At 53.5% G+C, this 60948-nt stretch overlaps 6 protein-coding genes across 17 annotated transcripts in view; 2 read left to right on the top strand and 4 right to left on the bottom strand.

Moving 5' to 3' along the window:
• The first annotated feature begins 226 nt into the window (after positions 1-226).
• LOC110306007 (carbonyl reductase [NADPH] 2-like) lies at positions 227-2311 on the top strand. Its single transcript, XM_021178197.2, is given in 9 exon segments — positions 227-293; positions 469-473; positions 941-1026; positions 1129-1278; positions 1362-1407; positions 1500-1596; positions 1697-1761; positions 1991-2108; positions 2196-2311. Coding segments are annotated over 9 exon segments (723 nt in total). The 5' UTR covers positions 227-241; the 3' UTR covers positions 2300-2311.
• Positions 2312-14205: 11894 nt separating this feature from the next.
• Positions 14206-17442, bottom strand: Rfng (RFNG O-fucosylpeptide 3-beta-N-acetylglucosaminyltransferase). Of its 2 annotated transcripts, none has more exons than XM_021176669.3 (8): positions 17057-17442; positions 16899-16947; positions 16439-16541; positions 16184-16337; positions 15807-15895; positions 15549-15714; positions 15165-15250; positions 14206-15089 (listed from the first exon to the last, which is right to left on the bottom strand). In XM_021176669.3, the coding sequence occupies exons 1-8, from the start codon at positions 17330-17332 to the stop codon at positions 15008-15010; spliced, it is 1005 nt and encodes a 334-aa protein (XP_021032328.1). In that variant the 5' UTR covers positions 17333-17442; the 3' UTR covers positions 14206-15007. The 2 variants fall into 2 exon arrangements, with proteins under 2 accessions (XP_021032328.1, XP_021032329.1); XM_021176670.3 differs by having other exon boundaries at positions 14206-15057.
• On the top strand, positions 17442-22252 carry Gps1 (G protein pathway suppressor 1). Of its 5 annotated transcripts, none has more exons than XM_021175506.3 (14): positions 17442-17512; positions 18289-18381; positions 18878-19059; positions 19477-19641; positions 19727-19862; positions 19947-20024; positions 20181-20238; positions 20546-20631; positions 20863-20957; positions 21042-21147; positions 21228-21308; positions 21407-21544; positions 21625-21759; positions 21833-22252. In XM_021175506.3, exons 1-14 carry the CDS (start codon positions 17480-17482, stop codon positions 21905-21907), a joined length of 1461 nt encoding a protein of 486 aa, XP_021031165.1. In that variant the 5' UTR covers positions 17442-17479; the 3' UTR covers positions 21908-22252. The 5 variants fall into 5 exon arrangements, with proteins under 5 accessions (XP_021031165.1, XP_021031164.1, XP_021031163.1 ...); XM_021175505.3 differs by having other exon boundaries at positions 20178-20238; XM_021175503.3 differs by lacking the exon at positions 17442-17512 and adding an exon at positions 17645-17890.
• Positions 22253-22365: 113 nt separating this feature from the next.
• Dus1l (dihydrouridine synthase 1 like) lies at positions 22366-29512 on the bottom strand. 3 transcript variants are annotated; one of them, XM_021175509.3, is made up of 15 exons: positions 29342-29512; positions 28602-28848; positions 28024-28132; positions 27394-27444; positions 26962-27074; positions 26169-26251; positions 25832-25935; positions 25496-25640; positions 25176-25272; positions 25000-25088; positions 24387-24532; positions 23003-23040; positions 22812-22887; positions 22632-22714; positions 22366-22554 (listed from the first exon to the last, which is right to left on the bottom strand). In XM_021175509.3, the coding sequence occupies exons 2-15, from the start codon at positions 28836-28838 to the stop codon at positions 22543-22545; spliced, it is 1383 nt and encodes a 460-aa protein (XP_021031168.1). In that variant the 5' UTR covers positions 28839-28848; positions 29342-29512; the 3' UTR covers positions 22366-22542. The 3 variants fall into 3 exon arrangements, with proteins under 3 accessions (XP_021031168.1, XP_021031166.1, XP_021031167.1); XM_021175507.3 differs by having other exon boundaries at positions 22366-22714; XM_021175508.3 differs by lacking the exon at positions 29342-29512 and adding an exon at positions 29045-29326 and having other exon boundaries at positions 22366-22714.
• A 10894-nt stretch (positions 29513-40406) lies between these two features.
• Positions 40407-57593, bottom strand: Fasn (fatty acid synthase). The gene is made up of 43 exons (XM_021177126.2): positions 57491-57593; positions 56189-56324; positions 55547-55699; positions 54236-54409; positions 53867-54067; positions 53580-53702; positions 53365-53480; positions 53139-53273; positions 52066-52528; positions 51761-51948; positions 51313-51502; positions 50794-50888; positions 50450-50584; positions 50172-50375; positions 49947-50062; positions 49636-49808; positions 49371-49562; positions 49215-49295; positions 48944-49123; positions 48622-48801; positions 48343-48546; positions 47810-48096; positions 46977-47363; positions 46729-46893; positions 46533-46651; positions 46293-46447; positions 45981-46184; positions 45623-45773; positions 45362-45540; positions 45161-45280; positions 44930-45052; positions 44630-44853; positions 44256-44457; positions 43985-44136; positions 43781-43872; positions 43446-43597; positions 43120-43365; positions 42738-42926; positions 42361-42588; positions 42038-42258; positions 41821-41919; positions 41394-41645; positions 40407-41310 (listed from the first exon to the last, which is right to left on the bottom strand). The coding sequence occupies exons 2-43, from the start codon at positions 56313-56315 to the stop codon at positions 41173-41175; spliced, it is 7515 nt and encodes a 2504-aa protein (XP_021032785.1). The 5' UTR covers positions 56316-56324; positions 57491-57593; the 3' UTR covers positions 40407-41172.
• A 2411-nt stretch (positions 57594-60004) lies between these two features.
• The window catches only part of Ccdc57 (coiled-coil domain containing 57), a 107681-nt gene continuing 106737 nt past the window's right edge, over positions 60005-60948 (bottom strand). For 4 of the 5 annotated variants that reach the window (XM_029484105.2, XM_085829344.1, XM_085829345.1 and 1 more), the window contains one exon: positions 60005-60430. In XM_029484105.2, the coding sequence (XP_029339965.1) occupies positions 60192-60430 (239 nt within the window). In that variant the 3' untranslated portion in view covers positions 60005-60191. The remainder of the gene's footprint in view (positions 60431-60948) is intronic. The other variant, XR_015044901.1, reaches the window with a different exon arrangement.

Here is a 60948-nt window from a genome sequence, read left to right as displayed (position 1 = left end):
ACTCTGTAGACCAGGCTGGCCTCGAACTCAGAAATCTGCCTGCCTCTGCCTCCTGAGTGCTGGGATTAAAGGCATGCACCACCACCGCCCAGCTCTCATTTGGCTCTTTAAGTCCCAGCACGAGCAGCTGATTGGCACTTCTGAGGAGCAAGGCGTCTGCCCCAACCCTGCCCCACTCACCAGTTCCATCTTAACAACCTTAACCTTCCCCTTACTGCAGGAGGACACTGGTGTCAGCAGCATGAAGCTGAATTCCAGTGGGCTGAGGGCCCTGGTGACAGGGGCAGGGAAAGGTGAGTGTGAGCGGGGAAGTAAGATGAATGTGAACAGGGAAGTGAGGTGAGTGTGAGCGGGGAAGTAAGATGAATGTGAGCAGGGAAGTGAGGTGAGTGTGAGCGGGGAAGTGACGTGAGTGTGAGCAGGAAAGTGGAGGGAGTGTGAGCAAGGAAGTAGGATGAGTGTGAGCAGGAAAGGTGAGTGTGAGCAGGGAAGTGAGGTGAGTGAGGAAAGGTGAGTGTGAGCTTGTGGGGAGTTGGACTGGAGAGAGGAAGGAGGCCAGCCTCAGCACTGTCCCCTGGCCAGAGACCTGTTGCCCACCAGGTCAGATTGCCAGCCTCTCCTTGGCTACCACGTGCTCCACTCTGAAGGACGAGCTGAGCTCGGCATCAAGACAGTTCCTAGATCCAGGCTGGGAAGATGGGCACCAGTCACCCTTCTCTGGGACACCATCATGAGCATGAGGGGACTGTCTTCTTTGACCTGATACCAGTCTGTCTGGCCTCTGACAAGGGATAGTCCTACCTCACCCTGGCTTACAGCCTTTTGGTCAGCACACTTGCGCTGCTTGGAGCAAGTCTTTACTCCCTTCCGGGACCCAGATCCTTCTGTAACCAGACCTACAAGGCCCTTGTTCCACCATTCTCCTACACGGAATGGACAGTGCACTGTGAAGGCCCTGCATGCCTCGGGAGCCAAAGTGGTGGCTTTGACTCGGACCAACGCAGACCTGGTCAGTCTTTCAAAGAGGTAAGGCACAGAGACTGCCATGGTCGGGGCCTGTTCTCCACCCTCAAGAATACATTAGAAGCTGGCTGAGACAATGTCTCAGGCCACCAATGTCCCCCACAGTGTCCTGGGATAGAGTCTGTGTGTGGACCTGGGTGACTAGGAGGTCACAGAGAAGGAGCTGGGTGGTATCGGCCCTGTGGACTTGCTGGTGAACAGCACAGGGGTGATGCTCATGCAGCCTTTTATAGAGTCTACAAAGGAGATCTTTGACAGATGGGCCCTCAGGGAGAGCGGGCAGGCTGGGGAGGGTCGCTGAAGATGGGTGGTTCAGTAAGCTGATGTTCCCCTTCTGCTAGGTCCTTCAATGTGAATGTGTGTGCTGTTCTGCAGGTGTCTCAGGTGAGGAGACAGGAGGGCTGTGGCCCAGTTGCAAACCTGGAGAGGCTGGGGTGGGATAATGCATATGTTTGCACAAAACTCTTGACTTCCAGATGGTAGCCAGAGGCATTAACCGAGGAGTGGCAGGATCCATTGTTAACATCTCCAGCATGGTGGCCTATGTCATCTATCCTGACCTGACCACCTACTGTGAGTGCATTGTGGTAGGAACAGGAGTAGGTTCTGTGTGGTCCTCCCAGAAGGAGGACTGAATAACTGAGGGGTCCTCAACACTCACACACATCCACAGGCTCCACCAAGGGCAAATTAACTATGTTGACCAAAGCCATGGCCATGGAACTGGGGCCACACAAGGTAGGCACAGGGGGCCAGGCCACACCTGAGGGACAGACGATGGGCACCTGGGGCAGGGCTGGGGGTTGAAGGTGAGGCCTGAGGACTATAGAAGGCTCTGAGCACTGGGCTCAGGGTTCATTTGGACAGAGTAAGCAAGCTCATCAGACCGGTCCCGGGGGCGAGTCCTGAGCTGTGCAGGTAGGGCTCGCTCCTCAGCCATGCCACCAGCTGTGGCTTCTGGCCCCAGATCCGGGTAAACGCCGTAAACCCCACTGTGGTGCTGACTGACATGGGCAAGAAAGTCTCTGCAGACCCTGAGTTTGCCAGGAAGCTCAAGGAGCGCCACCCACTGAGGAAGTTCGCAGGTCAGCTGGGGACAGTGGGTGAGGGGAACTGTGCGGTTTGCCAGCAGCCAAGCAAGGGAGAGCCTTGACTGGTCTGTTCTCCTGCAGAGGTTGAAGACGTTGTCAACAGCATCCTCTTCCTGCTCAGCGACAGAAGTGCCTCTACCAGTGGTGGTGGCATCCTGGTGGATGCTGGCTACCTGGCCTCCTAGACTGCCCAGATGGCACCTACAGACCTAAGGAGACTTCCCTAGATCCACCCTCACACCACACCCCTGCCTTCAACCCAGCTCATCAGCTCTGCTTCCACCCTGTGGATCTACCCCACATCGATCGCCACCCTCAGATCTAGGATCTCCCATCCTTTATATCAGCTAGGTTGGGCTGATTTGCTGAAATAACCATAGTTTCTGTCTTAGTCAGGGTTTATAGTCCTGCACAAAACATCATGACCAGAAACAAATTGGGGAGGAAAGGGTTTATTCAGCTGACACTTCCACGTTGCTGTTCATCACCAAAGGAAGTCAGGACAGGAACTCACACAGGGCAGGAACTTAGAGGCAGGAGCTGATGCAGAGGCCATGGATGGATGCTGCTTACTGGATTGCATCCCCTGGCTTGCTCAGCCTGCTCTCTTATAGAACCCAGGACTACTAGCCTAGGTATGGCATCACCCACAATGGGCTGGGCCCTCCCATCCTTGATCACTAATTGAGAAAATGCCTTACAGCTGGATCTCATGGAGGCATTTCCTCAAGAGAGGCTCCTTTCTCTGTGATAACTCCAGCTGTGTCAAGTTGATACACAGACCCAGCCAGTACAGTATCCCAAACCCTGAAAGCACACACCTGGTGCACTGAGGAAGCAGTGTTGTATGGTCATCTATGCATTTACACGGCCCAGTATTTTGTGCAGAATGCCTGGGTGGAGAGATTACATAGGTGCCCTTAATTCCCCCTTTGGATCCTGCTGCTGCCTCTTGTCTATCACCTCCTCCAGGCCTTTGTCAGTGACCATGGCCTGGAAACCCCAGGTTTATGGTGGCCCTGCATGACCTGGGATTGGGATCCAGACAGTTGGCTCTTTAAAAAGGAGGGGTATACAGTCAAACAATATGTCCAACTGTTTGTCAGGGTTAGTGGCTGAACAGAAGTAGGAGTAACACAAGGATCCCCTTACACAAGGAAGTGGTTTCTCAAAGTGCACGGGATTGATCCAACTACAGAGAGTGGAGTCTGCTTAGTCAACCTTTGTCCTGGCTGCTCCTATGGCAACTTGACCCGGGCTAGAGTCATCAGAGAGGAAGGAGCCTCAGATGAGAAAATGCCTCCATGAGATCCAGCTGTAAGACTAGTATTTCCCTAATGAGTGATTGATAGGGGAGGGAACAGCCCATTGTGGTGCCATCCCGGGGCCAGTGGTCCTTGGTTCTACAAGAAAGCAACCCAAGGGAAGCAGTGGTGGTGCAGGCCTTTAATCCCAGCACTTGGGAGGTAGAGGCAGGCAGATCTCTGCTGGGCATGGTGGTGTATGCCTTTCTCCCAGAACTCAGGGGGAAAAGGATCTTTGTGGGTTCAAGCCAGCCTGCTGAGTTCTAGGACAACCAGGACTACACAGAGACCTCAAAATGAAACAAAACTGGTTTTATTTGTATGGGTGTTTTGTGCACATATATCTGTGTACAACTTGCAAGCCTGGTGCTCTCAGAAGTCAGATGGCATCAGAGCCTCTGGACCTGGAATTGTGGATGGCTGTGAGCCACTATGTCGGTTCTGGGAACCCATTTGTTGGTTTTTTTTTCTTTCCTCTTGCTTTTTTTTTTTTTTTTTAAGATTTATGTATTTATTTTTATGTATATGAGTACACTGTAGCTGTACAGATTGTGAGCCTTCATGTGGTGGCTGGGAATTGTATTTAGGACCTCTGCTCACTTATTATTTATTATACATAAGTGCACTCTAGCTGTCTTCAGATGCACCAGAACGGGGCTTCAGATTTCATTATGGGTGGTTATGAGCACATTTTGTTTGTTTGTTGAAACAGGGTTTCCCTGTGTAGCTCTGGCTGTCCTTGAACTCAGAGATCTGTCTGCCTCTGCCTCTTGAGTACTGGGACTTACAGGAGGGTTCTGCCACCACCTGGCCTATTTTGTTGATTTTTATCTAACCAATTCAGCAACTCCATATCTGGATTTTCTTCTGCCTCCAGTAAAGACTTTTGAACTCTCCAGCTTCTTTAACTACTTTTTAAAAGATTTGTTTATTTATATATGTAAGTACACTGTAGTTGTCTTCAGACACACCAAAAGAGGGCGTCAGATCTCATTACGGATGGTTGTGAGCCACCATGTGGTTGCTGGGATTTGAACTCAGGACCTTTAGAAGAGCAGTCAGTGCTCTTAACTGCTGAGCCATCTCACCAGCCCCTTCTTTAACTTTTCTGTAGTCATCTGATAACCTCCATCCCTATGTGTGAATATACACACACAGCTCTGTGAAATGTAACCTGCAACTCAGTTATTACTTAAAAGTAATGAGATAAACTTTGTTTGACAACAGACATCAAAAGAAATGGACATTACTTGTAAATTATAGCAAACCAATGTAGCTTGTGAATTTATTGTTACTTTTTTTTTTTTTTTTTTTTGAGACAGGGTTTCTCTGTGTAGCCCTGACTGTCCTGGAACTCACTTTGTAGACCAGGCTGGCCTCCAACTCAGAAATCTGCCTGTCTCTGCCTCCTGAGTGCTGGGATTAAAGGCGTGGCCACCATGCCCAGTTTATTGTTACAGTAACTTTTATTAGCAGATGTACCTGTCCTCTGGGAGATTTACTCAGTTGGCTAACCTAGGCCTAGTCCTGGAAGCCTCTGTACATTCCAATCTGGGCCTAGAGTGTTTCCAGCCTCTGAGACTTACATTGTTGAGTAAACTCACCCTTTCAAGATCTTTCTGAACTCTGGTTGGCTGGTTCAACTTAGCTCTTCTGGCTCAAACTCCTCTCCCAGATGACTACTGATTCAATCTGGCTTCTCACAGTGTGATAGTTTATATATGCTTGGTCCAGGGAGTAGCTTTATTAGGACGTGTGGCCTTGGCGAGATACATGTGGCCTTGTTGGATTAGGTGTGTCACTGTGGGTGTGGGCTTTAATACCCTCTTCCTAGCTTCTTGGAACTAGGTCTTATCCTAGCAGCCTTCAGATGAAGATGTAGAACTCTCAGCTCTTCCTGCACCATGCCTGCCTGAATGCTGCCTTGCGTTCACCTTGATGATAATGGACTGAACCTCTGAACCTCTGAAGCCAGCCCCAATTAAATGTCCTTATAAGAGTTGTCTTAGCCGGGCATGGTGGCGCACACCTTTAATCCCAGCACTTGGGAGGCAGAGGCAGGCGAATTTCTGAGTTTGAAGCCAGCCTGGTCTACAGAGTGAGTTCCAGGACAGCCAGGGCTATACAGAGAAACTGTATCGAAAAACAAAAACAAACAAACAAAAAAGAGTTGTCTTGGTCTTGGGGTCTGTTCACAGCAGTAAAACTCTAAGACACTCAATTTCTCACTGAATTGCTCTGCTTGGCCTTTAACTAGCAATCTATTCTAATCTCCTGGCTCCTTCTCATTCTCCGGCTCATTCTTTCTTCACTTGTGTTTAGCTTGTTCTCTCTGCTACCTGTCTCTGTAAAAGTGTCCCAGGAAAAACTACCTCCAGATGCCACAAACCTAACTGCTACCAACTGAACTGCAGACTCAACTCCTTTGCACTGCTTCTCAACCAACTCCTGTGTGCTGAGATTAAAGGCATGAACCACCTTGATTTTCTACACCTGGAACTTTCTCTGTACCAGGCTGGCCTTGAACTCAGTGATCTGTTTGCCTCTCTCTCTCCTGGGATTAAAGGCCTGTCTGTATTCCAGCCAGAGTAACCATGTTGCTAGGTTTAATTTCCTGTACAGTTAATATATTCAGATATTTTGGGAAGATAAAAGTATGTCCTTCTACATTTCTTTTTTTTTTAAGATTTATTTATTATTATACATAAGTACACTGTAGTTGACTTCAGACTCAGCAGAAGAGGGCATCAGATCTCATTACAGGTGGTTGTGAGCTGCCATGTGGTTGCTAGAATTTGAACTCTGGACCTTCAGAAGAACAGTCCGTGCTCTTAACCACTAAGCCATCTTGCCACCCCCCTACATTTGTAACATACTGTGCACAACACTTGCCCAGAGTAGAATAGGTCAAACCAGGCTGAGAGATGCCACACAGCATCCCGGGATCAACTAAACATGTCCGCACACTCTCCCTTCCATCAGCTAAACACATTCATAGACAAGTTGCTGGATTTCCTGCCAAGCCAGGAACAGATACATTTTCTTTTGTGGCTCCATACAAAATTACTGCTTGTCGTGAGGCCCCTGGTGCCCCCAATGCTTCCTTTAGTGCCCTAGCCTTCTAGAGTCACCCAGCATGGGCTGGGGGAGCAACTGTTTCTTTTCAGAGCCCTGGACATTCTCAGTAGCTAAACCTCTAATGAGACAGCAGTTGCAGCTGTCATATTGTTTCCACCCCCATCAGCTACATCACAGATGTAGACTAACAGGCAGCTACCTCACAGATATGGACTAACAGCTATGTCACAGATACAAACTAACAGACAGCTATGCACACATACATGGAAATGGTAATGACAATTCAGAGTCCACGCTTAGGTAAATTATCCTTTGTCTATTGTTGTATCCTTGCACAGCTTGGATCCTGAAATGCTGCCTAGGGGCAGTAAGAAAATCAAGAAATGACAAATGTGTGTAAACAGAAAAGCTGGGTTGGGAAGCCTGGTGAAGAAGCCACAGCTCAGCAGCATCTCAGTGCACTTGTTACATAGACTCCAATAAGGGAGGCTGGTTATTGTATCCAGCTGAACAAGGAGGCAGTTTAGCTAATCTCTGTAGGAGAGCCATGTTAAGGTGGTCACACAAGGTGCAGACAGCTACAATGAACACTTTTTGTAAACACTGTCAACATTCCCAATCAGGCCAGAAGAAGGCTTTGCAGTCTCTCAGACCAGGGATAAGGCCTTGCTGCTTCCTTGGGCTGAGGCTGGGTCCTTGACACACCCAACAGCACCCTTAACTCACTCCCATGACTGTCTACTGAATCAGAGGTTCATAGAGGACCAATCAGCTGGGATTCGCCCTTAGGGGCACCATGATAGCACATCCAGTAATTCCCAGGGCTCTTAGATTAACACAGAGATCGCACGACACCTAGCCCCTTAAGGTATCTTGAGCTTTCTTACTTTTTGGATTCCAAATTTCCTGTCTAAAAACAAATGACCTAAACCTAAAATAGTTTGAAATGCCTATACAACAAAGAAATTAAAAACAGGTCACGGTCCCTACAAAATTTCAACTTTCTCTGCCAGGGGCTGGAGAGATGACTCAGTGGTTAGAAGCACTGACTGCTCTTTGCAGAAGACTTGAGTTAAATTTCTAGAACCCACGTGCTACAGATGCTACAACCATCTGTAACTCCAGTTCCAGGGGATCTGATGCCTTCTGGCCTCTGCAGTCACTGCATTCTATGATGTACAGAGCAAACTTACCCACACCAAAAAACAAAAATAAATCTCACGGGGCGTGGTCTCTTGGACGTGTCCTACGTCCTTAATTGCAGCACTTGGGAGGCAGAGAGCAGGTGGATCTCTGTGAATTTGAGGCCAGACTGGTCTACAAGGTGAATTCCAGGACAGTCAGGACTGTTACACAAAGAAGCCCTGTCTCAAAAACAACAACAACAAAAACCTTTCTCCAGGGCCTATGAGTGCTGGCTGGCAGGTAAGTGGTGGGAACCCACTGCTGATTTGGCTGGGGTCTGTTCACTTGTGTGGCTGTCACCTCCAAGGCATGATTTCCTGGCCAGGGTCATAAAAGTTTGTTACTAGGGTTTTTAGGCAAAGGCTGGTCGTGGAAATCCTAACAGGTCAAGTCTGTGTATCTTCAGTGCACTACAGAGCCAAGGAATGAGGTAAAGGAGAGAAGGGAGATTTAAACAACCTCCCCCCACGCACGCACATACATGCACACTCAGACACGCATACGTGCGCGCACACACACACACCTCTGTGCATCTGTGCATGTGTGCCCCTCCCCCACATACACTACATATCATATGATATGTTTAAGAGCTATTTCCACTTTGTTTTATTTCTCCCCCCGTCCTGCCCCCCAAGACAGGGTTTCTCTGTGTAGCCCTGGCTGTCCTAGAACTGGCTCTGTAGTGCACTGAAGATACACAGACTTGGCCTGTTGGGATTTCCACGGCCAGCCTTTGCCTGAAAACCCTAGTAACAAACCTTTCTCACCCTGGCCAGGAGAAATCACGCCTTTAGGGTGACAGCCACATAAGTGAACAGACCCCATCCAAATCAGCAATGGGTTCCTACCACTTTCCTAGTCTCGAACTCAGAGAGATCTTCCTGCCTTTTCTTCCCTGGGAGAGTGTGCTGGGATTAAAGGTGTATGTCACAATCGCCTGGCTACATATCTTTTAAAAAATATTTGTATTAAATTTTTATTTTGTCTGTCTGTCCTGTGGAGTCGGAAGGGCAACTTCTGAGAGTTAGTTCTCTTCATTCAATATGCAGGCCCCCAGGGACTGAACTCAGGGTAATGTAGCTTGGTGGCAAACACCTATTTATTCACTGAGCCATCACACCAGCCCTTGACTAACCCTTTAAGTGACACTGAGGATTCCCTAGCTCCCACCACCACTTCTGTGTCTATCATATCTGTGTCCTTAACAACCATCATGTGCCAGGCAGTGGTGGTGCATGCCTTTAATCCCAGTGCTTGGGAGGCAGAGGCAGACAGATTTCTGAGTTCGAGGCCAGCCTGGTCTACAAAGTGAATTCCAGGACAGCCAGGGCTATACAGAGAAACCCTGCCTCGAAAAACAAACAAACAAACAAACAAACAAACAACCCAACCGTCGTACCACTAACCAGTTATGGCTTTTCCTCAGCAGGTTTGAACTCAACCTCAGCCTTTGACCAACCTGGGGCCCTGACCCTGAGATCCTGATGTGAACCTGAGCCAGAATTCCTTAATCTCTCACAGATGTTGCATTTCTAAACACCTCACTGGGACCAAGAGGGTGTTGGCTGGAGTAGGGCTCATCCCCTTTCTCTTGGGTTCTCTGTTGGGTGAGCTCACACTGTAGGTCCCACAAAACCTGTGTTCTGAGCACCTGGTGCTTAAATCTTTCCTTGTGATGTCAATGCACTCCGTAGAATATGGGGGTACTAACTGTGAGAGTGTGCATAAGTCAGTTGTGTCCACTAAGTAGAACATTGAGTTACTATCATCGTTGCTAGGAAACACACATACACAAAACTCGGCAGGCTCCTGTCCATGGATTACTTTTGTTTACTCTACAAAGGAGACATTAAAGTGCTTCGAGGACTTTCTAGAGGCCAACCCAGCCCCAGTACTGGAAGGACTGGGACTGCAGTCATTCTTACTGGTCAGAGCCAGAGGCTCTCGCTCTGCACTGCAGCGCCCCCTACCTTCTGTATGCATGCCATGTGCCAGAGGCTCTCATTCTGTGCTGCAGCGCCCCCTGCTGTCTATGTGCCTGCCATGACGGGAGCTGAACCTGAGCTGAGTTCAGGGGCAATAGCAGCAGCCAATATCCTAGCTACCACTTCCTGCTGTGCAAATTGCTGCCTTTCTCCAGACTCTACTCCTGCTCTTGAGATGTATACTCCCCTTTGGCCTTTCTTCTACTATGCTCCATTGTAGTTAGCAGACCACCAGGGGCTCAAGTCTGAGACTCAAGTCTCTTCCCAGAATATCTGAACAGCAGGAATGCCTGGATCAAAGTAGAAAACTGTTAGAAAATGTGTAACCATAGCCAAAAACTAGACAAGAGTGCATGGCTAGTCACCCAGAGAGACCCAAAGATACAAAGATGTCGTGCAGAGCCTTCAACTTGACCAAGTGAATATACAGATAACACAAATTGGACTTTTTTGGGGGGGAGAGGGGGGAGTAACAAGGGCCGGGGGCAAAACAGGGAAGGACTGGGAAATGAATGTAATAGCGGTATATGATATGAAATCTCCAGAGAACCTATACAAATATTACTGACTGAAAGGGCATGGGATAGCTGCACACTCTGGACAGTCCAAGCACAGAGTTTGGCTTCTACAGAGAAAATCGACCTTTTCCTCTGTTTGTTTGTTTGTTTATTGTTGTTAAGTTTTCTCAGGATCAGTTCAGCCCATTGATGCACCTTCCCTGAGCACTGTGGAAATTTGGTGTAGAGCTCTGGGTAATCCTGGGTAGCTTGCTCTTTGGATGAAAACAAACTATTCAAGAAACCTTGTCATACACACAACTGTCAAAGAGGAGCCAGCTGTGTAGATGTAGATTTTCCAAAGGCACTTCCCAAGTAGGTTTTTTTTTTGGTGGGGGGACTGGGGGGCATGCAAAGCTAAGCTTTGAGAGCATCTGGGATCTACATAGGCCAGTGAGACTCACAGTACTGTCACTGCTTAGGAATTAGCATGAAAAGGAATCCGATTCTTTCACCATCTGCCCCTAGGAATCCACAAGTGGGGATGGGGAGATGGTGTAATGGGAGTGTCCTTGTGCAAAAAACGGCCTCCATTGGGATCCCTTGCAAGAGGTGGGGGAAGCTGAGTGAGGAGGCAGCACTGATCATCTCCCCAGGCTCCAGGGGAAAGATGGTGGGAGGAGGGAGGGGGTAGTCGTTCCCTAGCATCCAGTCTGGCTGAAATGTGTAAAATGTGTACCACCATGCTTAGGGTCTGCTTAAGAGACCCCATCTCAAAAATAATGTGCTGATCAACTGAAGATGACAGCCAATATCAACCTCATGTACATGCACAGGTGAACACGAATGAATCCACACACACATGAACACACACACACACACACACACACACACACACACGGGATCTCTCTCACAAACACACATACACCACTACCAATGAGTCAGAAAAGGTGGGCAGGAATATATGTCAAGTAAAGCTACATTCAGGAGAAGGGTATACAATTGGGACACTGGTTATCCAGAAATAGGGGCTCGTGTACCAGGATGGTTTTAAACCCACTATGAAGCTTTGCATTCTCCTACTTCCACACAATGAGTGCTGAGATTATAGGTGTGCATCACCACAACCAGATTGTTTTTTTTTTGTTTTTTGATAGTTTCCCTGTGTGACAGCCCTGGCACCTGTTGGCCTGACCAGGTTGGCCTTGAACTCAGTGATCCATCTGCCTCTGCCTCAGATTAAAAGTGTGTACCTGTGCCACCATGCCCAGCTCACCCAAATTGATTGACTGATTGCAACAGATCATTTATTAAAGAGAACTTTTATGTCTAGTGTTGCTTCTCATGAACCAGAGACACCAGCAAGAATGGAGTGGGAGCTTCGTAGATACGTGATATTTATCATAGATGCGTAGCCAGCTTCCTGGCTACCTGATGCTTAGGTTACAGGACCAGCCTTGGCAGGTGGAGGTACTGGGGACACAACCACATGTTCTCTGTCCCACAGCAAGCTGCATCAACTCTGGCAGTCAAGACCTTGTCTGTTCTGAGCAGTTCTATCACCACTGAAGGTGGTGTGGACAGACTTTCATCCTTGGAAAGACTGTTTGCTGGTGGAGCCCATGAGTGAATACAGTGCAAGCAAAGGAGGAAACCTGATTGCTAGGGGAAAAGGGGAGGCCTCCAAATTCCAGTACTGGATGGAGTTGAAACTTGCTGCATCTCCACATTGAGGTCACAAGCAAGCGAACTGACTGATACAGATGACAGCACTCCTCACAGTATCTTAATGTTACTATAGGAGTTCTGCAGCAGTTTGCTTTCCTCTTCTTCTCCTTCTCCTTCTTTTTTTTCAAGACAGGGTTTCTCTGTATAGCCCTGGTTGTCCTGGAACTCACTTTGTAGACCAGGCTGGCCTCGAACTCGGAAATCCGCCTGCCTCTGCCTCCCAAGTGCTGGGATTAAAGGCGAGTGCCACCACCGCCCAGCTCTTCTTCTTCTCCTCCTTCTTCCTTCTTCTTCAAATTTTTCCCTTTTTTTCTTTTTTCTATATTTATTTATTATGTATACAGCATTCTGCCTGCATGTATGCCTGCAGGCCAGAGAGGGCATCAGATCCCATTACAGATGGTTGTGAGGTACCATGTGGTTGCTGGGAATTGAACTCAGGACCTCTGGAAGAGCAGTCAGTGCTCTTAACCACTGAGCCATCTCTGCAGCAGCTTTCAATAACTCCATGCTCCTTACTTAAAGGTCATCCAGTTCAACTGAATCCCTGCTTCCCAGCCTCGGTCCTCACCCTTCTACCCAGAACCCAACTGTACAGAGCCAAAGCCTCTCCCTGAAATTCCAGTCCTAAGGACTCCAAGAACTGTAAGATCTGACCCATATTGGAATTTCTCTCCCTTGTGTGTGTGTGTGTGTGTGTATGTGTTCATGTGCACCTTACAGAGATCTCTCTGCCTCTGTCGCTGCCTACTGAATGCTGGGACTTACGTGTGCAATACAATGCCCAGCCTGGTTTTCACCACTATCAAGGACTCTGGGTATGTATCCCTTCTGGTGCCTTCTGCCCTTTACACACAAGCTCTTCCAGTGACACGGGGAAGCCATGAGCCCAACCCAATGAAAACATTATAAATGGAAGTGTGTTTAACATAACTAGCTCACACCGGGAGTGATAGGGCACCCCTTTAATCCCAGCACTCGGGAGGCAGAGGCAGGAGGATCTCTGAGTTCAAGTCCAGCCTGGTCTACAGAGTGAGTTCCAGGACAGCCAGGGCTACACAGAGAAATCCTGTCTCGAAAAAACAAACAAACAAACAAACAAAACCCCCCCAAAACGAAAAAAACATAACTAGCTCATGCGACACCCGAGCTCAGCAACACAGTTTGTTCTGGACCCAGCAGTTCCACCCTCAAGACCTCATTTGTTAAGAATGTCAACTACTCTGTATCTAGAAAGAGTTGTATGGTGGCCCAGTCCTGGATCGTCTGAGGGAGTGTCCCTATTCAGTCCTGGCTAATCTGAAACTCGTGATGTAGATCAGACTGGCCTCAAACTTGTGGCCCTTTTGCCTCAGCCTACCCATTCTTGGGATTACATGTGGGAGCCACCACACCTAGCTTCAAAGTAGGATTTTGGTTTTTTAGGGTTTTTTTTCCCCAGACAGGGTTTCTCTATGTAACAGAGTGCTGGGTAGACCCACTTTGTAGACAAGGTTGGCCTTGAACTCACAGAGATCCACTCTCTGCGTATGGAGTGCTGGGATTAAAGGCACATGATACCCACCACACCTGGCCAAAGTAGGATTTCTATAGCATACAAAGCATGTACATTAGCATCACGACCCCCTCCCACACACCCTTCCTTGTGGCCTTCTAGGCAAATGAGCCATGCCTTCACCCCTATTTTTACACTGTGTAAAAGTCCTTGATGGATGTTGTGGTGCACAACTTTTTTTTTCCTGCCCTCGGAAGATAGAGGTGGGAGACTTCTGTGAGTTCAAGGTTTACCTAGTCTACACAGCAAGCTCCAGGACAGCTAGGGCTACTAAGTGAGACTCTGTCTTTTAAAAAACAAAAGTTCTTAGTTGAACCATTCTAAGCCTGGGGCCACTGATACATACCTTTCCACACCTACACAAGCACACTTGCCAGAGTACAGGGTATACACCCTTCCTCAGCATGTTTGCACTAACACTATGTTATGCATGTGCCCGTGTACCCAAGCGCACCAATGTACACGGCTGCCATGTCTCTACTCTCTCATATAACCCGCATGCCCATGCACATAACATCTGTGCCCACATCGGTCTTAGTACACACACACAGTCACGCACATGGAGTCATGCTTACACATGTGTATCAGTGCTTCCATCATACGTGTAGAGAAAGATCACACACACTAGGCCTGCTTGGCCGCACAGTGTGGAAGGCTAAGGAGGCAGGCAGTGCAGCAGGAACAGGCCTTCCTGAAGACTGAGCTGCTGTGTGGATGCCTACAAAGCCAGGGGTCTGGGTCATGTACGACAAGAGGAGCCACACTAGGAATGACAAGGAAGCCTTTACTTAACATTGCAACAGCTTCCCCTCGGGCTCCCCGTAAAAGCTGATGGATGAGCCTGCATCTCACTCCAAGGAGCCCAGAGGGAAGGCTCTAGCAATGGGAAGCTCAGAGGGAAGCATCCTGAACACCGCATTAGAGGAAGGAAGTCTCCCAGCAGTCTCTCTGGGAGGGCTCAGATGGAGGTAACGGGAGAACAGAAGCTCCTATGCAAAAACAGTCCCAAGGCTGGTCCCAAGTGTCCTCTGGCCACACAGTCTGTACATTCTTACTTAGTGGTGGCTCTATGAGCCGGTGGCCAGGCCTGAAGCCCACCCCTTAAGGACTAGCCCACCTGGCCCCATCTTCTGCGGGTGAGGACAAGCTGCAGCAGTTGGAGGCTGGGAAGCACCATCCGGGGGTAGCTGGGGTGGTAGACTTTATCTAGGGAAGGACCTGTGGCTGGGCTGAGAACCACAGTCTGCGGGTAGCTGGGGTGGTAGACTTTATCCAGGGAAGGACCTGTGGCTGGGCTGGGAACCACAGTCTGGGGTAGCTGGGGTGGTAGACTTTGTCCAGGGAAGGACTAGTGGCTGGGCTAGAGGCATCAGGCACTCAGCATCTTTCCTTTCTTTCTTCCTGGACAGTCTTGGCACGCACAGCCCAGTTGTCTCATTTTCCCGAGGTACCTGGTGTCCAACTGGGACCGGGGTCGTGGGAGGCCTTCAAGCAGCTTCTGCTGACTGCCTGAATCTAAGGCCCGAGGGAGCCAGGTAGAGCAGCCACCAGGAGTCGGCAGTTACTGAAAAGCTTCCTCAACCCTGTTCTTCATAGGGCACCAGTAGGTGTCTGGGTAGAGAAGGCAGTGCACAGACTGAAACCTATCAGGAGGAGGAGTCAGATCAGGTCTGCCGGGGAGGAGACTGACACCAGAGCCCTCTAGGGTGCCCACTCACCGTGTAGGGTCCTGCTGTATGCTGAAACTGCCAGCTACATTCACCACGTTATGTGGGTTCTCAGGACCCCCATAGCTCAAGGTAACCTGGGAGGAGAATCAAGGAGGGTGAGGGTCGGCTCTTCCTCCTGGGCCCTCCACCTGCTAGAGGAAATTCCACTCACCCCTCAGGCTTAGGGGGGCAGGACAGTGGCCCTTCATAAGAAACCCCATGAGGCTTGCCATGGACAGACAGGGTCCTGAAGGTTCTCTGCCCAGGGTCCACCCCCAAGCAACAAGGAAATTCTGAAGCTAGCCCTCTCCTGAGCCCTGAACAACTGGAGACCCCTTGGGAGCTAGGCTGCATCCTTGTAGGAGTGGAGTACCAGGTTGGAGCATCTTCTACCTGCTGCAAAATAGCACCAGACGGTAGCCTCTGCAGGTTTTCCAGGTGCGAGTGGAACAGGGGGCTATGGAGCAGACGGGCGCCCAGAAGTCCTTCCACAATGTATCCCACAGTGCAGTCATCAGGCAGCCGAACCCGCTCTGCTGTGCTCATGAAACTGCCGAGGCTGGAGGGGAGGCTAGTCAGCACCTCTTACAGCCCTTCCCACCCTCTTCCCACCCGCAAACCAGGCAGCTGGCTTCCCAGCCTCCTACTTACCTGGCCCATGGGCTCATTTTGAGGGCAAGGCCCCTGCTCAGGCAGAACCCAGCCCCACCAGTAGCAAACCAGAATTTCACTGTGTTTGACTAGAAAAAGGAAAAGCTGTCAGGGCTGACCAGGATAGGGCTCCTCATCCTCAGCCCTCCAACTGAATCTTGTTACCCTTATCCTAGGCACCATATAGGAGTCTTCAGAAGGCACAAGGGGTTTCCTGACATGTCACCTGTGGCCTCTAAGGCCTTCTCTATCACTGCGCCTGACTGGCCAGTTCCATGGAAGCCAGGGTACTTGGCCCATGCCTGCCTTAGGGTTTTCTCACTCTTCAGCGCTCTTTGGGTCAGCCCCAGGGAGGAGGATGTTAGCCCAGCACTCACGGTGCCACCGCCCTGGACCCTCTCTGTGGCTTCGATGGGGTGGTCCAGGCTAGGTCGCCCTAGGTAGATGTCCTGGTTGGAAGAGAAGGTGGAAAGCAGGTGCAGCAGGCTTTTGGGGTTCACGTAGTTGTCATCATCCACGTGGCAGAACCATCTGAAGGTGGAGGGAGAGGCCTATGCACTGAGGCCCTCCCAGTTTGGGTGGGAGCCTCCACATCGTTCAGTCCTGGTTCTCTGACGGGTGAGGTTACTTACTTTCGTCCGGATTCTAGGAACTTATCATATTCCACTGACATTTTGCAGCACAGTGCTTGGCGGGTGCGCACAGCAGAGCAGTTGGTGTTGATCATGCGGCCGCCTGCACGGGACATACGTGAAGGTTGACTTCTAGCTTGCCTCCTCAGGTTTAGGCCTGTCTAGCCACTGAGCAGAGCCCTCATTCTGAAGCAGATGACAGTTACTTAGAACAGCACAGGCTTGGAACAGGACAAGACTTGGCAGGAGATTGCTGCTGAGCCTTCCTCGGGAAATCTGGGTGACATTAGCGGTGCGTGGCACCCTGTCGGGAACTGGGGGCAGGGTAGGGATCTGGTGACTATAAGGATGGATGGGTGTCCTGGCTCTGCCCTCCACTAGCTGTGTGACAGTAGGCAAGTGCCGGAAGCCGGAATGAATGGCCCTGGTAGCTACAACTCAGGCCAGGGGAGCATCTCACCTGCTAGCAGCTGGAGCTCAGGGTCGTCTCCATCGGTGAAAATGAACGTCTGTGGGAGAAAACGCCGTGAGTGGGTCTGGGAGTCGGTGCAGAGCCCCGGGGGCAGGGAGGCCAGCCTGGAATCCAGGACCCTGTGCGGCGGGGGACGGGACGCGCACCTGCCGTGCGGCTCGTGAGATCCAGGTACGCAGCAGCAGCCGCAGGCGCGGGCCGTGGTTCTTCCGAGTGGTCTTGACTGCAATGAAGACGTCGTCGGGTTGCAGGCGGGAGACCTCGAGGGTCAGGCTCCGGGTCGGGACCCGACCGGGGTCCGGTGCGGGCGCGCGAGGCAGCGGCAGCGGTAGCGGTAGCGGCAGCGGCAGTAGCAGCAACACAGCCAGGACCGCGGCCAGCGCGAGGCAGGCCCGGCACAACACCCGCCGCGCACGGCTCATGCGATCGCCCCGGCCCGGGCGCTGGGCGCCCGCCTGCGACCGCGGCGGCCCCTTTAAGAGTGACAGCACCCCGCCCCAAGCCCTGACCCGGAACTGACGGACGCGCCGCCCCGGAAGCGAACGTCGCCGCGGCCCCGGGGGTGGAAGATGCCGCTGCCGGTTCAGGTGTTTAACTTGCAGGTAGGGCTTGGTGGCTGTGCTCGCCGCGTGGCCGTTCGGTCCGGAGCGGGCCTGGTGGGCGGGGCCGGCGGCAGGCGGGGCGGGGCGGGGCCCGCGGCTCTGGCCTGGGCGCGCGAGCGTCGCCTGCCTCGCGGGCCGCCCTGGGCCCCGGCCCCCGCCCCGCCCCCGCCTCGCGCGCCAACGCTTTCCGTGCGGTGCCGGCCTCGCAGAGAGGCGCGTCAGGCCAACATGCGGGGCAGCCCGGCGCCCAGCTCGGCCTCGTCGTCGGCCTCCGATCTGAGCCGCAGCCCTGCGCACAGCAGGTCCGACTTGCGGCCCGGCACGGCGGGCGACTACAGCCTGAGCGCCAGCCTGTCGGCCTGCACGCTGCTCTCCGAGGTACGGCTGCGTGCCCGCCCGGGAGCGGCTCTCCGGACGGCGCTTGAGGCCCTGGGCCCTCGAGTCCGAGATGCGCCGACCCCTTCCGCGGCGTGGCCAGTCTGCTCCGGCTCTTTGGATTGATGAAGATAGGGTGACAATCTGTTTGGATCTCTGTGGCCTGGAAGGAGCTGGATCGGGGTGGCGGCCCGGAACGCTTGAGGGTTCCCGCAGTCAGTTCCAAGAGTTGTGCGCAGGACCTGGGTGGGAGAGCTGAGGAGGGCGCTTGGCTGCCAGCACCTGTGGGGGCCCAGTGCAGTTCTGCCTTGGAAAATCGAGGGCAGAAGCGACCGTGGGGGTCAGGGACATCTTCTGCTGTCCCTGGTGCCCTGTGTCAAGCTGCTCTTCGTGTATTGCAGGGGGCCGTGGAACCCATGCAGATTGATGTCGATCCGCAGGAAGATCCGCAGAACGCACCTGATGTCAACTATGTGGTGGAGAATCCCACCCTGGTATGAATCCCACGTGGCGGGGGACTACTGGTGACTTGGATCTGTTGAGGGGTCCAAGTCAGACTCCCGCTATGGTGTATATCCTAGGACGGCTGATGCTTTTTAGCAGCTGCTTTAGTCACATCCCTCTAAGCCAAGAAACTGGGTTTTCATTTGCCCACCTGTGTTGTGTTCTCAGTTAGTGCTAAGACCCTGCACCTGCGTCTCCATAGGGCACAGCCCCACTGGGTCAGTGTGAAGCAAAGCTGTATTTGCCGCTGACACTTACCCTTTTCTTACCCCAGCATCCATCACTTGTTAGAGTATGCTCATGTTTCCATTTCCTGGGGCAGAGCTTGAACCTGATGACCCTTAATCCACCCCGTGGTCTCTTCCCAGCCTCTGGGACAGCAGTCAAGACTGTGGCCTCAAGCCTCCCTCGGGAAGGTTTAGTATCCTGGCTCAGGTTGTCAGGTCCTTGCTTACCCAGCTGACCCGCTTATCTCCTCCCCACAAGGATCTGGAGCAGTATGCGGCCAGCTACAGTGGCCTGATGCGAATTGAGCGACTACAGTTTATTGCTGACCGTTGCCCTCCACTGCGGGTAGAGGCCTTGAAAATGGCTCTATCCTTCGTGCAGAGGACCTTCAATGTGGACATGTATGAAGAGATACACCGGAAGCTCTCCGAGGCTACCAGGTTAAGCCTTAGGGAGCAGGGGAGGGTGAGCAGAGCTGGGCTGGCCATGGCTTTTCCGTGCCTTTCACCCGTGATGTGCCTGCAGTAGGTGAGAGCCAGAACATGCTTCCTCCTTGGGGTGGAGAGCTGGTAGCTGGCCATTTTCTCTCCGTTGGCTTCCTTTGCCTCTGTGCAGACAGTTGAGCTTCCTAATCCTTGAGAATCTGGTATTGCTGACCTTCTTTACCAAAAACAAAAAAAGGCCTAGCTGTACTGGGTCAAAACCACCTATTCTCCTTTGACCTTCCCTGTCTAGCTGTGGTCTCTTAGATCAGCAATTCTCTATGACCCTGGTACAGACTGGGTCCTTGCAGTGGGGCAGGGAGAGGCAAAGGTTTCTTGAGAACCAGCCTGTCTGATGGCTAGCTCACCCTTCAGGGAGCTGCAGAATGCACCTGATGCCATCCCTGAGAGTGGAGTGGAGCCCCCACCCCTGGACACAGCCTGGGTGGAGGCCACTCGGAAGAAGGCTCTGTTGAAACTGGAGAAGCTGGACACGGACTTGAAGAACTATAAGGGCAATTCTATCAAAGAGAGCATCAGGTGCTGGGCTGCTCTGGGCAGGGGAGGTGGGCAACCGGGCCCTGATGGCCCTTCGACCAGCATTCACTCACTGCCAGGCCTACAGGCGCGGCCACGATGACCTGGGTGATCACTACCTGGACTGTGGGGACCTCAGCAATGCCCTCAAATGTTACTCACGAGCCCGAGACTACTGCACCAGTGCTAAGCATGTCATCAACATGTGCCTCAACGTCATCAAGGTGGCCTGGGTGACAGGTGGGTAGGCATGGAGGGCCCAGAAGGGACAACCCAATCTTATCTGGCCTTACCTACTTATCTGCCAGGTCAGTGTCTACTTGCAAAATTGGTCTCATGTGTTAAGCTATGTCAGCAAGGCCGAGTCTACTCCAGAGATTGCTGAGGTAAGGTCCACCTCACAGATACCCCAGCTAGCCCCTTTACTCCTTCCTCGCCTCCTTTGAGTTTGCACTCAGGGTAAGGTGGGGACAGGGAACAGAGCTCCTTGAATAAGGAGCGCAGGGTGGGGGGCTCACATCTGCTGCCTTCTCCTGCAGCAGCGGGGAGAGCGGGACAGCCAGACGCAAGCCATCCTCACCAAGCTCAAGTGTGCTGCAGGTGAGGCTTCCAGCCACCACTCCCACTTCTTCTCCCTGTGTGGCACTTGCTCAAGTTCATAGAGAAGCTAGTGGGGTCTGGGGAAGTAGGTGAGCTGGTTTCCCTGAGCCTGGGTGTGTGAGTGTGTGTATACATTTTGAGGATTCCCTGCAGGCCTAACTTGGAATGTTTTCAGTTAGATTTCTGTCCGTAAACTGGGGCATACTGGGGTAGGAGCCCAGGGGCAACCCACTGATGGCCATGGTGTCCTGGGGCTCCCACACCTTCTCCAGACTCCTAGCTTCACCAGTTTCCTCCCTGCCTGTAGGCTTGGCTGAGCTGGCCGCACGGAAGTATAAGCAAGCTGCCAAGTGCTTCCTTCTGGCTTCCTTTGATCACTGTGACTTCCCAGAGGTGAGGAGGGGCAGGTACTGTTCAGGTTGTCCAAGTCCATAAGGGGAAGTGAACACGCGATCGTGGATTGATTGGGCTTTAACCTCTCGTCAATGAGGGTCTAAGCATCGTCTTTATGGGTGGTGGGAAGGGTAGGGCAGGCCCCAACTTTGGGCTTCCTCCTTGGTCTGTGTGCCCGTCAATGGCCCAGGACCCCAGGTTTCAGGACCCACCTCCCCTTCTGCCTCCCAGCTGCTGTCCCCCAGCAATGTGGCTGTCTATGGTGGCCTGTGTGCCTTAGCCACCTTTGACCGGCAGGAGCTGCAACGAAATGTCATCTCCAGCAGGTAAGTTGGGTAGTGGGCTCCCACCTTCTCTTGTCCAGCCAGGCCCTTCCGTCCCTTCTTAGTTGAGCACTGTGGTATCCTCAGCTCCTTCAAGCTGTTCCTGGAGCTGGAGCCACAGGTCAGAGACATCATCTTCAAATTCTATGAATCCAAGTATGCCTCATGCTTGAAGATGCTGGATGAGATGAAGGTAAGGCACAAGGATAAGGCACACTGGAACTGAGCTAGGTGTGCACACCTTGGGGGTCCCTGACCAGCTCTCCTCTGCAGGACAACCTGCTCTTGGACATGTACCTGGCCCCTCATGTCAGGACACTGTACACCCAGATTCGTAACCGGGCTCTTATCCAAGTAAGCGTGGGTGTTGGGACAAGGGGGCTTGGATGGTTAGGGCTGTGTGGAATGCAGACCTGAGGAGCAGTGGACAGCTTGTGGCTTCTGTCCTGTAGTACTTCAGCCCCTATGTGTCAGCTGATATGCACAAGATGGCTGCAGCCTTCAACACAACAGTTGCAGCTCTGGAGGATGAGCTGACACAGCTCATTCTGGAGGGCCTTATTAATGCCCGCATCGACTCACACAGCAAGGTGGGTCCACGGGGTTGGGACTGCCGAGTGTGTGGTGTGGAGGCCCCTTGGGCTGTTCTGAGCCTCCTCCTCTTGTCCAGATACTGTATGCTCGAGATGTGGATCAGCGTAGCACCACCTTTGAGAAGTCCCTGCTGATGGGCAAGGAATTCCAACGACGTGCCAAAGCCATGATTCTGAGAGCAGCTGTGCTCCGCAACCAGATCCATGTCAAGGTGAAGAGCCTGGGGTGCGAGGGAATGGGCGGCACTCACACAGCCTCCACTGAACCCTCCCTGTCCACTGCAGTCTCCTCCTAGAGAAGGGAGCCAAGGGGAGCTGACTCCAGCCAACAGCCAGTCACGCATGAGTACCAACATGTGAAAGGCATTCCCGTGACCATCAGACCATAGTCTGCACACCTACTCTGCCTGTGGAAGCAGCACCTGGGCCTCCTGCCTGCTTTCCTCAAGATGAGACCCCAGACTGTGTGTGGTTCATTAGAGCAGTCTGGCCACTGGGGTGCCTGTTCGTTGGCCTTCCACGCTGAGGTACCCTCTGCAGTGGTAGGCAGCCTGCCCATATGGCCACTTGGGCCTGACTCTAGGTTTCTGCCCCAGTGAAACAGACCATGTGCAATTCCCAGGTAAGGGTACCTCAGACCCTTCCTGTCCATGTAGTTCCGACTGCAGCAGTGTCGTAGTCCATTAAAGTACAGGTTGATCATTGCCCCAAGGCTCCTTTCCTTTCTGCTTGTGTTCCCTGGATACTCTGACCACTCATAGAGCCAGCAGAACAGCCTAGGAGCAACAGCCATAGGCATCACTAGAGATCTCTGCAAATGCTTCTCTGAAATGGTTTATTGTTCAGTGCTGGAAACACAAGTGTGGGAATGGGGCAAGTCCAACCAAGCTGCCCTTGGTGCAACATTGCCAGACCCCACCTGCAGACATCAACAGGTTCTTCTGTGTCAAAGAGGAGATTCCCTGAGTAAAGGCATTTCCTTAAGTGTCCAGGCTTCAGTGGCTGTCCTGGGGTGGGGATGGCTCTTTCAGGCTAGGGCACTACCCACGACTTCAGAGAAACCACTTGGTGTCACAGGCCTCACCTGCTGGGCTTCCTGCAGTCCAGGCTGGGTCCCTTTCCAGGCCAAAGACTTCTCTAATTTGGTCTTAAAAAGCAATCCATGACCTGACAGAGAGGGCGAGAGGAGAATGGGGGTCAGGAAGCCAAGGCTTCCACTGATGGTGGTGGGTGAAAGGGTTGGTTACAGTGGGCATCTGCTCACCTGGGCAATCTGCTGTCTCTCTGAAAGCTCGCTTCTTGCAGCAGCCACGACACAGATTAAACACACACCTATTGCCCTGTGTATAGCAAAGCTAATGAGCTGAGGTAAGTAGTACCAGACTCCAGCAGCACAGGGAACACCACACCCACCAGGACTGCCCTGCCCACAGGACAACACAAGGGCCAGCTCACCTTTGGATTTCCACACTGGTCACACTTGGCATATTTGGCTGGGAAAAAAAATAGGGCAGGTTGAATGAAATGAATGAGGAGGGCAGAACGAGCAGCTGCCCCCACCTCTACAAAGATTGATTATATATACAGTGTTCTGTCTGCATGTGTGTCTGAATACCAGAAGAGGGCACCACATCTCATTAGTCATGGATGCTGGGAATTGAACTCAGGACCTCTGGAAGAGCAACCAGCAGAAGCACTCTCAATCTCTACACCTCTACAAAGCTTGCTGTGGCCACTCAGGCCAGGAAACAGAGTAAGGACAGAGGATGTAGCTAGTTATGACAAGAGATGGCTGGCAGCAGACCGAGTGGCCTCACTGGAAAGCAGGTGGGCTGCCCACTCGACCCTTAGCATCCAGAGCCCTAGGTCTGTTACTCTCTCTCACTGAAAAATGGGGCTTCCAAGTACAGTGGCTTAAGCCTCTGGTCCTAGTAGTCCAGACTACTGCTGAGTCTGAAGTCAGAGCAAACTACACAGTGAGATCCGAGGCAGCCTGGATTACAGACTGAGACCTATGTCAGGAAACAAAAGAGGGGCAAAATGAGAACTCATGTCCTAATGCCCACTCCCTGGGGTACAGAACTGCTGCAGGAGAAAATGCTATAGCGTTTCCTTCATAAGCAGTCTGTGCAGGACTGTGATATGGTCCTTCCTGCTGTCTCAGCCTTGCAAAGCTCAGATTAAACTCCCAGGGAGCTGCCACCAAACTTCTGAACCTCTAGGAAGTAGCTGAATGTGTGAGCCCAGATTGCCAAAATGGCTAGGACATAGAGGACAATATCCTGGACTGAGACCTCAAGCTGCACACCCAGAAACCATACTGAAAAGTCCTGAGTGTCTATGAGAGACTAGTACCTCCAACCCCATCAATCTGGGTCAGAATCCTGACCCACCAACCACTATCCAAATACATAGCATCCTAGCATGTTTCCCAGAAGCTGCCAGTTACTGCTTGAAGACTGAGCCCCATGCAAGGGTAAGGTGCATCCAGGTCTCAGCAGGCCGAAGACAGCCCTAATGACTCAAAGTCTTTGTCATACAGGCAAACTGTGGTCACTTGAACAGCACCTGGCTGAGAGGCTTGTACAATGGCCTTGTCTGATACACTAAGAGGTTTATAGCCATACACTATAGATGAGATTCAAAGACCCTTCCCAGGTTCTTAGTGTCATAAAGTCTGGTCTGGGCACAGGATGGCTGGGAGAATTGTCCCCAGGCATGTCTCCAGAGACAGTACACTTGACAGGCCTGGGCTCCTATCCCTAGTAAACATGAAGAGAATGAAGAGGTTTCTAGGCAGCTGCCCAATAAACCTGGCTTCAACAGGAATAGCACTCACGTTTCAGGGAAGGGTCAAAGGTTTTGTGAGGGTTCCTCAGTTGTTTCTTCAGCTTATTCTTGGACAAGCCCTCCATGCTGCCTTCTTCTTCCTCCAGAGCCCGCTTGCTTCGACCACCACTATTCTCCTTGCTCCCTTCCCTAGGTCTGAAGGGGAAGGACAGTGAGCAGCACCACAGACCCACTCACCAGTGCTAAATGGGCAGCTCTCAGGAGAGCTCCAGAGCAGAGAGATGCCAGGCCTGCATGGGTCTCCCACTCATCCCAGGCAAACAGGGCTTGTCCAAGAACATAGGACATAGGTACAGTTCACACAATACAACGGCTAACAGAAACTAAACCTTCCTGGAATGACATGTAAGGTTCAGGGGCCCAGGGTCTTCGACTGACATCACAGATGATAGCCTGCCCACTTTAGAGATTCCAGCCCCAGGGTCTACCTGTTAACCCTAAGGACAAAGCCACATAGGACTACCGACCTCGAGTGAGTACCCTAGACACACAGACTCTCTCCTTTTCCTTCCTTCCCCCAGAACAGGGACTTGCCTTAGCAACTAGAGCAGTGGCAAAGGGCACCTGTGCATATACTCCCACTGTTGGCTGGCTCGGCTCACCCTGGCCGGATGTACGGCTGGCAGATCCAATGGAAAGCAGGTAAGTTGTCAGCTGGCCTCACTCCTTCTTGCTGCCTGGACATGTCCTCCTGTAAAAGCCCAAGGCCTGTCAAAGACCTAAACTGCTGGCCCACTACAGAACTTGCTGGGTTCCCATGCACCAGCCCTGCACCTGCCTGACACCGAAGCTTTAGCGCCTGGCTCACAGCAGCCACGCCCTCCAGGGTCTTCACTTTGGCCAGCTCTTCTCGAAGTTGCTGATGTACCTGTAGCCTGAGGCAGATGCCTGTCACTCCCAGTCACCACCTGGGCCAAGTCCTAGGCACAAGGCTAATTATCTCTTCCCACCGAGGCTCCTGCCCTTACTGCCAAGCCACCAGCCCTTCAGCAGACTTGGTGGCCACGTTGTTTTGGGAAGACCACAGAACACTCCAGGCAGGGTTCTGACATTGCCTAGAGAGACCCACTCTCAACCCCTGCCCAAAGAGCAACTCACGTGTGGTGCCACAGTTTGAAGAGGTGGGCCCGGACATACGACAGTGGACAAGGGTGCTGCCGCACAATGTCCAGGTACTCCTCGGCCAGCTCCCACACAGCAGGACTCCGGCCCTCAAAGAGGGCAGGGTTGTGCAGGTTCCCCTCTGGGAAGAAGGCAAGGCAAAGCTTGGGACCCACTCCTGGCCTCTCAGGTCACTGGCTAGCTATAGGGTCAGCAAGTCTGAAAAATGGTCCGAGAGCTTGGTTTGGGCTCCTTGGAAAGACATGACAGTGAACACTATCTTAAGCAGACCTACAAGGACAGACCAAGGCTGAGGCAAGGAACAAGGCTCACCTGCACTCATGACTCCCTGCACGCCGGTGTCCTGGATGCACCGCTCCACATCCTGCAGGCATCGGATGTTCCCATTGGCAAACACAGGGATTCCCACAGCCTTCCTGTGGGGGGAAGAGAAGCCTGACCCTATACCATGCCAGGGCAGTGCTAAGCCAGGAGGGGCAGAAACCAGCCACCAAGTTCTATCTTGTTGAGACACCTTGGCTTCTATGGCATTATTGCCTTCCCTCCCAGATAGTTATAGGCATCAGGTAATGCTGAACACCCACCCCAAGGTGTGGAACTAGGCTTATGCTGCTTCCACAAAGTCACCCGACCCACAGTATCTGCTCACCGAACAGCCTTGATGTGTTCCCAGGAGGCTGTTCCTGCCATGGGCCCCTTCTGCTCCTTGGTGCGCCCATGCACAGTCAGCAGCTAGGACAGACCAACACTTGGTTCAACCCTGCTCTACGCAAAGGTCTCACACCAATTACAAGGGACCTGCTCAGGTTTCTCAGCTTTCCATGCTGGGAGGAACCAAGGCCATCTGGCATGGTTCTGTCCCTGGTCCCAGGGTCTTGAGAGCCCTGCCCCTTTGGAAGAGCCCCAGGCTGCAATCAGAAAACATAAGTCAAGAGGCAGAACCCTGAGTACAGGAAAAATCTGAAAACTCAGGATGCAGGGTGCTGAGTAAGGGTGGCTCCTGCTGTTTCCAGAAACCACATGTCTCAGAGTATACTTGGCCAGGCTCAACATGCAGGATGGAAGAGGACCAGGTCTGAGACCCCCATGGCTTATGCCCAGGCTTCCAGAGAGGCTGGATACTGAGCTCACCTAAAGGCAGCCCTGGCTGATGTCTACAGAGCCCTGAGATGTGGCAGTGAACCCACTGTTACTCTCCACGCAGACAACACCCTGGAGCTGGAATGCAGTTTTTAGAGGTCTGAGGCCAGGGTACCAGGTCTTAAAGAAGTGGGGCTAGGAGGAGCCCACTGCCTGCTGGCTGCAGCCCCCACTCAAGAGCTGCAGAAGCAAGAGCCACCTCCTGGTGTTGGAAGATTGTCATGGAGAGCTAGACCATACTCAAACGTGAGGCCAGGCTGCCTGCTAGACCCCAACAACCGCCCTGGGAGCCATGGCCTCACCTGACAGCCAGCCTTCTCCAGCATCTGGGCGTACCTCACTGTCTTGTCAATTTCTGGGAAGACACGAATTTTGCACGTGACAGGAACAGAGAGTCGCTCATGAGCCAACAGAACTGAGAAAAAAAGACAGCCTCTGAGGGAACCAGTGTCACTCCAAGGTGGCCAAACCCCAATATGTCCCCATGGGGCACTGGGAGCTAACAGGAGTAAGGACACTATCCTAGCACTTCATGTCTGATCCTAAGGGGATAGTTGGTATACACCAGGGGACTCTATAGTCACCTCCTTCCAGCAAGGAAAGTACTGTGGCCAAGAGCCCCCAGGGGGATCACCGGTGTCCTCGAGCCCCAACCAAGCAGCTGTGCTATGAGCCCTGTCAGACTGTCTCTGGGGCGACTCACTCACTGACACAGTGGTATACAGCCAACTCACTCATTCTTTGAAGAAGGTCCCACTCCTCCTGCAGAAAAGCACCATAGTGACCTGCAGAGGATGAGAGTGGCCCCCATTGCACCCACACTGCTATCAACCCCCTACTAGGCCAGCTCCTCAGAACACAGGGGACTCCACAGCTAGGCCGCGTGTATGAGCACCAGCTTCTACATGGCCTCCCCAAGGTCAGCAGAGGCTCTGGGGAGAGCAGAGGAAAAGGGAAGCCAACCAGCTTCTTAGCCCTGACTCTGGAGCTCTGCCTGCTGTCAAAACTCCAAAGTGGGCCACACAGCCTAAGATCATAATGGGTACTTGGGGACCCAGTGGCCTGAGTTGTGGGATCACAGAGCCAGGGACCCACACCAGCTGGACACATTTATCAGAAGGATACCTATGTGGCCAGCAGAGTCTGGTCCCCAGTCAAACACCTGAGGACTCGCCAGGATGTTCAGAAAAAGGGCTGCTTGCTGGCTACAGGTGCCACCACAGTCAGAGGCAGGGATTAACTTTCCCTATGTGCACCAATACCCAGGCTCCACCGGAACAGGCCTGGACCCCTTATTTGGAGGCCTAGTGGGCCTAGCATTGGCCTGGACAGGTGTCAACACAGGACTGGAGCAATGACCTCACCTCTCTTGGCTATCATCTGTGGGCAGCCCAAGTTCAGGTCAATGGCGTCACAGTAATCTTGTGCTAGGAGAGCCGCCTGGACAAACACCTCTGGGTCATTGGCACAGAACTGAAGAAAACACGAATGCCACCCTCGGTCAGCCCAGGCCTAGGACTCTCCCTGCCTAGGCCACCCAGCCCTGTAAGGAATCCCATGGTGACTCAATGAGCTATGGTCTTTCCACCGACATTGACAATATGATAACCACTAGGAATATGAGCTGTATATGACATGTAACAGAAGCCACTGGCACAGACTTGTAAAGAACTATTGGTTCTCGACAGGAGGGTACTGAGACAGAGACGAAGGATCAAGGTGACACTGGTGCTACACTCCTCACGTCCACCAAGCTGCCCCTTCACCGGGACTTTGGCTAGTTCCCAGTTCTGGGGATACCCACTCAGCAGCAAATGTCATGCAGGACTTCAGGGACCCCAACCCTTCTCCTGGGTTATATGTATATGACAGGGACAGCTTGGGAATGCTGTCCTTATATACAGGGTTTGGAGCTCAGGTGCTACCCAGTCCCTCTGCTCACCTGCACAATGAGAGGCCTGTCCTCGGGGCACACATCACAGTACAAGTTCTCTTTGCGGTAGTTAGCATCTCTAACGAAGACCTGGGCATGTAGCATAGGGGTGTAGCATAGCTGGGCTCCATGGCGGCGGCTCAGAAGTCTCCAAGCTAGCTCACTCTGGTCCACCATGGGTGCCACCACATGTCGGGCACCCCCCAGGGTGCGGCTCCAAAACTCAAAACCCTGCAGTTTGGGCATCCTCTCCACACTAAGGGCAGAAGAGGAACAGTGCTCATTTCAGCCATGGTATACCATCATACCCCGGGAGGGTACAAAGTTCAACTCAAGGGGCTGACCGCTCCGCTCTCCCAAGCACACGGTGAAAACAGGAGCGGTATCCGTAGGCACAGGGTCGAGCTGCCCTCCCTCCACCTTTCTGGCAGTGACCCTGACATACCACTCACCCTCTCTGGACCTTCTCCCCTCATTTACTACTGGATTAAACGCCAGCCTGGTGCAGCGGGTGTGGAGGATGAACAGGTCTGTGGAACCTGCTCAGCTGAGACCACCCAGCTGCACGAGACCTGATGCCGCCTCGGATCTTGGGTTGGGAGAGCAGTGAGCACGTCAGCCTCGACGGCTCCTTTCCTGGTCCGGCCCAGAGACCCCTGCGCTGCCCCTACCTAACCCCTGGGCTGGCTGGGGCCCGAGACCGCACCGGACAACGTCCACGGGGCTTGAACTAGGACTACTTCCCGCACCGTCGGAGCTGGTCGGGGCTCGATGAAGGCCTGTGGCTGCGGGCACACTCCAAAGAAAGGGGCACACAAGGCCCCGTAGCCTCTGCCTGACCCGCGGCGCCGCCAGCAGGACCCGCACGAAGGCGGCGATAGCCGCCAGGCTCTGTGGCTCAGACTCAGCGCACCGCCGCCGGAAGTGCCGGAGCCGGAAGCGCACTGCCAGGCGCTCCGCACGATCTGCGGTGCAGCAAAAAATAAAGTCCTCGGAAACTGCAGCTCAGCGCTGAAGGGACCGGCCTTGTGGAAACGGGAGTTGAGCAAGTACAGACTGCGCATGCCTGGGGCCACGCTGTCCCTTCCAGACAATTGGCACTCGGAGGCCTTTCCTCCCACCTCTATCCCTCAACCCACCTCCGCAATCCAGGAGCAGCCCTTGGTTCTGCAGACACAAGACGTAAATTTAGTACACCACCACAATAGAAAACGAGATAAAGATTTATTACTTCAGATCCTGGATAGGAAAGGCTACAACAGGCCAGGCCTTTGTCGAGTAATGAGTCGCTTGCTAGAGGGAAGGAACACGCATAAAGAAATATGTGGCCCGGCAGTGGTGGCACATGCCTTTAATCCCAGCACTTGGGAAACAGAGGACTGGCCCCAGATTTCTTTTTTTTTTTTTTTTTTTTTTAACTTTTTTTTTTTTTTAAAGATTTATTTATTATATGTAAGTTCACTATAGCTATCTTCAGACACTCCAGAAGAGGTAGCCAGATCTCGTTACGGATGGTTGTGAGCCACCATGTGGTTGCTGGGATTTGAACTCTGGACCTTCGGAAGAGCAGTCGGGTGCTCTTACCCACTGAGCCATCTCTCCAGCCCTGGCCCCAGATTTCTGATTTCGAGGCCAGCCCGGTCTACAGAGTGAGTTCCAGGACAGCCAGGACTATACAGAGAAACCCTCCCCAGCTCTCCCCAGCTCTCCCCAGCTCTCCCCAGCTCTCCCCAGCTCTCCCCAGCTCTCCCCAGCTCTCCCCAGCTCTCAAAAACAAAAATAAAAAAGCGTTCTTTCCTAAGTTCTTTTTGTCAGGGTATTTTAAACAGGAAACCATACTATGGCCGTAAACTATTATTGTTTTAATAGTAGTGCTGTATTTCACAGAGATAGATCTACCAGACTCTGCCTCCCAACACAGAATTCAAGGCCTGAACCGCCATGTCTGAGTTGTTTGACTGCTCTTTAATCCTTCTACACTGCTTCCACGCACCTCGAGTTTTCAGAATCCAGAGTTTGTATCGTGCAACTCACATGCTTTCAGCCTTTCCCTCTGTGGTCAGACTTCCAACTCCACAAACCACTGAGTCCTGCTCTCCAGCCTTGGTACAATTGCTGATACATACTTTATAATGATATATGTATAACAGTATAATGATATAATGTAATATATATGCATTACTCAAGCCATTTATGATACTTTAATTTTCTGCCTTGTAAGGAAATGACAGGAAGCTGGGTGGTGACACCACACCTTTGATCCCAGCACTCAGGAGGCAGAGGCAGGAGCAGCTCTGTGAGTTGGAGGCCAGCCTGATTTAGATCAGAGCTAATTCAGGATAGCCAGGGCTACACAAAGAAACCTTATCTCGAAAAATAAAATAAAAAATAAATAAGAGGGGCAGGAGAGATGGCTCTGAGATTAAGAGAGTACTAGCTGCTCTCCCAGCGAGCGGTCCTGAGGTCAGTTCCCAACACCCACAAGGCAGCTTTTTGTCTGTAACTATAGTCTTATGGTTTCCAATGCCCTCTTCTTTTTTGGGGGGAGGAGGGAGGGGGTGGTTTTGAGACAGTCTCCCAATGCCCTCTTCTTGTGTGCAGACATACATACCGATAAAACACCATATACAAGCCAGACATGGTGGCACATGCCTTTAATCCCAGCACTTGGGAGGCAGAGGCAGGCAGATCTCTGAGTTCGAGGCCAGCCTGGTCTACAGAGTGAGTTCCAGGACAGCCAGGGCTATACAGAGAAACCCTGTATCGAAAAACCAAAAACCAACCAAACAAACAAACAAAAAAACCCCACCATATATATATAATTATTTTTAAAAAAAATGAAAGAAGAAACTGCACACCCACAGGCGGACATGACCCACGGCCGGACATGACATGATGGTGCATACCTTGAATCCCTGCCCTCCAGATCCCTGGCAGGCGGATCTCTGAGTTCACGGACGACGGCCTGGTTTACAGAGTGAGTTCCAGGACAGTCTGGGGTACACAGAGAAACCCTGTCTCAAAAAAGCCAAAAAAACAAAACAAAAACAAAAACAAAAACAAAAAAACCAAAAGTATGCCCCTTACACTTACCCACTTACAGTGTTATGGTCTGATACCCCAGGGCAGCTGTAGCCAGTCTGTCCCATGTCTGCCAGCTATTTCATATTGTTGCTGTAACATGCCTCTCAGTCATTGACACAGAGAAGTGACTTGGCGTAGACTGAGAACATGCTGACCACATACCCTGCTTTGTTCTGAATGGTCTGTATGTGGTTTGCTAATCTTAAGGCCGGGCGTGGTGGCGCACGCCTTTAATCCCATCACTTGGGAGGCAGAGGCAGGCGGATTTCTGAGTTCGAGGCCAGCCTGGTCTACAAAGTGAGTTCCAGGACAGCCAGGGCTATACAGAGAAACCCTGTCTCGAAAAACCAAAAAAAAAAAAAAAAAAAAAAAGAATTCCACAAAGCTTTGTGTAAGACCCATCAAATCAAAGGTCAATAGGAATTGCTACGACTAAAATATCTTGAGTAAGAACTTCCTGCACCTGTGTGTGAACTCACTGTGGTTTCTTTTTCCTTATAAGATGACAGAAAAATATGCCCATTGTCATTGTTCAGATAATTCTGAGCTATGTCCTTGCTCTGACCAGTTTCCGGGTGTGCGTTCAATAAATTATTCTTGTTTAACTGAAGTCAGTGTTCACATGGTTTGTGCGGTGATTCTTGAACCCCAAGGATAGCAGTTCTGGCACTCTTGATCTTGTCTATAGATCTGAACTTCTACCTGGTACAATTGCCCCTTGAGCAAAAATTTCTTCTTCTTCTTCTTCTTCTTCTTCTTCTTCTTCTTCTTCTTCTTCTTCTTCTTCTTCTTCTTCCTCTTCCTCTTCCTCTCCTTCTTCTTCTTCTTTGTTTCTTTTTTGAGACAGGACAGGGTTTCTCTGTGTAGCCCTGGCTGTCCTGGAACTCACTCTGTAGACCAGGCTGGCTCAAACTCAGAAATCCACCTGCCTCTGCCTTCCAAGTGCTGGGATTAAAAGCGTGGGCCACCACTGCCCGGACAAAAATATCTCTGTCTTTATAGATCTCAGTTTCCCTTGTTTATAAATCTCTGAAACCAAAAAACTAAGAGGAAGGAAAGAAAGAAAACAAAAGCAAACAAAGAAAGAAAAGACAAGGAGGCAACAGCTGGACTTAGTGACACACATTTGTAGTTCCAGCCAGCCTGGAACTCTCCATCCTCCTGAGTGTTGAGACTGCAAACATGTCACCACACTTCAGCTCTGGCTGGTTTTCTTTGTGTTCTTAATGTTTGAGTTTGCTGAACTTCTTTCATCCATAATTTTTTTTTCAGAAATATTTCAGCCATTCCTTTTTTTATTTTCCTTAACGGGGTCTCTAACCCAGGTTGGCCTTGAACTAGGTTTCTAGCTGAGGATCTGAGAATGAGCTTGAATTCCTATTCCTTGGGTCTCCCCACCTGCCAAGTACTTCATTTATGCTGTGCTGGAAATCAAACCCAAGGCTTGAATGTATTGGCCAATCGCTCTACCAGCTCAGTCACATCCCCAGACCTTTCTTACTTTTTCCCCTTACTCTTCTTTTGTCTATGCAACAGCCTAAGTTTCCATTGTCGACAGTCTTGCCTGGATCCAGTGCTGCTTTGTTTTCTGAGATCCCCTTGGCTGAGCAAGGGCGTTCTCTGCTCTTAGGTTGGTCTGCCCCCTAGTGGAGCCTTCCAGCACTGTTTGTTAGCTGAGGCAGCACAGGCCACCCCAGCGTCAATAACTGTCGACCGGGAAGGGGCAGCCTGTGATTTCCACTCATCTCTCTTGGCAGGGACTCAGTGTCTTACTGTAAGGCTGGGTAAAGACGCTGAGGCTGGGTTCCTCTTCTTGCCTCCCCAGAGCTGAACTTCCAACATCCAGAGGGCACTTAGTGAGAAAGGATCCTGGCAGATGTTTGAAGGCAGAGCTGGGTGGTGAGCCTTTGATAGTCTGTGCCCTGGAGGAGGGGCTTGTCCTTAGCTGCACCCATCTAGAGTGGAGCTTGCATCACGTGGGCAGAGAGGAGGAATGGGCCAAGGCAAGTGCCCCAACTCACTCCCTCCCTGGCAGGATTTGGTAGATTTTCCTGAACGCTGTTTCCCTTTTGGCTGAGAGTCCTCAGAACAAGTTCCAGGACTTTCAATGACTTTCTGGAGACTTCTCACCAGAAAAGGCTGCTTTGCTGGGGACAGCCCTCTGAACCCCTCTGGCCACCGGCGTGTGGGGCCCTTTTAGTTCAGTATGACTCACACAGATGCCCAGATGTTTTTAGGGTCTGCCAAGGTGTGCCCTTTGTTCCCTTCTTCAGTTTTCCTTTTTGAAACAGGGTCTCACTATGTATCCTTAGCTGGCCTGGAATTTGGTAAACCAGACTGGGCTCAGACTCATATAGATCAGCCTGCTTCTGCCTCCTAGGAGCTAGGATGAAAGTGCTTGGGCGGTGTGTGCTGCTGTGCCTAGAAACAAGATCTCAACAGCAACAGCAGCTCTAAGAACTACCCCTTATGTCTCCCTCTCTCACCCATCCTTCCTAATACACAAACATGGCGTTATCATTGAGTTTTCAAACAGGGTCTCACATGGCTGACTTGGAACTTACTCTGTAGCCCAGACTAGCCTCAAACTCATGGTGGTCTTCTTGTTTCAGGCCCCCAAGGATTAAAGGTGCGCTCCACCAGCCTGAGCTTACCCGTCTTTCCCATTTGTTGACCTGAAGTTCATGTCTCCTTTCCGTACTCATGGCTCTCTTTTGGACACACGCAGTCCATTTGTTCTGTCAGTCACATAGAGTAGATATGTAGGCCATCTCCAACATTTTCAACTTTACATTGTTTTACAATGAATGTGTGTGTTTGTATGCACATGTGTATATGTGTGTGTGTGCATGTGTATGTATGTGCATGTGTGTGTACATGTGTATGTGTGTGCATGTACATATATATGTGTGTGCATGCATATGTGTATATGTGTGTGGTATATGCATCTGTGTATGTGTGTATGCAGGTATATGTGCATGTGTGTATGTGTGTATATGTGTGTGCATGTGTATAAATGTGCATATCTTTGTGTATGTGTGTTCATGTATGTGCGTGTGTGTATGTGTGTGTGTGTATGCATGTAAGTGTACTTAGGACACTTTCCAAGAAGTGCAAACACAGAGGTGATTTTTCTGTGTGCTGCCAAATCTCCCCCTTGAGACCCTTTGTTCTACGCCTCCCAGTCAGGTTGCTTATGCCAGCTTCCCTGTAAGCTCCACAGCACTCTGTGGTTATGTTTGCAACTGTGTCAACCTGACAGATAAGGAGCCATCCTCCTGGTTGTGATTATCATTTTTTATTTCCCTTATAATGAGAGGTTGAACATCGTTTTATATGGTTTGAGGTCTAATTGACTATTATTTTATTTATAAATCCCTTCTTAAACAGCTTCATGGAGGCATAATTAATATTTTAAAAATATATACAAAGTGGCAATTACATGTTTATAGATACCAGTATATACAAGTGAAACTGTTACAGTCAGATAATGAAAGTGTTTATCGCTACTCCCGGTTTCCCTGTGCCCTTCCCCAACTCTCTTCATCCATGACATGTTTGTTGCTTTATATGTGAACTTCTGTAGGGCTTTATTCGCATGGAACTGTGTCGAGTTTTTGGTTTGGGCCTGAGGTGCACAGCTCATTCTTTCCATGGCTGAGCAGTGTACTTTTATGGAACGTTCTAAAGTGTGTTTCTCCATTCACCTGTTTATGAATCTGGAGTGGTCTCTCCAACAGTTGCTGTGAATGTTCTTGTCAAATCTTCATGTGGACAGAGGGTAATTTATTTATTTTTGGTTTTTCGAGACAAGGTTTCTCTGTGTAGCCCTGGCTGTCCTGGAATTCACTCTGTAGACCAGACTGGCCTCAAACTCAGAAACCCACCTGCCTCTGCTTCCCAAGTGCTGGGATTAAAGGTGTGTGCCACCACTGCTCAGCAGAGGGTAATTTATGTACCTAGGAGCAGAATGGCAGATCATATATGCTTTTAAATGGATTTCATGTAGCCCAGGCTGGCCTCAAATTCTTTATGTAGCCAAAGATAACCTTGAATTCCTGATCCCTCCCACCCTTCTACCCAAATGAGTGCTAGGGTTACAGATATGTGCCACTATATCTGAATTCTTGTGTCATCTCCTCCTCCTCCTCAGTGGTGTGTGTGTGTGTGTATAAAAGGATTTATTTGACTTATTCCTCCCAATAACAGTCCATTATGAAAGGTCGTCAGGGCAGGTTTCAGAGATCTGGAGTCAGGAACTGAAGCAGAGGCCACAGAGGAGCACAGCTTGCTGCCAATGTGCAGCCCTGAGCCATGCCCACACATCATCTGTCTGGGACTTCTTTGGTGACTGCTGTGGACTCTGCATTACAAACATAAATACCCAGTCCCTGAGGCCATCTCACCCATCCAGTGAAGCATGTGAGTCATTGCCTCTCTGCACTTCTGATCTATATAGTCTACCGAAACTGTCTCTGTCAGAAAAGAAAAGAAAAGAAAAGAAAAGAAAAGAAAAGAAAAGAAAAGGGGAGGGGAGGGGAGGGGAGGGGAGGGGAGGGGAGGGGAGGGGAGGGGAGGGGAGGGGAGGGGAGGGGAGGGGAGGGGAGGAGAGGAGAGGAGAGGAGAGGAGAGGAGAGGAGAGGAGAGGAGAGGAGAGGAGAGGAGAGGAGAGGAGAGGAGAGGAGAGGAGAGGAGAAAGGATTTAGGGGGCCAGAGACATGGTTTAGCAGTTAAGAGCACTGACTGCTCTTCTAGATGTTCTGAGTTCAGTTCCCAGCAACCACATGGTGGCTCACCACCATCTGTAATAGGATCTGATGCCTTTTTCTGGTGTGTCTGAAGACAGCTATGGTGTACTTATATAAATTATATAAATACATACATACATACATACATACGTGATTTATTGTATGTGAATGAGTATTTGCCTAGACATATGGTGGCCTGTGGAGGTTGGAAGATGGTGGGGGATTCCCTGGAACTGGAGTTATGAGCTGCCATGTGGGTTCTGGGAAACAAACTCAGGTTCCGGAAGAACAGTCAGTGCTCTTAACTCCTGAGCTCTCTCTCCAGCCCCCAAAACTGTCTTAAACGTTCCTCTGTGTACACTCGGAATTGTATGACAGGGTCTCCTCTATGTACCGGGAGATGATCCTCCTGCCTCACCTCCCAAGTGGTGGGGATCAGGCCACCATACCCAGCTCTTATGTCAATCACTAAACCTGCGCTGGGGAACTAAGAGAAGAAAATACTGTATTTATCCATGCTTTTTGCTTTTCCACTTTCTTCCTGATATTTTAAGGCTCTCTTTTGTTGGAAAGGCTCTTTCTTTCTTTGCCACCTAGATTGCCCTTGAGCTTCTGATCCTCCTGCCTCAGCTTTTTGTTTTTCAAGACAGAGTTTCTTGGCTGTCCTGGAATTCACTCTGTAGACCAGGCTGGCCTTGAACTCAGAAATCTGCCTGCCTCTACCTCCCGAGTGCTGGGATTAAAGGCGTGTGCCACCACGTCCGGCCTACTATTGAGGTTTTGAGATAGGGTTTCTGTTTAACAGAACTGGCTGTTCTGGAACTCACTCTATAGACCAGACTGTACTGAATTCACAGAGATCCACCCACCCGCTTCTGCCTCACAAGTGCTGGGATTGGAGGTGTGCACCACCACTGCCTGGCCAGTGCTTTGTTTCTGTGTTGAGATTTCCCGTATTCACTGGTTTATTAGATATATTCTTTATTGCTCACTGCGTGTGGCGTCAACTGCTTTATTCTTTGTTGGGGTTACAGGTGCATGCCAATGACCCAGTTTACATCCTTTCCTTTCTCCTCTCTTTCCCCTCCCTCCCCACTCCCTCCCCCTCCCTTCCTCCGTGTTTTCTGATCGTGGAGATGAAACCTAGGGCCTCTTGAACAGTAGATGAGCATTCTACCCTGAGCTACATTCAAGCCCACTGACTGCCTCCAGTTTCTTCTCAAAGATCATTAACCGATGCTTATTTTTGTCTTCCCCGTTCAAGATTTTTTTCTGGTTCTTGGTGAATAAATGATATTAAGATGATGAAACCTTGCAGGCAGCTGGGATGCAACTAGTAGCCATCTTGCCTCAGACTCTCAGGTGCCTGTCAGAGCTGTACACTGCCATGGAGACGTCCGTCCGTCCCCTGTGATCTCCAGGCTCCTCCCACCCCATTCCTTAGATGTCCAAGGACCACTCCTGGCCCCCAACAGTTGGTCTCACATTTAGGACTCAGTATTTGGTTTGACTTCCCTGTCCTTGTTCAGTAGGTACCATGTACTGTGTGTGTGCAGGGGGTTGGGTAGCAACCTCACTCACTCCATCTTCCCACAAGTGGAAAAGCTTTTGCTTCTATTTTTTCTTGTTGGTCTTGTTGCCTGTGATAGACCTTAGCATATGACATGTTTCCTGAACCTACAAGTTGAAAATGAGCCCCCAGTGACCCCAGTTCTAAGGATTGAAAGCAGGGCCTTGTGCACATTACACAAAGGCCATTTTTTCCTCTCAAGCTGCAGCCCTGCCCTTTTACTCTGGGGCTCCAAATTACCCGAGGTCCCATCTCTTCCTGAGCTCTGTTCATTATTCAGAAATAAAACAAATCCTGTTCTCCAGAGGACTGACCAGATCATCGCCCCCCTTCCAGGGACCCTCACAGGACTGCCTCTCTCCAGAGGTTTTACTCAACAGTCCTCTCGCTTCCTACACACCTTACTAGTCTCAACACCTGGACCGGCACAGCTAGCTCACTTTTTTGGCTTGTGTCCTAGGGTCCGTGTGGGTGGTTTGATAGGTCTCTTCTGGGCTTTTTTGTCCCAAGACAGGGTTTTCCTGTGTGGTCCAGGCTGGCCTGGAACTGAAGTCCTCTTGCCCCTGCCTCTGGAGTGCTGGGATTAAAGGTGTGTACCATCACTGCCTGGCAGCCCCACCCTGCTTCTTATACAGCCCAGGCTGGTCTCTGCCTGCTGGGCTAATGGGTGCTCAGGTACCCAGTGCTCCAGTCTTGAGCTTTGTTTGCACAGAGCAGTTTATTTAGCAACTTTGACCCTTAAGCTCTTTGAGCTTTTGTTTAAATTTTAGTTTTATGTGTGTGAACGTTTTGCTTGCATGTACCTCTAAGCACTCAGTGGTTCCTGCAGAGGGTGTCAGGTCCCTTGGGGCTGGAGGTGCTAAGGGTCACTCCTCTACCCCCTTAGAATCTTTTTGTTTTTTGTATAGACCTGGCTGTCCTGGAACTCAGAAATCCACCTGCCTCTGCCTCCTGAGTGCTGGGATTAAAGGTGTGCGCCACCACTGCCAGGCCTTAAGAGTCTTTTTGTTTGTTTGTTTTTCGAGACAGGGTTTCTCTGGGTAGCCCTGGCTGTCCTGGAACTCACTTTGTAGACCAGGCTGGCCTCGAACTCAGAAATCCGCCTGCCTCTGCCTCCCAAGTGCTGGGACTAAAGGCGTGCACCACCACACCCGGCTTGTTAAGAGTCATTTTTTATTACATCAACGCTACTGTAGCTGAGGCTGCAGACGACTCCTATTCCTGACTAATGTAAAGAATCATACTGACAAGCCAGATCTTAAGATCCCTGTGAACAGCAACTGCTCTTTTAAGTTTTCATTTATTTCAGTTTTGCTCCACTCAACAGATGTGTGGAGGTCAGAGGACAACTTAGTCTTTTCTACTGCTGCATGGGTTCCAGTGATCAAACTCAGGCTGCACAGCAGCTCGACTCTATCCACTGAGCAATCTCATCACACCCAGCTTATGTCTTGTTAGGCAATCACAAAGAACAGGAAGGAGCCTCATGATTTTATTGCCTCTTATCCATTAATTTTAAGGACCACACAGGGCCTTTCTGCGAGTTTATAAATCTGCTCCCTTGAGTCAGTAAACTCTAACTAGGTAGAGACACTATAGAGATTGGGCAGGTCCTTTCCAGGAATGGACATGCAACTCATGACGAGAGCTGTAAGAATTTTTCTTAAGTGTAACTAGAGCCACCTAGATGCTTCAGCCTTAGGCTTATCACTCAGACTGGGACCCTCTGGACACCTTTGTACCCTACCAATGCAGTTGTCGAAGCTGCTGCTCTCTGGATGGGACCGAATGCTGCGGCCTTGTGACAGTCTCTCCTGGACACTCAAGCCTGGGGACTTTGCCTAGTCCAACAAGCTGCCCTGCAGGACCCACCATGCCTTAGCCCCAGGCCAATGTAGTTACACTGGCTGCTAGTGTGGGTCCACTAAACTGAGCCTACTTTTCTCTTGATCCTCCTCTTCCAAGCAACCTCCACTCCTCTGCTTACACACATGGTCAGTTCTGTGTGACTCAGGCCCTCGGCTCTGGTCATGTCACCTGTTTCCAGGGACATGCTTCTCACAGTGGTCACTTAAACAGTAAGTTTTCCTCTAGAGGGCTTGCACTAACTCTCAGTTGACTACAAGTAGAGGATGACGCTATTCTCTACCGCTGGGGTGGGGCTGTGACTAAGCTGGTGCCCTCAGGGCAACTTAAAGGTGGACAAATTCTGCTTGTACTACAGTGGCAAGGCCTCCAGCCAGCCCTCCATGCTGAAACACATTTCAGCATACTCCCCTTATACTGACAGAATGGCACACCCTCCAAGGAATCTCACTGGAAGAGCTGTGGAGGCCATTTGTGGGGAATACCCAGACGTATCAGAGCCTGAAGCTGGCCTGGACTGGAAAGAGACTGAACCGAAGGCAGTGCTCGCTCACGTGCAGTTTAATTGTGGGATCAGGAGAGCATCAAGAGCAGCATTTTTACCAGGTTGGTGTAAAAATGACATAGTCCAGACACTTCACACTGACAGCTGCAGGAAAGTCAAAACCCAAGCAGCATTTTCATCTTGGAAAACAGTCAGTGCCCGGTGCGGTCCGCAGAGTTAGGATGGCCCTGCATCATGGGGCAGCCGGGGAGTGCTGGGGACCAAGGGCCACAGGCTGCAGTGTCTGCTGGGGTCCTCGTACCCTGGGAACCAGCCCTCTCCATACCCTGCCCTGCAGTGAGCAGGGACAAGACAAAAAGGGGCTCCAGCCAGCAACCTGTGTATGAGTCTAGAAACTTTCCCAGAAATCTTCCCCACATGGCTTCTCCCATTTTAGGGGGTTCTGGAATGAGTCACCCTGGGGGTCTTTCCCAGCAATGCAATAAATATGAGAATTTAATGGAGAAACGACCAGCGTGGCAAATGCCACACGGTAGAAAAGGCTCAGTTTGGCTCCTGCCTCCACTGACTCTTCACAGACCAGGGTGTCTCCAAGTCAGTGGCTCTGGGAACCCCACTACGCGGCTGGGACACACACGCGTGATGGTCCTGTTTGTAGCAGCCACCAGGGGAGTGGGTGGTGCTGGGCCACTTGGGGGAGGGGTCCCACCAGCAGGACCCTCCCCAGTTCCTGCACTCAGGGTGTGGTGGGGATCGGAGCATCTCTGGTGGCAGGTGTGGAGCGTGGCTTCATGGTGGTCGGCAGGTCTAGCCCTCCCGTACACTCACTCGTGGCTCAGCCAGGGAGCTATGGATGATGTTGATGATGGATTCCAGGCCGCTGCCCTCCAGCAGTGTGCGGTGGTCACCCTCAATGATGTGCACAGACACCTTCCCGTCACACACCTGAAAATACTCAGGTGTCATTCTGTGACCACCACCAAGCAGCCCACCTGTGCGAATACACCTGCCTCACCTGTGCCACTCACCTGGGAGAGGTTGTAGTCAGCACCCAAGTTCTCGCCATAGGTGCCGCCTGTCTTGGCACGCAGCAGTGTCACGTTGCCATGGTACTTGGCCTTGGGCTTATACTCATCGGCTGCCCGGAGCTTGTGGTAGAAGGACACAGCAGCAAAGCTCAGCTCTCTGCGGTCCAGGCTGTGGTGGCTCTTAATGATGAGGTCCACGGAGGCGGCCACCCGGTCTTCCAGGCTCTTCAGCGGCAGCAGGGCCTCCAGCACCTAGGGGTGACAGTTCTGAGCATGTGGGGCGGGGCCACACAGTCTGCCCTGCCTTCATGAGCAGATGGGTTTCTGAAGAGGCACTCAGATCTCCCTGGTCCACTTTAAAGGCACACAGACCCCACTCCGCCCAGCCTTGCCTTCCCTGCCCTCTCTAGGGTGTCTCCACGCACACCTTGCTGTGTTCCACATCAACAAACTGCTTTATGAAGAAGCATAAGGCCCCAGCCTCGGCCTCGGCCTCACAGCCTGGGGTCATCTTTGCCCGGTAGCTCTGTCAGGGAAGGAGAGATTGCTGTGGCAAGTGCTGAAGGAACCAGGACCCTCCCAGAAGTGAATTCAAAGCCAAGACACAGGCGGCAACGCTTAGGACCAGTTGGCCCAGCTCTCACCTGGGTGTAGGCCAACACGTAGGTATGTGAGCCGTCAAACAGGAAGAGGTTGTTGTGGGTCGGGGCTGGGCCCTGCTGGGCCTGCAGCTGGGAGCACATCTCAAAGGCTACACAGGCTCCAAAAGAGTACCCAGCTATGCGGTAGGGCCCCTCAGGCTGCACCTGCTTGATGCAATCTATGTAGTAGGCAGCCAGGTTCGGAATGCTATCCAGGGGGGCAGCTAGAAAGACAAGCAGAGTGGCTTAGCAGTTAGCGAGGAACCAAGGCTCGAGGCAGCGAGTACTGCTCCGCAATGAGCACTGCTCAGCAATGAGCACAGTACCTTGGGTGCACTGCAGGCCGTAGGTGGGCACGCTGAGCTTGGCAGCCAGGCTGTGGAACACGGTGGTGGAACCCTCAATGGGGTGCACGAGGAACAGAGGCCGCTCAGAGCTCTGCACCGAGTTGAGCTGGGTTAGGGTAGGACCCTCAGGGTTCACCAGCAGTGTGCTCAGGTTCAGTTGGTGCTGCTTCAGAGACGTGTCACTCCTGGACTTGGGGGCTGTCATGTCTGTAAAGACGGAGGAGACAGGGTAGCCTCGGCTCGTGGGCTCGTGAGGACGTGCACACAGACTAAGCACAGGCCCCAGTGTTCTTTGTAAAAGGGCTGCCCCTGATGGGACACAGCAGGACTTTCTTAACCTGCTGCCTGGTACGCACCAGTAGCTGAATTAGCCTTGGAGGACATTTCCTGAAGTTTCCGCAGCGTGAGCTGCCGCACCTCACGCATGGGCAGCACCAGATCGTGTTCTCGTTCCAGGATCTGACGAACTTCGACACCCATGAGTGAGTCCAGGCCGAGGTCTGCCAGCGAGCTGTCCAGGTTAATACCTGTGAGGTCTCGGATGCCTGCCAAAGGGGATAAGTGGCCATTATGTAGAAGGGGACATGGGGACCAGGAACATGCTGTGGCTCTCCAGCATTACTAACAATCACCCAGCCAAGCATTCAGACCACAGAACTCTGTCCTCTGCTTCTACAGATGGGAAAGCTGATACTCAGAGAGTCAACTGGGTTGGGAAGGACCCCGAAGCTGGCTTACCTAGGATGTGTGCTACAGCTTTCACCAGATCCCTCTGGGCGTCCCCGTCCCCATGGGCCACAGCTTTCTTCTCAGCCATCACAAAGCTGCTCAGGACTGCGTGGGGCTGATTCAGGAAGAGGTCCAGCACCTCCATGCAGGAGGAGATGCGCTGAGGCAGCGTACCTCCGATGACTGTGTCATTGGTGCCCATCGCTTCCAGGACAATGCCCACGTCACCGATGGCACCCCACTGCACGGCAAGGCCTGTGAGCAAGGGAGGCAGCGGGTGAGGTGCTTTGGGGAGTGAGACCACAAGCAGGGGCGGGCTGGACAGAGAAGCCCACCTGGGAGGCCATCGTGCCTGCGCTGTTCACATATACGCTCCATGGTAGAGTTGGCGAAGCCGTAGTTAGTTTGGCCAGCATTACCACGCCCGCAGCTTACAGAGGAGAAGGCCACAAAGTAGTCCAGCTCAGGGCAGGCTTCCCGGGTTGCCCTGTGGGTGCGTATGTCAGTCTGATAGCTCAGAAACCTCTCATGTCCCTAAGCCCATAACCTCCCCAGGGCAGTCCTAAGGCCACAGGTGGCACAGCTTCCCCTCCCCAGACCCTGGAGCCCAGCAGGAACCAATACACATTGCGAGCATGCGTAAAACTTAACAGAGGGACTGACGGCCCACCTGTCAAGGTTCAGGGTGCCATTGTACTTGGGCTTGTTGACATCCTGGAAGAGCTCTGGGGTCTGGTTCTCCAGCATGGCATCCCTCAAAACCTGGAAGCAGAGGTTTTAGTGCTTGCTGCAGCTCTGAGATTCTAACCCCACTTAGCAGCTACCCTGGGTCTCAGGCTCTAGAGGTACGCAGAGCCCTGCCTGCCTTTCTTACCATGGCCAGGTTGAAGACACCCCCAACAGGCCCCAGCTTTGTGGCTTCGGCGATGAGAGCACGGGCCCCCTCCAGTGAGCTCACGTTGCTTGTTGACACGAGCACCTGGATGCCCTGGCGTCTCCACTCCCGAACGTGCTTGGCTTGGTAGCCTGTGGGACACAGGGCTATGGAGCTGCACCAGAGGATAAGCGTGGCCTGCAGCCCTTCCCAGAACACCTCCCATCAAAGGGAAGCCTACATTAATTACCAGCTGTTCCTACTCGCTTACCGGTGCGGATTCCAGATCGGGAAGTCAGCACAAGCCTCTGGGCTCCGCGAAGCACGAGCCACCGGGCCAGCTCCAGGCCAAAGCCACCTAGGCCACCAGTGATGATGTAACTCTTATGGGCTGGGCAGAAGGTCTTGGAGATGGCAGAAATCAGGGTGGGCTGAGCCCCTGGCAGCACAGCCTCAGGCTCCTCCTCCCGTACCTGCAGATAAGTAGCAGTGGCTGAAGGTGCTGGTACCAAGCCTGCTGACCCCTGCACGGCGTAGAGAACCAACTCCTACACCACGATGTCCTCCCTCCCACACACGCCCGCCACACACAGTAACAAACTAAGAAAGGCCAAGGCGGGCTGGGCGCCGAGGACCTCGGCTCACCTGGACAAGGACTTTGCCAATGTGTTTCCCCTGAGCCATGTAGCGGAAGGCATCTTCCACCTGGGACTTGGGAAACACTGTGCACTTGAGGGGCTTCACGACTCCATCACGGATGCCAGCTTTCAGGAGCGCCGCCACCTCCCGCCAGCTGTCATTGGCCTCCTCAAAAAGGGCGTCCAGCAGGATCCCATGGAAAGTGACATTCTTCAAGAAGATAGCCATGCCTGAATAGGAGAGTCATGTTCACTGATGGACGCCTCTGGCCCCAACACCAGCCCCCACCCCTGCTCCCAATCATACCCAGAGGGTGGTTGTTGGAAAGATCAAATTTGCCAATCTCTAAGAAGCGACCATGCTGAGCCAAGCACCGCACACTGGCCTGCAGTTTCTCTTCTGCCAGTGAGTTGAGGACCAGGTCGACCCCTATGGTGGCAAACAGGTCACTCGGTCAGGGTGGGCTCACCCATACACACCTCAGTCCAGAGGGCCAGACTGACTGTGTGGTCCACTCTCCAGGGGACACGTACAGACCTTTGCCACCTGTGTGCAGTAACACATGCTGCTCAAATGATGTGTCCCTCGAGTTAGCAAAGCTGGTGTCATCAAGTTGAGGGAACCTGGCCTGGAGGTATGCTCGCTTCTCTGCGGAGCCTGTCAGGGGAGAGACCCCAGTGAGTTTGGGGCACGGGGCTCAAGAAGCTCCAAGGGTTTGGGAGAGGCAAGGGGCCTTACCCACAGTGGTGAAGACGCGGCAGCCCAGACTGAGGGCAATGGAAATGGCAGCTTGGCCTACACCACCTGAACCCGAGTGGATGAGCACAGTCTCCCCACGCTGGATGCGCCCACGAACCACTAACGAGTAGTAAGCAGTGGTATAGACGACGGGCACAGAGGCCGCCTCCTCCAGGGTCCTGAGGGTACACAGCACAGGATCGACTCAGCCTGGCCACCAACCAAGATCACATCATCTCCCAACTGCAGCCACCCACTCACCAGCTGGAGGGTACATCCCAGAGGAAGTCGGGTGATAGCAGGACTGAGGTGGCCAGGCCTTCTGCAGGTACCAGCCCCATCACACGCCGGCCGCACCTATCCCGGCCTGAGAACTCCATGCCAAGCATGCAGTCTCGGCTGGCCCATTTACCTGAGCAGACAGAAGGGAGGCTCGCGTTAGACCCCACTCTAGGACAGGTTGTCAGGGGCACAGGGTGCAAGTACAGCCCTGGTGCTGGGGACCCTCTCTGCCCCAGGAGCTGTGCAGGACGACTTCCTTCTCGCTGGGCTGCTATGGCACAGGCACGTTCCCTACTCCCACAGCAACCCAGTCACAAGACCCCATCCTGGTTGGCACCTGGAATGGCATCAGGGGACAGCTTGCCCGTGGCCAGCATGATGTCTCGGAAGTTCAGTGAGGCGTAGTAGACAGTGCAGAGCTGTGCTCCTGAGCTCACGGGCTGCGTGTGCTTCAGGGGGGAGGAGACCCAGCGGATGGAGGCAAGGTCCCCTCGGGTGAGGACATTTACAAAGGCATGCGCTGTCTGCTCCTTGGGCTTGTCTGAGGGAAAAGAAAGCAAGGATATGTGTGCCACAGTGCCTACCTGCCCAGCTCTTTGTCCCCCACCTCCTCCTTGGCCTGTCAGGTATAGGGCATCAGTGGGCTCACCCTGCTCTAACTGGAAGTGACGGAAGGCACCCCAGGCCCCGTCCCGGTACACGTTCATCACGAGGTCATGCTTTAGCACCTTCTGTAGCTCTGAAGAGCCAGGGTCCAACTTGGGGACGTGAGATGTGTTGCTGAGGTTGGACAGCAGGATGCACCTGTGGGGCAAAGTGGGTAAGGAGACCAAGCCTGGAGGGAGGGGAGGAGGAAGAGTAGGCAGGCACCTCTCAGAGTCTTTCCTACCGAATTCGGTGTCCACCCGGCTCTTTTCGGAGACAGTTCACCAAGCCCACCACACCCGAGGTGGGGCAGTCCATGGCTGTTAGCCACACAGGCTGGGAGGAGGACGTGGCCAGAGTGCTCTGCAGGATAAAGGAGGGTCAGCCTCAGGGCTGTTCATATGCCAGGCAAGGCAAGGTACCCAGCCCCAGAGCCTGACCTTCAGAGAGTCCACCCACTGGAAGCTGGTATCCTCCACAGACAGGAAGACAGGATTCTCCCGTGGGGTGGCTCGACGGCACAGGAACAGCGCAGTACCGTAGAAGGACCTTTTAAGGCCCACCAGGTGTAGTGCCTTCCTCGAGAACAGGCTCTCCCACTCTTCCTACGTGTATGAAGTCTCGTTAAGTACTGAGCTGGCCAAACCATACCCAGCCCTTACCTGCCCTGCGTGCCTAGGCGCAGTACCTGGCTTAGGAGGCTGGGTGCAGGCTGCACCTCAGAGGGGAGGCAGGCCAGGGTCTCCCCAAGGGCGTGTCCTTTGAGCACTGTGTGCATTAGCAGGAAGCCACCTTCCTTGAGGGCAGCTACCATGTTGTCCAGGGCCAAGGCTGGATCCCCCAGGGTGGCTAATGCACAGTTGCACACCAGAAGGTCAAGGGTACCCAGGCTGCTGGGCGCAGGGTCAGAAGGGTTCCACTGGCCCTGCGCCACATCGTGCTGCTGCAGTTTGGTCTGAACATCCTTCAGGGCCTGGGGGTGCCGGTCGGTGGCTGTGTATTCCAGTTGTAGCATGGGCTGGGTGTTGAGCAGTGCCGGGATGCGGGAATACAAGTGACCTTCTCCAGCCAGCACCTGGGGTGGGAGGGCATCTTACTGGGGTGGGAGGGCATCTTACTGGGGTGGGAGGGCATCTTACTGGGGTGGGAGGGCATCTTAGACCTGTTGTCTCTAGGAAGCAGAACCCTGGGGACTGGGTGAGCACCCCCCCGTGCTGATCAGTCTCATGTTGATGCCAGCCAGGAGGCTCTTCCAGTGTTCTACTCTACTCTCCTGTAGACTCTGCCTATGACATCCTAGCTGAGAGCCCAGAGCATCCCAGGGTTCTTTCCCCTAAGCCTTCCTTCTGGTATCTCATCCCCTGGGCTAGTAGCAGTGAAAATATTTCCAGTCTTTTAGGGTGGAACAAACCAAAGCACAAAGGCACAGAAAGCTGCTACATCATGGCTGCCTGTTTCAGGTTCGGGCCCGAGACTGCCCCAGATGCATGCACATGGCCTGTCCATCTTTCCAGCACTCACCTCTGCCACCTTCATCTTGAGAGTAGACAAGTTCTCCAGGGCTGTGTCTACGCAGGCCTTGAGGGCCTGGGAGTTGAGGAGGCCACTGATCAGAGGGTCTTCCGGCAGCAGGAGCCTCTCTTGAGCCAGCGCTTCTCCCAGCTCCAGCTGCAGGTTCCCGTTGAGCTGCAGTTGGCAAGCAGCTGCCAGGAGTCGAGGCAGCCCATGCTGTGGAGGGTCCTCTTGCCCAAGCACTGCCGCCTTCAACCCTTGCTGGGTGGCCTTGGTCTGCAGAGCCTGTGCCAGACCTGGGATGGAGAAAGGCCTATGTTCTCTCTCTAAGGCCTCCCGCCAACTTCCAGGGCCCACTTCCTAGCTTGTCCACAGCAGAAACAGCCGCGGGAAGGAATAAAGGATGCAGTAGTTTTGTGCTGGAGGCCCATGGAAGGTAGGCCGCTCTCATCCACCCCAAGCTCCCCACTGTCCAGGCCTTGTCTGGCGGGTTTCAGAGGCAGAGAGTGAAGGAGGAGGGGAGAAGGCTTGGGGACCCTCACCCTTGCACAGCTGCAGCTCCTTCTGCAGGGCAGTGCTCTCAGACAGGCACTCAGCCTCCATGTGCGGTGTGAAAACAAACTTCTCCAAGGTGGGGACCAGCTGTTCTTGCTGCCGCCGCGAGGTTGCTGTCGTCTGTAGTCTCGAGATGTGGACACCGCCAGAGACCGTTATGCCCAGACAGCGGCTCGTTGTCACATCAGCCACTATGGAGACACGCTGGTTAGTGTAGGCAATGCCCAGCCCAGGATGCAAGAGCATAGAGCTAGGGCCAGAGCTACCTTGAGTGTCCTCCTTCAGCGTGTACACCTTCTGACGGTGGGTGGCAGGGTCGATGTAGATGGCGGTTACACGGGTAGGTAGCTGCAGACTCTGCTGGCTGGAACCCAGAATGGATACCTGCAGCATTGTGTCCATGAAGGTCACCCAGTTATCTTTCCAGAGCAGCTTGCCTTGTTCACCTGCAGCAGAGGGGCTGGTCAGCACCCCAGGCCTCGCCTGCTCCAGCACCTCTACATCCTTCCTCCCTGTCTTCCCCGTCCCCAGCAGGACATGGCTTCTGGCAGTCATGCTCAACTGACTCAAGAGGTTGCTCTTGCCCACCTTCAAGGGTGGCCTCACAAATGCCCTGGAACTGAGGGCCATAATCATAGCCACGCAGCCGCAGCTCCTTGTATACTTCTCCCTGGGTAAGGCGGGAGACCGATGCAGACTCAGGGGGTGTCGGGACTTCCGGGTGGTCAAATAACTTGGAGTTCGGGTCTTCCCACAGGTACACTTTTCCTGTAGGAGACAAAGCAACAGGAGGGCTTTAGCATGGGGCAGGCCAGGAGCTGGGATCCCTCACCCACAGACCCGGCCAGGCCCTACTCACCGCTCACAATCAGGTTGCCAGTGTCAGACACCTCAAAGGCATGGGAGGCCTCTAGCAGCCTCACCTCCAGGGGCACGGTTCCTGCAGAGGAAGAAGGAGGGTCAGCAGAGCAGGCGTGACAATCAATCAGCAGCCCCTACCGAAGGGGCCTCTTACCTGTCTTGGGTAGTATAGTGGCCTGATGAAATGACACATTCTCAAATACCACAGGGGTGTCTTCTAGGGACAAGCCCAGGCTGCGAGCCAGTGTCTTCCACACCAGGCACAGGTAGCCAGTGCCGGGGAAGATGACCCGGCCGTCAATGCAGTGGTCTACCAGATAGTGGTCGGGCGACTCAGGACTGGCGTCTGTAAGGACAAATGGCTCAGCACTGGCCCACAGGCCTGGGAAGGAACCTGCCCGCCATGAGGCCTGGCTCACCGATGCTGTAGACTGTAGCAGAGGAGGAGCTGGAGCCGTTGGGGAAGTCTTCAGCAACTGGGACATCCCAAGTCTGACTGTGGTCCCACTTGATGTGAGGGGAGATGAGAGGAGTCCCTCGGGGAGCCGGGAACTCCACAGGTGGGAACAAGGCGTTAGGGTTGACATTGATGCTGGTGATAAAAGAGCTGAGTGACATACCTGGCCCCAGGACCGAGGGCCAGAACTGAGCTAGGCTGACAGCAACCCCTCTTCTGGGTGGGTGGGTGGTGTGGGCCCCTAAGGGAGCAGTAGAAAGAAGTGAGACCTACCCTGTGAGGTGCACCTTGCCAAGGTTGGTGAGAAAGAACTCCAAGTTATCTTTATGATCCCTCTTCATCAAAGGAATGATGGTGCAGCTGGACTTCACACCTCGCTTCAGGACAGCCTACACAGAGCAAAGGGAGGCTGGGCTCTGACCCCTTCCGTGCCACACTTGCCTTCTCCAGTGACTGGCAGGCTGCTGGGCCCCTATCCCAGGTGGACCAGGTGCTCACCTGCAACAGTGCATGGGGCGCAATCTCCAGCACCACGGCTTGTTCAGGGATGTGCCACAGCGCTTCCTGGAAGAGCACAGGGCTCACCAGGTTGTTGACATTGTACTCGGCAGAAGATGTGCGGGCCAGGCTGCTCTGCCACTGGGCCTCAGGGATAGAGGTGCTGAGCCATCGAGCTGAGCGTGGCCGTGGTTCCCGGATCACCTGCACAGGAGCTGGGTTAGCACGTGAAGTCACATCACCCGCCCTCAGGTCCACGCATATGGCCAGGTATTCACCTTCTTGAGAGCCTGCAGCAATGTGGGGGCAATTCCTTCCATGAAGTAGGAGTGGAAAGCCAGGCCTCCGGTTCGCACCTCCTTGGCAAACACACCTTCTTGCTTTAGCTGCTCCACAAATTCATTCACTGCAGCCTGCAGGCATCAAGGAGAGTGGTCAGGGCGCCTGGACTGGCTCTCCCTGGTCAGACACACAGTCCGCCCAGCTTAGGTTTCACCCAGAGGGCCTGAGACAAGGGGAGCTCCCCAGTTGGGCCTAGACACAGACTGAGGAGGCCTTGCCTCCTAGGTAGGGCCAGGGCAAAATGCAGGGAATAGAAGTCCTGTCAGGACTGCAGGCCCACCTGAGGTCCAGAGATGGTCACGGTGTCCTCAGAGTTGTGACAGGCAGGCACCACGCCAGCGGGGCAGCGCTGTTTACATTCCTCCCAGGACAAACCTGCCAACAGAGTGGCTGGCCTCAGAGCCCAGCCCATCCTCCTGGGCATGAGCACTACCTGGGGCCAATGGTGTTGGTGGAATGACAAGTGTCTGCCGCCTTCCAGGGCATTTCCACCCCTGCCATGTCTGATCTCAAGGGAAGCGTCAGGGTGAGCAGCTAAGGAGCTGGGCAGTGAACACCCAAGGGCTGGTGAGAAGCTCTCCTCAGCTCCCTGACCTTCATCTCATGTGTGTGGTGTTTCAGACTCTGCTCAGGCCTGTGGGGTCGGAACTGAAGATAACCTGAACAGAGTGACCTCTCCCTTTGCAACCCCATGTCCTACACCAAAGCAGCAGGTTGTTTTGGAGGACCCAGGACAGAAACCCCTTCCAGGAAGATGCTGGTGCCTAATGAGGTTGGGGGCCCTTTGGAGGATGCCTACCAACAGCTGCCATGGATCCAGGCGGGAGGTGGGCATCTTTGATGCACTGGCCTCGCCAGTAGGCTGCAAGCACAGCCTCTCTCTGGGAGAGACAGCCATCCGCATAGCCACAGGCAACCTCTCCCAAGGAGTGCCCAATGATGCCGTCAGGTTTCAGTCCCACAGAAGTCAGTAGGTCGATGAGGGCAATCTGTGAAGCAGTGACCCAGGCCATGTCACATAGCCCCTAGATCACTAGCCTGACAATCCCTAACCGTAAAGCCCAGCAGGCTAAGCGTACCAGGCCTCTCTCAGGGACCTCTGAGAAAGTCCTACCCTTCCCCAGGCTCATACCAGTACAAGGCTCTGCCTACACACCAGACTGGTCCAGGACTATGTGACTCTGGGTGCGGAAGGCAGGACCTTGGCACAAGTGCCACAGGATGCCGGCACCACACGGGTGGCATACCTGGATGGCAGTGAGGCTCACAAAAGCATGCACGATGTCATCAAAGGTGCGCTCATCTGTGCTCAGCAGCAGGTCTGACACTTTCACTCCCAACGGCTTCACAGCCTCATCGGAGCGCAGGATAGACTCGCGGAAGCTGTCCAGGCGCATGAGGCTCAGCCCCATCCCGCGCCACTGAGTGCCCATCCCTGTGCCAGAAAGCTTATCAGGGCCACAGCATGGCCACTCATCAGCCTCACCCTCAAAAAAAGGGACACCCCCCTCCTCCTTTAAGGGCCAGCCTGGGAACACAGGGGCAGGCTCACCTGAGCAGATGAACCAGAGTGGGCGCTTGTTGGTGGACACTTGCTGCACTTCCTGGACACTGCCTTCAACACCTAGCACAGTGTAACCCCTGAAGGGCATGGCTGCTGTAGGGGTTGCTGCAATGTCATTGAGCATGCTCACAAAGGCCAGGTCCTGGCTGTGCTGGCGGCCCTGTTCCAGCAGGCCCTGCACTGCCTCTACGGTGCGTCCACTGGCGTGCAGCAAATGGGGAAGGGCAGTGTGCGCGGTGGGCGCAGGGGCCTGCCGTGTGTTGGGCTGGAGGATGACATGAACATTGGAGCCTCCGAAGCCAAATGAGTTGATGCCCACGTTGCCACCACGAACAGGCAGGGGCCTATCGACCACCTGCAGCCGCCCATCAAGAAGTGCTGGGATCTCAGGGTTGGGGTTGTGGAAGTGCAGGTTAGGGGCCCAGACCCCATGTTCCAGGGATAACAGCACCTGCAGACAGAACACAGTTACTGGGCGGCTGTTCCCGCCAAGTGTGGCTACCTACCTCCCCTGGGCCCATGACCTGTGTGTGGTGCTGAGCACCAAGACCCTTGTCCTCTCTGACCTTGTTTTTTTGTGTCATCTAGGGTGCATGTCTCCAAGTTGAGGGGCCGTAGTCCTGAGCACACAACCCCCCCCCCCCAGGCCAGGCCCAGAAGCCCAAACAGTTGGGTCATCCAGACAACCACACATCCCCCAATGTAGAAGCAAGCTGAAGGTGCCAACAAGTGGACAGGCAGGTGTGCAAGGTCACCCAGCAGGAAAGGGCACGCCATAGCAGACGTTGGCTCGATCCTCCCTCACCTCAGTACGAGGCCTAGATACTTCTTCAGAACTGTACCCGTCCTTTTTGCAACCAAATTTTTCCTTTGGCCAGAAGCTATATAAGTCGGCACATCTACCACAGGGAACGCGCCATGAGGGTAGCCCCATGCTCCCACGGTGCAGTCAAAGGGCCAGCTGGTAGGCAGGCAGGAGCCCCAAGGTAGGCCAAGTAGTGGTCACACTACACCGCTAACCACATAACAGGGACTCTTGACCCAGAACCCAGCCTGCTCACCTTGGTCAGGGCTGCAAGCCCAGAGGCAGGCTCAGGGTGTCCCATGTTGGATTTGGTGGAGCCAATTAACAGAGGGGCCTGGCGGAAGGCGCACAGGGACCGAGTAATCCCATTCAGTTCCTGGGGGTCACCCACCTGCAGGGGACAGAGTAGGTTAAGGCTGCAGCCGGAAGGCCCTCTAACAAGGGTAGAGGAGTCACAGGTATGGGTCAGAAAGGGCTTTCACCTTGGTGCCCGTGCCATGGGCTTCAATATACTCAAGCGACTCCGGGGCCAGACCGGCTGGCTGATACAGAGAGCAGATGAGTTGTTCCTGGACTTCTCCAGAGGGGAATGTTACACCTACGGTAGATGGGTAGCGGTATGGTATGGTATCAAGCTTTGCATGCCCCTCTTCCCCATTTCTTATGATCCATGCTCTTTCTTTCCCTCCGTGCCCACCTTGCTCCTTGCTGCCATCTGTATTGGTGCCAGCATTCAGAATCGTGGCATAGACCCGCCGAGCCAGGGACTTCTTAGTCAGCAGAACAGCCACAACAGCCTCAGAGCGACAATATCCACTCCCTAGGGTAGATCAACACCTCAGCTAGGTGCTCTGGGGTGATGGGGTGTGTATGTTGTAAGTCTATACATGTGTGCCCCCATCAGAAGCCAAGATGCCACACTCAGGGTACAGGCTGGAGCCCTGCAAAGCAGAGCCTAATGATCGCTCCCCAGGCCACCCTTACCTGAATCATCAAAGGATCTGCAGGTGCCATCCGGGCTGAGCATGCCCAGCTTCATGAACTGCACAGAGGTGTTCGGCTTCAGCAGCAGGTTGATCCCACCCACAAGGGCCGCGGGGCATTCCCCACTGCGGATGGCCTGGTAGGCATTCTGTAGTGCCAGCAAGCTGGAGGAGCAAGCTGTGTCCAGGGCAATGCTTGGTCCTGTGGACAAGGGCAGATGCTGTCCCACACCACCTCCCCCTCACCCCCCGCCGGGGCCTTGAGTACCCCACTCAACGTTCCCCCAGGAATAAGTCAGTCCAAAAGGGTTGTCTAGGTGAATGCACACACGCAGCTGGGCCCGTGCCCAGGGCTGGGCTGCCCACCCACCTTTGAAGTCGAAGAAGAAAGAGAGCCGGTTGGCCATCATTGCACGCTGGCAGCCCACCATGCTGTAGCCCAGAAGCGTCTCGGGATCTCTGCTCAGGGCCTCGGATGCCTCTGAACCACTCACACCCACCCAGACGCCAGTGTTCGTTCCTCGGAGTGAGGCTGGGTTGATACCTGCCGGGGGCAGCAAGAGCCACAGGCTTGGGTGAGAGAGGTGCCATCAGGGGCCACAGTGGACCTCTAAGGTCTGGGTCAGGCAGCAACCCATAGGAAGCCATAGGAAAGACAGAGAACAGCATTGTCTGAAGGCAACTCCCTTGGCCTCTGGTGTTACTGGTGGGTCTCAAGAGGCTGCTGGCCAATGAGTTCTCTAGTGCCAAGGGCAGCCTGCCCTGGGACAGGCTGTGATAAGGAGATACAGGAACACAAAGGCCAAGTGTCCAAGCCAGGAAAGCAGAGGACCGTGGGTAACCCCCTGGGAGCTGTGCCCAGCCTTTGATAGAGCCTGGGCAGCCAGACAGGCCCGAGGTGAGGGCCTTCATTTTCACCAAGGGCTCGCTGGTCTTATACCGTACCCCAGAGCAGTTGTGCATCAAGCTGTCTATCAAGTATAGGGCTAATTAACATCTCCCAACCTGAAGCGCACCCCCGCCATACCAACCCACACTTGCTGCCCATTGTAGGGTCTTCTATCCCCGGGGACACATCCATGTCCAAAGCAGCAGGATCCAGAATAAGAGACAGCCAGTGGGACAGGGTTGTTGCCAAAGCTGAGCCCCTGCAGAGCTACCTGCTGTAAGCCCCGCCCTCAGCCCAAGAACAACCAGACATTGGGGAGTGAAGAAACTGGGGTAACAGGGCGCGCCTGGGACACTTCTAGTGTGCAGTTGTGAAACTGTGCCCTGCTCAGGGCCCCCGCCTCCTGAGCCACTGGCCCTGTATCAGGATTGGGGACATAGCTAGAGAGACCCATGCCAAGCCTGTCTCTTGATGTCTCAGAGCCAAAAAGATATTATTGTTGCATCTCCTTTTCCTTTTTTTTTTTTTTTTTTTTTTTGGTTTTTTTGAGACAGGGTTTCTCTGTGTAGCCCTGGCTGTCCTGGCACTCACTTTGTAGACCAGGCTGGCCTCGAACTCAGAAATCCGCCTGCCTCTGCCTCCCGAGTGCTGGGACTCCTTTTCCTTTTAATAGTACCGGGGATGAAGTCCAGGTTCTTGTGCACACTAGACAAGTTGCGCTACCACTGAACTACGTCCCCAGCCCTCGTTACAGTATGCTCTAAAAAGGGTAGTAATAGCCCAATGACCCACCTCCATCCACAATAGCTTCATAGCTGACTTCCAACAGCAGCCGGAGCTGGGGGTCCATTGTGTGTGCCTGCTTGGGGTGGACCCCAAAAAAGGAGGCGTCGAACTTGGACAGATCCTTCAGCTTTCCAGACCGCTTGGGTAATCCATAGAGCCCTGAGGAACATCACAGCCTCTGAAGCCAGGCTCCCAGAGAGTGACCCAGACTCACTGCTAGTGAGGAGTCCCAAAACAGCCACATGTGGGTGACCCAGAGTCAACCCTGTAGGAGGTGAGGCTGGCGACTGGGAGACCCTCTTCCTGCTCCCAGGCTGGCCAGGCCAGCCCAATGCTGACTCACACCTGTCCATCAGGTAGAGCTGCTCTGTGGCTCAGTTAGAGCCCATTGGGTGTGAGAGTCATCTTAGACACCATCTGCCAGCTCAGGGCACAGGCTGCAGTTGAGATATCCAAAGCGCCGGGCCAACCCCCTTCTATGATCCACCTTTGGTGTCCTCCACGTGGGGCCAACCAAGTCACCTGTCCCTTTTCATTCTGACCGGTTCTCAACCTCACAGCTAGCTCTACAGGGAGTTCCCTGTCTCCAGAAGTGCCTTGGTCATAAACTCTGTCCGTCCTGCTGCATGATCCCGAGGGGACACTCACCAGCTTTCCATCTCCTGTCATCATCTGTGACCATGTCCACACCACCAATGAGGTTGGCCCAGAACTCCTGCAGGTTCTCTGACTCGGGCAACTTCCCCGACATCCCGGCTATCACCACCTCCTCCATGGCTCTTCTCTGTGGGGTAAGATAACATGGTGGGTCTCTCACAGAGTCATTCCCAGCTACAGCCACCTGAATCCACAGGTAGCATACCTCAAGACTTTCTGAGAGCAAGGGCTCAGAAAGCCCCCAGTGGAAACTAGCAAAACTCAGCTGTAAACAACAGATGAGCTGAGTGCTTAGGTCTCCTTGCACTGATAGCTACTTCTGAGATTGTCACCCCTTCCAGGGTAGACACTTGACCTGGCCTGACCCTACCATGTCTTGCCAGAGCTACCTGGGACCATAGGATCTCCAGTTGCCTACTGGAGCTAGTCAAATCAGGAACTTGCAAACATAAGTGGGGCTTCAAGAAACAGGGTCTGGGACACTCTCACCTTAAGCCACGGGGAAGCCAGTGCGCTTCCCTTTCACGATGAGGGTGGAGACTGACTGCCGTTCAGTGCCAGCCAGGACGCCAGGCTTGGTTAGGACCCAGAGGGAACAGGCCCGACAACTAGTGAGTGCCCAGGCCTAGCAGGGCTGAGGCAAACCGATCCCCTGCCAATGGACCCCTTCAGCAAGGTCCAACCTGGAATACTACTCTCAGCTAGGTGCGGTTAGGGGAAAGGTGAAGCCTCTCGCCATCTGGTCGAACATTTTGTAACCTGGCCGAGGCAGCAGAAGGATCTGCTAGATCCTCCTGTCCCTAAGGCACTTGCCCAGGGCAGTTCAGGCCTTGCAGCCGTAGTCCAACGAGAAGGCTTCCGCGCCACCCAGCCGGTGAGGCCTGGATGGTCTGATGACTTCCGCTGAGGCCCCTGGGGCCTCGTGCGCACCCAGACCGGCATCTGCCCTCTCCAAGCTGAAGCCCGGGTACCACCGCGGCCTCCTGCGCCCTGCCAAAGCGGCCCAGTGCGAATGAAGGCCCCGGCCCCATCCACGAGTCGCCCAGCCTCCTGCACTCGGTTGGCGCGGCGCCCACGTGACAGCGGCCCGCCGCGCTGGCTCTCCGCACACCCCTCCCGCGCCCCTCTCGGCCCGATCGCGGAGCACAGTCGGGTGGCTGGCTGTCGGAGGGGCGCGGCGGCACTTTTGCGAGCGCAGGGGTGCCGAGGATGGGCGCCCGCCTATCCTTCCACTGGAGCCGTGGCATCCCGACACCGGCCTGCCGCCCCGGAACCTCGAACGCAGCGGCGTACCTGTCTGGGCTCTGGAGGCAGACGACGAGCGAGGAGCGCGGCAGGCGAACTGGACGGGACGCCGCTGCCGTCTCTCTGGCTCCCTCTAGGCCGCGCCGGCGCTATTTAAACCGCGGCCATCCCCGCGCGGCCACGCCACATGGGCTGACAGCTTGGCTGCGCCGCCCAGGCCAATGAGCGTCGGGGCTGCGCCCCGGGACCCGGCGCGCCGCCGCCGGTGGGGTGATGCCCGCGCGCGCCGCCCCCAGCCGGGACCCTGCACGGGCGCGCGCTGGAGCACAAGGAACGCACAGCCCCCGCCTGCTTCCGTCCCCGCCCCCGGCCTCGCGCGGGCCACGCGGGGCTCATCCCGACGCCCTCATCTCTATCCTCCCACCCCCACTCCCTCGGGGCCGGGGCCAGGTGTGCACTGTGCGCGCGCAGTGTGGGTCGGGCGTGCTTGGTCACATTGGGAACTCTGCACTGAGGAGGACACCAGGGCCACGCGGGGGGACAGGTCCGTGTCGCTGCGATTCCACGCCGTGATCGTAGCGCGCGCGGAGCCGAGGGGCGTGGCCTGCTCCACATCGAAACCAATCGGACACCGAGGCCGTTCTCGGTGGCCCAATGGCGGCGCGCGGGTGGGCGTTGCTAGGCAATAGGGTGATGGGCCGGCAACAGCGGCAAAGCACTTCGCAGGCCCCCGCGCAAGCGCGGTCGTTGACCCTGGCGGAGGGCGCCTCAGGCGGGGTTACTACCGGTCATCGTGGCCCAGCTTTCTCGGACTCCCACCCTTTGTGGCCGCCTTGGAGACCAGGATGCGGGCAGGGACGGGAGCAGTAGGCAGGATAGGGAACACTGACGGGCGCGTGCGGCGGCCTCCGGAGTCCGCTCAGTGTCCAGGCGCGGCCATCTGGCGAGCGGGATACCACCCCTCCCCCGCCCGGTGGGAACAAAGGAGCTGCTGCGCGCCTCCCTGAGTTGCTAGTTTCCGGGACCCTCTCCCTCCCTCCCTTTAAATTCCTTTTTTCAAAGGGTTATCGAATTTGGGGGCGGGAGATGACAAAACTCACCGTCCAAAAAGACACAGACTGCTCAGGGTTGGGCCCCTTGAGTGCCTAGAGAGGTTGTTCCCTTCCCTCCTTTCCTTCCACTACAGGCCCAGGCCACTAAGACTGACCTCCTTATGGGGCAATGGCCGGGGGGTGGGGGGTGGGGGTGCTAGTGTCAGTGGTCCTTGACTGCAAGTCTATAGCAAAAGCCAGAGCCTCAGAGCGTTGCTTGTCAACCCTGGCTTCTAGCTTCTCCAACGTGGCTGTCCACCCAGGCTTTCTGTGGAAGGAGGCTAAACAGAGACCCTGAAGGGCAGCCTATAGGACTGGCAGGTGTATTCTGCCCATAAGCTGGCTTGCCCCCAAGCTCTCCCATTTTGCCCCTATGCCTTTGTGGGTGTCTTTGGGTTTCAGGGCCAGCCTAGGAAAGTTTTACAAAAGGCCTGTACACATACTAGCCAGAGCAGTCCCACCCCAGCTCCTGGTGCCTTGAGATAGACCATGTTTGCCTTCTCACTGGCCAAGCTGCTGGCCAACCATAAGTAGTCAGCAGAGCTCTGCCCTCTGCAGCTGTCAGGGTCTCGGCTGGAGGAGATGTAACCCAGGGATTCAGAGTTTGGGCCGTACACAGAGCAGGATGCTAAGGGCAGAGCAGACTTCTCTGATCATCTTTTCACCAACGGAAGTTGCAGGGCTACATCTCAGAAACATGTGACAGAGAAAGTGGATTGCCAGATGTGGATATGGGAGAGCCACGTAAGGATGGCCTGCCATGGCCTCTGCCGGTCGTGAAAACAGCACAGTGTACCTAGGTGGGCTCTTGTAAAAGCATCCTATGGCTCTCTCTTTGCATATGCACCTTGAGAGCTACCTACTACAGACCCGCAGCAGGGGTGATTTGCAGATGTCTGCTACCTAGGCCTGAGTTTTTCAACTGGCATCCAAGACCACATTACTGAGTGTGGGCTTCCCTGTGATGTTGTGATGGCCCACCATGTGAGCCAGCCAGCTGGAAATCACTGTCAGGATTTTACACACACAGATGCAAAATTGAAGCTGCAAGAGTCAGAGTCACATACATGATTAGTCAAGGACACACAACAACCTGGACCTGGGAGCTGCCTGGACCCTGCAGCCCTGTGTGTCTGATACCCAGCAAGGCTAAGGCCATGGGCCTCTTTAAGTTCTGCTATGGACAGGAACTGGTCAGGCAGGTCTCATGAGGTTTTCAGTAGGCAGATGGGTCTGGTTCTGAGACTGGGCCTCTGGGTGGCCAGGCCCATGCTCCCGGGAGGACCTCTCACACAGTGTTCCTTGGGGACATACTTACTTTGCAGGTGGCCACTCTATTCTGCCCACCAAGCTCTGGAGGACAGTGTCACCGACAGGGCGAGTGCACAGTGGCTGTGGGTGGTGACAGGCAGGGGGCAGAGGCCAGCCCAGGCTCCAGCCTGCATTCCCCAAGTAGGACAAGACAGACAACTTCACAGGCCAAGCAGATGGAGGAGGCTTTAATTGCTCTTTAGCATCAGGAAGGCCATCATTTGGGATGCTGTCCTGTGCTCACAACCCACCTGTATACCATGTGTATTCTCACTCCCAACTTGTATAACCACAGGCCCCACGTACAAGGTGGAGCCCCTGTGCAGTCCCCTGCAGGAGGCTGAGACTTAGTCCTTGAGGTTGTAGTTGCGGATCCTAGGGGGCCGCTGCTGCTGGCAGTTTGTAGGTTTAGTTGGGTGAGACTTGATGGGTCTGGGGTGTGTGGCTTTTGGCTGAGCCTCCATCTTTAGCCCTTTGACAGCAAAGGCCTTCTGTATGGGGACAGGGCTCCGGTTGACCTTTTGTATGGGGACAGGGCTCCGGTTGACCTTTTGGAAACAGCTGGGTCCTGGAGGTGCTGGACACTCTACAGGCAAGAAGTAGAAAAAGATGTAGGTTAGGAACATGGGAAGGGCATGTGCTCAGAGCTGGTCACATCATAACAACCTGTAGGGACTCATATTCTGTTTTTCTTTGTGACCTAGCATTAGCCAGTGGCAGCAACTGTGTTGGGTCCTGACTAGGGTGCAAGAGGTGTGGGCATGGGCTTCACATATTTTCAACTGATCCTAGGCCTGCCTCTCCCCTAGCACACAGAAATCTGGACTCTGTAAACACAAGAAAGCAAAAACCAAAACACCCTGAGATGCTGTGACTGTTTCCTAAGGGCTGGTGGAGGGGAGGGGCGGTGGCAGGTGGCCCCCCTCCCATTCAAGCCAGGCTACCCCAATGAGAGTTCAGTCCTTCCTCGTCCTGTCCCTGGGGCCTGAGTATAACAGGGAGTACTCATGAACGCTTCTGACCACTTGCATCCCTAACAGAGACAGTCCAAGGACTGTCTGGCAAGCTGTACTCCACACGGGTACAGGTTAAAGCCTAGAGCAG

This window comes from Mus caroli, unplaced genomic scaffold (assembly GCF_978045245.1).
Source record: "Mus caroli unplaced genomic scaffold, Mus_caroli_1 scaffold_13, whole genome shotgun sequence".
Classification (NCBI taxonomy): domain Eukaryota; kingdom Metazoa; phylum Chordata; class Mammalia; order Rodentia; family Muridae; genus Mus; species Mus caroli.
Note: the sequence above shows the minus strand (reverse complement) of the source record. Positions and strands in the feature narration are given on the sequence as shown.

What these genes read in the sequence shown, in the direction of transcription:
- Rfng (XM_021176669.3), bottom strand. Translation starts at nt 17,332, where the DNA reads ATGAGCCGTGCGCGGCGGGTGTTGTGCCGGGCCTGCCTCGCGCTGGCC. An exon ending in AAAATGAGCCCATGGGCCAG is followed by an intron (nt 15,715 to 15,806) that starts GTAAGTAGGAGG and finishes CCTCCCCTCCAG; the next exon opens with CCTCGGCAGTTTCATGAGCA. An exon ending in CTGGTGCTATTTTGCAGCAG is followed by an intron (nt 15,251 to 15,548) that starts GTAGAAGATGCT and finishes TTCTCCTCCCAG; the next exon opens with GTTACCTTGAGCTATGGGGG.
- Gps1 (XM_021175502.3), top strand. Translation starts at nt 17,741, where the DNA reads ATGCGGGGCAGCCCGGCGCCCAGCTCGGCCTCGTCGTCGGCCTCCGAT. An exon ending in ATCACTGTGACTTCCCAGAG is followed by an intron (nt 20,632 to 20,862) that starts GTGAGGAGGGGC and finishes TCTGCCTCCCAG; the next exon opens with CTGCTGTCCCCCAGCAATGT. An exon ending in AGATGCTGGATGAGATGAAG is followed by an intron (nt 21,148 to 21,227) that starts GTAAGGCACAAG and finishes TCTCCTCTGCAG; the next exon opens with GACAACCTGCTCTTGGACAT.
- Dus1l (XM_021175507.3), bottom strand. Translation starts at nt 28,838, where the DNA reads ATGCCCAAACTGCAGGGTTTTGAGTTTTGGAGCCGCACCCTGGGGGGT. An exon ending in GAACACATCAAGGCTGTTCG is followed by an intron (nt 25,936 to 26,168) that starts GTGAGCAGATAC and finishes TTCCCCCCACAG; the next exon opens with GAAGGCTGTGGGAATCCCTG. An exon ending in GCAGGGAGTCATGAGTGCAG is followed by an intron (nt 25,641 to 25,831) that starts GTGAGCCTTGTT and finishes CCTTCTTCCCAG; the next exon opens with AGGGGAACCTGCACAACCCT.
- Fasn (XM_021177126.2), bottom strand. Translation starts at nt 56,315, where the DNA reads ATGGAGGAGGTGGTGATAGCCGGGATGTCGGGGAAGTTGCCCGAGTCA. An exon ending in TGAAGCTATTGTGGATGGAG is followed by an intron (nt 54,410 to 55,546) that starts GTGGGTCATTGG and finishes TGCCCCCGGCAG; the next exon opens with GTATCAACCCAGCCTCACTC. An exon ending in TTGTGAGGCCACCCTTGAAG is followed by an intron (nt 48,802 to 48,943) that starts GTGGGCAAGAGC and finishes CCTCTGCTGCAG; the next exon opens with GTGAACAAGGCAAGCTGCTC.